Genomic DNA, 72,089 nt, shown 5'->3' with positions numbered 1-72,089 from the left:
CTTAATTATTGTTTGTCACAATAAAACAACAGTTTGTACCTTTAAAGTGGTAGGCAGGTTGTGTAAATCAAAGGGTGCTAACCCCCCAAAAATCCATTTTAATTCCAGCTTGTAATGCGGCAAAGCAGGACAGACACCATGGGGGGTACTTTTGCAATATCCATTTACATAGTACAGTGAGTCAATATTAAGTCAAATCATAACGTTACCATTGCTGTTTTATGTGTTTTAATGGGACCACAATGGAAATAAGTGCTTGCGCTTTCTTGTGTAATCCTGATTTTAATGTATTTTGTACTTCATTTTACATTATGATCGAATAAAAAAAAAAAATATATATATATATGTGTGTGTGTGTGTGTGTGTGTGTATATATATATGTGTGTGTGTGTCTGTCAAATTTTACAATCCACATCTGTTACATTTGCAGGCTGTCTGAAAGGAAATAAGAAAGCCCTGATATGTAGCATTTGAGGTTACTGTATGTACATTTGTACCATCAGTGGTGGCTTGTCCATAGAGGCAGTTGGGGCAAAGCCTGCCCAACACTCTCAAAAGAGATGTGTTAAAAACAACACATATTTAACACATCAGCGTGTTTATATAAGGACAACACAGTTTGTGTTAATAAATGTGTTGAACTCTATAACACAGTAACTGTGTTGAACTATTTAACACACTAGTGTGTTAAAACAACACAGTTTGTGTTTTATTTATTTATTTATTTAAATACTATTTAACACACTAGTGTGTTAAAACAACACAGTTTGTTTTATTTATTTATTTATTTATTTATTTAACTAAATAAATAAAACACAAACTGTGTTGTTTTAACACACTAGTGTGTTAAATAGTTCAACACAGTTACTGTGTTATAGAGTTCAACACATTTATTAACACAAACTGTGTTGTCCTTATATAAACACTGATGTGTTAAATATGTGTTGTTTTTAACACATCTCTTTTGAGAGTGAATAATGCCAGCCATTCAACAAACAATCTTTATAAAGTCCCCATAACTCCATAGATTTTAAATTCCCTTGACATATTAATGACCTATTCTGAGTGACCAATTAAAAAAAACTGCTGCTATTTGACAGATATATGATATAATGCAGTTATTATTTCATCTACTGTAACAAAAATGACAAAAGAGACCCTTTGGGGCAGCAAGCATGTTGCCCTCTCCCTGGGGGAGGAACAATGGAATGAACAGTTAATGACTGGGTTGCCAGATTGGGCAAAGATTGCTCACAGGACAAGCAAGGCCATGTTTATCAACAAGGAAGCATGTTGGGTGCTGTGATGCATATTTGGTTGACTGGGGGTGGGGTGAGAGGTTAGGATGATTCTAAGGGTCTCTAATAGACAGCCCCCCCCCCCCCCCCCCCAAAAAAAAAAAAAAGCTAAATAAATAAATAAAATAGAACATTAGGGTTTTTTTTCAGTATTAAATTATTAACCTATTGTCATTAATGGAATATTTTATTTACAATGTACTAATAAAATTAATGGTTTCTTTTTTCTTTTCTTAATTTTGGCAAAAAGTAAACATCCGGAGAGTCTCTGTATTGACCAGATGAACCTTCAGGCTCAGCAGCCTATTTCCATTTTAGTTTTAAAAGTAGACTGCGTTTCAGGTTTTTCAAGTGTCAGTCATAAAAAGAATTTTCCCTGACACCCAATTATTTTTGTTTCATGGACCAAAAGCTACTGAATTTGAATCAGATTTCCAATTTTATTATTTTTCTTTTTTTTTTATTGAACAATTAATGAATTTAGGGCCATGTGGCCCTAATTCTTCCGCTATTTTTTCCTGCTTCTACATGACCCAATTCAAAATACTACATCACACATCACGTGTTGGGCTTTCCCTGTTCACACAAGGCATTGTCAAATACAAATTTGAAACAGGAGAGAAAAATGGAGGACGAGTGTGTGAATGAAACATGAAAGACTGACTACAGTAACGGAAAGCAAGAAGAAAAGATGTTATGTTGCGAAGGAAAGGAAACACAGAACCAAAATTAATAAATATCAGCGGTCAGTGAGCATCTCGGTGTGATCAGCTGTTTGTTTAGATTAGATTAGATTAGATTAGATTAGATTAGATTAGATAGAACTTTATTGATCCCTTTGGGCAGGTTCCCTCAGGGAAATTAAAATTCCAGCAGCATCATTACAGGATAAACAGAGAATAGAAAATAGAGAAAACTTCTAGATAAATTAAATTAAATTAAATATTTACATATACAAATATAACAAAGAATAAGATATGGGTGAAAAAAGTCCAGCAGGAGAGGTATTGCACATTATATTGCACATTGTCCAGTATTGCTTTTTGTCAGGCTAGGCTACTGCTCCTTCCCATCCTCTGTCCTCCTGTTACCCCTCCTCCCCCCCAGAGAGAAGATGGACAGTCTGATGGCGTGAGGGACAAAGGAGTTTTTAAGTCTGTTAGTCCTGTACTTGGGAAGGAGCATTCTGTCACTGAACAGCCTCCTCTGGTTGCTGATGACGGTGTGCAGAGGGTGACTGGCATTGTCCATGATGTTCAATAGTTTGTCCATAGTCCTCTTCTCTGCCACCATCACCAGAGAGTCCAGCTTCATGCTGACCACAGAGCTGACCCACCTGATCAGTTTGTCCAGCCTGGATGTGTCCTTCTTGGATGTGCTTCCCCCCCAGCACACCACGGTGTAAAACAGGACACTGGTGACCATGGACTGATAGAACATCCACAGGAGTTACCTGCAGATGTTAAAAGACCACAGCCTCCTTAGGAAGTATAGCCTGCTCTGTCCCTTCCTGTACAAGTGGTTGGTGTTGCAAGTCCAGTCCAGCTTGCTGTCCAGCCACAGCCTGAGGTACTTGTAGGAATCTACAGCCTCCACCTCGACTCCCTCGATCAGAACTGGTCGTGACCTTGGTCTGGACCTCCCAAAGTCAATGACCAGCTCTTTGGTCTTCGAGGTGTTGAGCTGCAGATGGTTCCTGTTGCATCAAATGGCAAAGTCCCTCACCAGGCTCCTATACTTCTCCTCTCTGTCGTTCCTGATACACCCCACGATGGCTGTGTCATCAGCAAACTTCTGAATGTGACATTGCTCCGACTTGTAGCAGAAGTCCGCGGTGTACAGGGTGAAGAGAAGAGGGGCCAGCACCATGCCCTGGGGCGCTCCAGTGCTGCTAATCACAGTGTCAAATGTGATGTCCTTCAGCCTGACGTACTGCGGCCTGTCGGTGAGATAGCTGGAGATCCAGGTGACCAGGCAGGGGTCCACTCGCATCCTGTTCAGTTTGTCCTGAAGCATAAGGGGCTGGATGGTGTTGAAGGCACTCGAGAAGTCCAAGAAGAGGATCCTCACTGTGCCATTTCCCTTATCCAGATGTGAGTGGGCTCTGTGTAGCAGGTAGAGGATGGCGTCTTCCACACCAACACCTGCCCGGTATGCAAACTGCAGACAGTCCTGGGCATGTTGCGCCTGGGGTCTGAGGAGGCTGAGGTAGTGCCGCTCAAACGTCTTCATCAGATGTGAAGTGAGTGCCACCGATCGGAAGTCGTTCAGCTCGCTGGGCCGGTTCTTCTTGGGAACTGGAACAATGCATGATGTCTTCCAGAGGGTGGGCACTCTCCCCAGCTGCAGGCTGAGGTTGAAGATGTATTGGAGTGGTTCAGCCAGTTCAGCAGTGCAGGTCTTCAGTAGTCGGGGACACACCTTGTCCGGGCCTGCTGCTTTCCTGGGGTAAAGCTTCCTCAGTTGACCTCTGACCTGGTCTGCAGTGATGCATGGAGGAGTCTGTGTTGAGGTGGGGGAGGAGGGGGCTGCTGCGATGACTGGGGAGAGGTATGTTGAGGGAAGAAGGAGAGATGGCTGCAGTGAGGGGGGAGGGTGGGGGGGAGGGTGGGCTGGTTGAACCAGTTGAAGAAGTCATTCAGCTCATTCACCCTCTCCATTGTCCCCTCAACGACTCTGGTCTTTGTGTTGTGGCCTGTAATGGTTTTCACACCTTCCCAGACCTCCCTCATGCTGTTTTCCTTCAGCTTCTGCTCCACCTTTCTTCTGTAGCTGTCCTTAGCTTCCCTCATGCAGCGTTTCACCTCCTGCTGTGCTGCTTTCATCGCCTCCCTGTCCCTGCCCCTGAAGGCAGTGTTCTTCCTGTTGAGGACAGCTTTGACTTCCTGTGTTACCCATGGCTTGTTATTAGGGTAACACCATACAGTCTTAGCGGGGGAGACCACGTCTGCACAGAAGTTGAGGTAATCCGTCAGACAGTGTGTCAGCCCCTCTATGTCCTCACAGTGTGGGCTATGCAGCACATCCCAGTCCGTGGTGTCATAACAGTCTCTGAGGGCATCTTCCATTTCAGGGAACCACCTCCTGATGGAGCTAGTTGTTGCAGGCTGCCTTTGGACCAGGGGCATGTACTTTGGCTGTAGACAAACCAGGTTGTGGTCAGACTAAGGCTACGTTTACATTACGTCGAATCAGTGGATCATCAGATTAATGTTCTTAAAACGATTCGCGTTTACACTAAAACCGTTAGCCGTGCACACAGCAACACCAATACGCGGATACGCTCGGCTCCGCAGGCATCCTGCGCTCCAAATCACTCCGCCCTGAACAGCGAGTGCCCTCTGGAGGGTGCGCACTCCGGCCCTGCGCAGCTCGCACAGCGCGCGAGTGAAGTGCACAAGCCACGATTTGGGACTGAGCCGCTGTGTGTGTGATCCCAGCGCACATCACTTACTACTTGCAAGTGGAAGGATGGCAAGCCTAAAGACAATCATAACTACACAATGGGCAGTATTTACATCAGTATTTGCAGTATTTTCATACTTTTATACTCTTTAATGAAAGGTGATACAAGGCGGAAGTCCGCGCCGTTTTTCAGCAGTCGCGTCACATGACCAACGCCAGCGAATCAGGAAGGTGGATGTCACAGTGACGTTGTCCAATGAGATGCCAGCTAGAGCTCAGCACAGCGTATTCGCGTATTCTGAATGTTTACACAGCACCGGAGCTGATACGATCTGGATTGAATACGTGGACGCTGGCGGATTCCCGTTTCCTGGCTTTTCCAGGGGGTTTAATGTAAACGGACAGTGCGTCCGCGAAGAAAACGAGACAGATACGGTCTAATGTAAACGTAGCCTTAATGATGTAAATGACAGTGCACAGTCAAAGGTAAATCTGAGTATGCACCCATGGACTTCCTCTGTTTGCTTGACTGCGCAAAGCGAGTAATTTCATGCACATTATTTGCTAGGGAATTCCCTCAAATTAAATAACTTCCCAGCCACAGAATGGCCTGATATTTTTTGAGATATTACAGAAATAAACATATCTTATAATGACCAAATTTCAGAGAGAACTAAATTTCATCCATTTGATGAAATCGAAAGGCCGTCTAGCTTTAAGTTTCCATTTCTGTTTTTACAGCTGTTTATTTTGTAGTTCATGTGTATACTTTGTTCAAAAATCTGTCCTGACTTTTTTCTGTTGTTTGTGATAACATTCTGTAGATGATAATATTAATTATTTTAACTGAAGAGGTTAATATATATAATTTATATTTATTTTATGTTAACCATTAATATTAAGAATTTTTCCATTCAATAATTTTACAATTACAATTATATTTAAACTGTAAAAAATGGCCTATTCTTATTTCTTATAGAGGATATCAGTCTTGCATCAAATAGTGAATTCCACTGGATGCAGAATGTCTACATTCTACATTCATGTCTACACAGTGTTATGGTTTCAGGGTTGGCATGGCCTGTAGTGGTGAGGCCCAATGTGATATCTTTTCATGGGGCACCCCTGTCTTGGAGAGTTGCCAAACAGTGGAAGTATGCAGAAGCTATGAATCCCAAAGGAGGAAAACTTTAAGAGCATTGATTAGTTCAGAGATATTCTTCAGCATTTTGTCTTGAGGAATAATAGAGTTTCTCCTCCAAGATGCCTATATCGAATCAGCAGAACAGAAGGGGGGAATTCCAGGTGTGCCAGGCTTCTTGGAGCACACCAATGTCATTACACATCTGATCAGAGGAGCACGAGAGGAGAAAGGCTATCTGGTTATGCTCTGGATAGAACTTAACAATGCATAAGAGTCAATACGCCACAAGTTGGTTAAGGTTGCGTTGAACTAAAATCATGCCCCTAGGAAGATCATTGAGATCAAGAACTATTACAGCAGCTTTAGCCTGACAGTCACCACTGGGTCTTTGACATCAAATTCCAGAATCAAATTGGCAAGGGCATCGTCACAAGGTGATCTCAGTAATCCTCTTTGGCCTTGCTATGAACATACTGATCAAGGCAGCTGAGGAGCCTTTATCGACAACCTTCCAGGCACGAAGAGATCAGTCCTTGGCAGCAGATTGATCCTCCAGGGCCTGGTAAATCAAGCTAAATACAGGTCAGTTAAGCTGAAGAAGGGCAGATGTGGTAGTTCAAGGAAGTAGATCCTCCTTAAATCCTCTGGCTGCTGTTCAAAGAGGGCATATAGAGGCTGCCACAAAGCCTCTACATGGCATTGGGTGAGGAGTGGTGTTCAGTGGTCAAATGCTGCTGAGACACAAGCTGGGGTCTCATCAACCCCAGCTGGGTAGCCTGATCGAGGACATCTGATGTTGAAAGACCTGTGAAACACCTGATGTCCTCAGGAAACATCACTGACCATGTTTCCCAGCATATCCTAGGATGTATCATCTCATCAACAAAGAGTGTAAATATGTCTCTTGAGTGTTTTCAGCTGTCCCTAATCATTAGTCTCATTAACCAGTGACTCTTTGCAAAGTCTTGTGGCCCTACTGGGGGAGAAAAGTATTTAAGATATTTTATTTAATTGAGACAGTTTGGATTATATTTTTCATTTTCCAAACAGGGCTAATGGTTTTAATTGTTTCAAAGAGTGCACTCAATGTATTCAGTGGGTAATTAATAAAATTGTTGTTATAGCTTAATGGAATATTTGATTGATTCTATTGAGTTAACAGTGAGGGCTAAATAAGTGCTTTCTTGTTTCCTTGCCACAGCAGGAAGTGCAGGGTCATGATTATGACACCACCATATCATTATTTATTTTCCTATAAAAACATGCCCCACAGTGTTCATTCCTTTCATGCATTAAAATTTAGCATTCATATTTACAGATAATATATTTAGGCACTGCCTAAAAGCAGGGCTCCTCATGAGTGTATGAGCAAAATATTTGCAAGGGCACAAAATAAACCTGAATAGAATAATAATATTATAGCATATGAACCATCGAATTGTGTAGTGTATTTCGCTTCAGTAAATTGCTGCATTGTCCTGTGATAGTGTTTTCAGTAAAACTCTTCCTGCATGTACATCTTCCTGTATTGCCCTTACATGACAGAAACTGTCAACTGTCCAAAAAGCTAGTAGACTAATAAAACTGTTTCATCTAGTTTTATAAGAAACTGTCATGAATATTTTCCGTAAAACGTGTTAGTAAATAATCTCACATTTTTTTAAAGCAAATTTAAAATAAGTGCTGGATAAAAAAGCCATCTATCTTATGTAAATATAGATACAAATTTCATTGTCCGGTGGTCAAGCGTTTGAGATATGTTGCCTTGCACTTACGGTTGGGTTCCCTGTGGTGGTATATGTACAGATGTCACATGGTCAAGCCATCCAAAACAGGTCGATGCATCTCTTAAGTACGGGGCTCCGCTAAGCACATGCAAAGAGCTCCGCTATGACATAACTAAAGATAATGTGTGTGGGATAAATAAAGTTGTGTTACAGAAACTGTTACATGTTGGTGAATTTGCCTTTCATTGCTCAGTTTACCTCTATACTGTATTTATTTTGACTACAGCACACTCTCAGAAAATAAAGTATATTATTGTACCTTTAGGGGTGCAATGGCTTGTCACTGGGGCAGTTCCCTTTAAAGTACTTATGTGCACCCTTTATATACTGCTTGGGAGTATATATATGTACATTTTTTGGCCATAAAAAGGTACACATATGCCGCTTTTCCACTACCAACGCGGCTGAGTTGGGCTGAGCCGTGCCGTGCTGAGTTGGGCTGAGTCGAGCTGAGCGGGGCTGTTGGAGTTGCATTTCGACTACAACCACGCTGAACTGTGCTGGCTGGAAGTGGGTGGACACATTGGGTGGAGTTAGCGAAAGTGGGTGGACGTCACGTGATGTCGTTAGGCGGCGCAAACAGTGACATCAGTGATCTTTTAAGCGGTAGTCTCACGACCCGGATAGTAAACAATAAACATGGAGGACATGGAGTCGTTAGTGTTGCTGGTCTTGGTGCTGTGGCTTGTTGTCACCGACAACACCAACAGATACTGGCAAGAGCGTATAGATGAGGCGAGGTGCATAAGGCTTCAGAAATTCTCGTAATTCGTAATTCTTCTTCTTCCGGGTTTACGGTGTTTACAGATCCCAGCGTGCTCTGGGGCATGTGAGGACACTCCTCCTCATCAATCAGTGCACAGGGGAGTGTCTCCTCACGCCCCTAGCCCCACTCGGCTCGGTTTGGCTCGCTTCAGCCCTACTCCAAAACCGTGCGAGTTTTGGGGGCTGAGTAGGGCTGAAGCAAGCTGAGTCGTGCTGTTCTGAGGTAGTCGAAACGCGAGCCGTGTCGGGCTGAAGTGAGCTGAAGTGAGCTGAAAAAGGGTAGTGGAAAAGGGCCAATAGTTACCTTGAGATCCAAAAATGAGCCTTAGAAGGTACATTAGTGTAGTTGTACCTTGGAGGACAGAAATGGACTCCTACTATACCCCTGTTTCTGACAGTGCAAAGCTGCAAGAAAAATCTAAAGAAAACATCCTGTTTGTCCAAACAACTCTTGCCTTCGCTCTTGTCACCCAAGCCCAATAAAGACTGACCTGTCCTGACAACGAACAAAATGCATGGTTTCAAGCTTCCATGTCTACAAAATGAACTGAGTTTTTCTTTAAAAATGTTGTCTTGCAATGACCTTGGCTTGCATAGATCAGTCTGACAGTCTATTATCAAAATGAGGAGTTGCAGACAGTTCCAAGTCTGTATACATTTCACACCAGTGGAAAGCAGTGAACTTACTGAATTGATGTAGGTTGCAAATGCCCTCACTAGAGATGGGGAAAGTCTGTCTAATGAGTTCAGAGCAATGCAGTCAATCAGGTGTGTGTGCTTACAAGGTGCCTCTAACAGTGTCTTCTGCGCAAATGGCACAAATACTTTACCTGTCACAGATCAATAGACAATTTGGGAAAGGTTGTCAAAGAGAAAGATAGAGAGGTTACACAACACTAGTTCTACAGTTCACCAACAGCTGTGTAGAGGCTCTGCACAATGATCTGACTTGAAACGCAAAGCAAAATCTTAAACCTAACAGGTCTATAAGGTATTACAGTTTCCTGTGTCAAAGCCACAATTTGCACTCAAATTAGTATCTCTACAATAGGTCAAACCTCAAAACTGACTATTACTTGTCTTTTTAAGAGTTACTTTGTGTGTGGACTTTCTTTCCACATCTTTTGGGATCCTGTGAAAGGAAAGTGTGATGGCAATCTTTGTAATTCTTTGATGGTTTTAGAAAGAACATCTCCTCCCCTAAGTATGGGATTGCTGAAAGGGAGGTATTAACCTAAATTCCTTTAAAGAATAGTATTAGCTTGATAAGACACGTTCCATATCAAGTGAATTTTCATGGTGTTTTATGCCATGTGCATTCAAATGCCTTGACTACGAGTGTGCGTAGGTTCCATGATAGGGTCAATGCTTTTATTTTTCCTGCCACTGCTATTGGCATCCCTGCATTTAATACTTTGTACAACCTCCCTTTGCCAGTAAAACAGCACTGAGTTTCTCGTATAACATTTTATAAGGTTGGAGATACAGAGCAGGGCATCTGAGACCATTCCTCTTTACACAATCTCTCCAGATCATCCTGGGTCTGAGGCCCTCTCTTGTGCTCTCTCCCCTTCAGCTCAGCCCACAGGTTTTCTATGGGGTTCAGGTCAGGGGACTGAAATGGCCAGGGCAAAAACTTGATTCTGTGGTCAGATAACCATTTTTGAGTTGATTTGGGCATGTGCTTTGGATCATTGTCCTGCAGGAAGAGCCACTGACAATACAGTTTTAGTTTCCTGCCAGAGACGGGCAGATTTTGATTTAAAATGTTTTGGTATGTCATGGAGTCCATGATGCTATGCACCCTAACAAGGTTTCCAGGGCCTTTGGAGGAAAACGTCCATTTTTGTCATATCAAACCACAGAACACGGCACCAGTCAAAGCTGTAGTAGCATTTTGCAAAATTCATGCACTTACATTTGTGGTTAACTGTAAAAAAAAAAAAAAAGGCTTTTTCTGGCATACCTTTCAAATAATCTGTTGGCATGGAGGTGGCATTCATGAAGGTTTTGGAGACTTGGAAACCCCAAGATTTAAATTTCTCTCCTAATTCACCAACAGTGATCCTTGGGGATTTTTCTGCCTCTCTTACCCTCCTCGTCATTGTACGTGGGGGAAAAAATAAACCTGGGTCCTCTTCTAGGCACATTTGTAATGGTTCCAGTTGGTGTCCAATTTTTTATTGTTGCCCAAACAGTAGAAATTATCATTTTCAGATGAATAGGTTTTTTTAAAAAATAACCATTCCCTGAATGATGAAGGTCAACACACTTCTCCCTCATTTGGTTTGTGTGTTCTCTTATCTTTCCCATGTTGATGGATGACTAAGGGAATTTGGCCTCTGTGTCACCTCATATTTGTTCCCCAGTTAATCAGGAAGTCATGGATTACAGCTTGGAAGTTCCTACACACTCCAATCAACTCAAAACTGTATAATTTAAATGGGAAACATGCTTCAGTTACATTGTGTTTACTATAATTTTTCAGGGTTGCCAATAATGGTGGCACATGTGTTTTTGTTGAAAATAATGATTTCTTGATGAGGGATTTGTTTTTCTCTGAATAAATTTGTTTCAATTAAAGGTTGGCGCTTTCTCATTTTTTTCTGTGCGAGATGAAGCTACTTCACCAAAAGGTAGATTTTTTTTCTAACCCTTTTTACTAATCTTTACAAGGGGTGCCAGTCATCGTGGTGGGTACTATATGTCAGTCAGAAAAAGGGCAGATAAAAAGTAGCATTTAATTGTACTGCTTTCATTTATTTGTAATCAGACCATACTAAAGTACTGATATATTGTATATAACACGGAACAGGTTCTGTAATTGTCATAAAGTTCCTGAATTCCATGGTAAAACTTTTCTATTTCCTTTGGCTCTAATGTCTGGTGATGCATTAGCTGGAGTATATTAGGATAAATTCTTGACCCAATTTCCATTCCTATTGTTATTTTAAGCTTTTCAGTTTTCTTTTCAGTTCTCTTTTTCTTAACAGTAAGTGCTTTTAGTCTGGCTACACTGAACATTGAGCTATGCTAAAAAGTCCCTTAATAACATATATGACTTCTACAATGAATACTTAATGACAGGGAAGGAAAGACATGACTAATAGATGAATACTGGCACCACATGCTGTATATTTAATCCATACAGTTACATGAGTACTGTGCCCTCAGTTCTTTTTCCACAATAAGAAAACTTGCTAGAAAATGGTAATTAATTTATTTGTCTTCATTAATCACTTTATTCTGGAGAGCGTTGTGGTGGAACCTGGAAATATGGGGCCCAAGGCAGGATATAACCTGGATGCGATGATCACATACTCACACACTTTCACATCTAAAAGCAAATTAGAGTGGCCAGTCCACCTACTGGCTTAATAGAGCTCAGGATTAGACTGAGGACTTTCAAGTGGTGAGCAGGCTTGTAGTACTTGAGTCCAGGACTTGGACTCGAGTCCAACTCAGGTCCTAATTTTAAGGACTCATGACTTGACTTGGACTTGAGCACTGATGACTCGGACTTGTACATTAACTGCATTCGGACTCAGAAATTGGAGACGAGGACTCAGATGTTTTCTTTATTTTTTGTAACATGCCATAATAATTTGGCATAAAATATTTATATCTACATTAATTTATGTATGAATTTTGTGCACGAGTGTCACACCTGTGCGCCTTGGCACGTGCATCAGATTGACTCTCTGGCACGCTCCGGACAGTGTGTGCACCAAGTGGACTCTCGAGCGCGCATCGTAAACGATTTCACATAAAGGCAGTAACAGCCACCGTCAAATGGTGCGGTTGGAGTCTTGTTCTCGGACTTGACTCAGATAAAAAATGGACTTGACTCAAACTTGACTCAAAATTTTCTTTAACAACTCAGATTTGAACACTGAGGACTCAGGTCTGGACTCAGACTTGAGGTTTAGTGACTCGACTACAACACTGGTGGTGAGGCACTAACATGATTTGCCATTCCCCTGAATAACAATAGAAATGTATTACCATAAACAAAAACAGGAAATATGAAGTCAAGTGATATATACACAAGGATTGATTTCAATTGTTTGATGATTGGCCTGAAATGGATTTCAGAGCTCGACACACTTTGGTAGCAAATTATAAAGCAAGTGTGACATCTGCTGGTTGGTTATTCACTGATTAGAATTTTCAGAGCTCTATATCATGCTGACTATTCGTCTAAAAGAAAACTGGACACATCTTCCAAGCACCTTCTGCAATCTTATGTGAGCTTGTTTTGCACAAATAGGATATACAGGGTGTTTCAAAAAATTTGATATAATTTCACAATCTAATAACTTTGCCAATTCTCATTCATCTCATCTCATTATCTCTAGCCACTTTATCCTGTTCCACAGGGTCGCAGGCAAGCTGGAGCCTATCCCAGCTGACTATGGGCAAAAGGCGGGGTACACCCTGGACAAGTCGCCAGGTCATCACAGGGCTGACACATAGACACAGACAACCATTCACACTCACATTCACACCTACGGTCAATTTAGAATCACCAGTTAACCTAACCTGCATGTCTTTGGACTGTGGGGGAAACCGGAGCACCCAGAGGAAACCCACGTGGACACGGGGAGAACATGCAAACTCCACACAGAAAAGCAGCTACTGCAAGTAAGTCAGAGAGTGTTCCTGCTTATTTTCTGGTGCAAAATGTATTAGTGCATCTCAAACAATTAGAATATCATGAAAAAGTTAAATATTTTCCATCATTCAAGTTATCTAAGAAAGTGAAAATTTAATATATTCTAGACTCATTACACATAAACTAAAATGTTTCAAGCATTTTTCTATTTTAATTTTGATAATTATGGCCTACAGTCCAAAAAAAAATCTCAAAATATGAGAATATTTCATTTCAAGTTTGAGTAAAACAGTATACAGTGGTAAGCAAAAGTTTGGGCACCCCGGTCAAAATTGCTGTTCCTGTGAACAGTTAAGCAAGTTGAAGATGAACTGATCTCCAAAAGGCATAAAGTTAAAGATGACTCATTCCCTTTATATTTTAAACAAAAACAATTTTTTATTTTCATCTTTTACGTTTTCAAAATGACAAAAAAGGAAAAGGGCCAGAAGCAAAAGTTTGGGCACCCTGCATGGTTAGTACCTAGTAACACCCCCTTTGGAAAGTATCACAGCTTGTAAACACTTTTTGTAGCCAGCTAATAATCTTTGAGTTCTTACCTGGGAGATTTTCACACCTTCGTCCTTGCAAAAGGTTTCCAGTTCTACAAGTTTCTTGGGCAGTCTTGCATGCACTGCTCTTTTGAGATCTATCCACAGATTTTCAATGATGTTTTAGGTCAGGGGACTGTGAGGGCCATGGCAAAACCTTCAGCTTGTGCCTCTTGAGGTATTCCATTATAGATTTTGAGGTGTGTTTTGAATCATCGTCTTATTGTAGGACCCATCCTCTTTTTAACTTCAACTTTTTACAGATGGTGTGATGTTTGCTTCCAGAGTTTGCTGGTATTTATTTGAATCCATGCTTCCCTCAACCAATGAAATGTGCCCTGTACCACTGGCTGCAACACAACCCCAAAGCATGATCGATCCACACCCATGCTTCAGAGTTGGAGAGGTGTTCTTTTCCTGGAATTTGGCACCCTTTTTTCTCCAGACATACCTTTGCACATTGTGGCCAAAAAGTTCTATTCATCAGTCCACAGGACTTGTTTCCTAAATGCATCAGGCTTATTTAGATGTTCATTTGCAAACTTCAGATGCTGAATTTTGTGGCTAGGATGCAGGAAAAGTTTTCTTCTGATGATTCTTCCATGAAGGTCATATTTGTTCAGGTGTCGCTGCATAGTAGAACAGTGCACCACCACTCCAGGGTCTGCTAAATGTTTCTGAAGGTCTTTTGCAGTCAAACAGGGGTTTTTATTTGCCTTTCTAGCAATCCAACGAGCAGTTCTTTCAGAAAGTTTTCTTCATCTTCCAGACCTCATCTTGATCTCCACTGTTTCTGTTAACTGTCTGTAACGGTTCACCAGGTGTGCGTGGAGCACAGAGGACGGCAGGACAGAGATCAGGTTTTCAAAAAGGCTTTATTGCCACACTTTTCAGTGAACAATTATATATGGCTAGACACACACACACACAGTCAGCGTCTAGTCTGGAGATGAGCTCCTCTGCTCTCGCTCTCCCTCCTTAAGTAGGGCGCGGTCACTGGGAAGACACACAAACACAGGTTAATTGCTGTCAGGTGTAGTGATTCTGCCACTTACCTTCCCTGACTCCGCCCTCCTGTCACAGACCGGCGCTTGACCACGCCCCCGCTGCCACATACCCCCACTGCCTGACTCAGGCCGGGTGGCTGTCCGGCCTGCAGCCGACTCCCCCCCCATTGATGGGAGAGGAAGTCCGCCATGACCATCTGCGCCCCCGGCCTGTGGACCACCTTAAAATTGAAGGGTTGGAGTGCCAGATACCAACGGGTGATCCGCGCGTTGGCATCCTTCATGCGGTGGAGCCACTGGAGGGGCACGTGGTCCGAACAGAGGGTGAAAGGGCGCCCCAGCAGGTAGTAGCGGAGGGCGAGGACCGCCCACTTGATCGCCAGACACTCCTTCTCGATAGTGCTGTAGCGCCCCTCACGCACTGACAGCTTCCTGCTAATGTACAGGACGGGGCGGTCCTCCCCCTCCACCTCCTGGGACAAAACCGCCCCCAGCCCTCTGTCTGACACATCGGTCTGCAACATAAAAGGGAGAGAAAAGTCAGGGGAGTGTAATAGTGGCCCCCCACACAGTGCAGCCTTTACCTCAGAGAAAGCCCGCTGGCATTGCTCCGTCCACTGGACCGGATCTGGTGCCCCCTTTTTAGTGAGATCAGTCAGCGGGCTGGTGACGTCCGAATAATTAGGTATAAACCTACGATAGTAGCCAGCCAGCCCCAGGAACTGTTTCACCCCCTTTTTGGTCTTGGGCCTCGGGCAGGCCGCAATCGCTGCTGTCTTGTTAATTTGGGGACGCACCTTCCCATTGCCCAAGTGGAAGCCCAGATACCGTACTTCCACCCGCCCAATCACACACTTCTTTGGGTTGGCTGTGAGACCCGCTCGCCTCAGCGACTTAAGGACGGCCCTCAGGTGTTGTAAGTGCCGCTGCCAGTCATTACTATAAATAATGATATCATGAAGGTATGCGGCCGCATAGGTGGCGTGGGGGTGGAGGACCCTGTCCATCAGCTGCTGAAACGTAGCAGGTGCCCCAAACAGCCCAAACGGAAGTGTGATGAATTGGTGCAAGCCGAACGGTGTGGAAAAGGCCGTTTTTTCCCGGGATAATGGAGTCAAGGGGATCTGCCAATAACCCTTTGTTAAATCCAGCATCGAGTAAAAACGAGCCGTGCCTAGCCGATCGAGCAACTCATCAATACGAGGCATTGGGTACGCATCAAATTTAGACACCACGTTGACTTTTCTATAGTCCACACAGAACTGGACCGACCCATCGGCCTTGGGTACCAAGACCACCGGGCTGCTCCAGTCACTGTGGGACTCCTCGATGATGCCCATTTCGAGCATGGCCTCGAGTTCTTCCCGAACCACTTTTTTCTTGTGCTTGGGTAACCTGTAAGGGCAGCTACGCACTACCACCACCGGGGGCGTCTCAATGTGGTGCTCTATGAGGTTGGTGCGGCCGGGCAGGGGCGAGAACACGTCCAAAAACTCGGTCTGCAACTGGGCAACCTCCACGAGTTGGGTCAGAGAGAGGTGGTCTCCACAGAGGACCGGAGAGGTACGCGATGCCAATGTTCCCTTTTGCACCTCCGGCCCCAGCTCCGCCTTCTCCGGAACCACCGACACCAATGCCACAGGGACCTCCTCATTCCAGAGTTTGAGTAGGTTGAGGTGGTAAATCTGTAGCACCCCACCCCTATCCGTCCGTCTCACCTCATAGTCAACGTCCCCGACTCGCCGTGTGACCTCAAAGGGTCCTTGCCACTTGGCGACTAATTTGGAGCTCGATGTGGGCAACAGTACTAGTACTTTCTCTCCCGGTGCGAACTCTGTAAGGCGCGTACCCTTGTCGTACAGGCGGGCTTGTCGTTCTTGGGCCTGCCGCAAATTCTCCTGAGTTAGGTGCGTGAGCGTGTGGAGTTTTGCGCGCAGGTCAATAACGTATTGGATTTCATTTTTACTTGGTAAAGGTCCCTCATCCCAATTTTCCCGCAGCACGTCTAGGATGCCGCGTGGCTTACGCCTGTATAACAATTCGAACGGGGAGAACCCCGTGGAGGCTTGGGGGACCTCTCGCACTGCAAAGAGCAAGGGTTCGAGCCATCTATCCCAATTATGTGCGTCCTCACTTACGAATTTTTTAATTATGTTCTTGAGGGTGCGGTTGAACCGTTCAACTAAACCGTCCGTTTGTGGGTGATAAACGCTGGTGCGGATCGGCTTAATACCCAATAACCCATACAGTTCGTTCAGTGTATGTGACATAAATGAGGTGCCTTGGTCAGTCAGAATCTCTTTCGGGATTCCAACTTGGGAGATAACGCGGAAGAGTGCCTCCGCAATACTACGTGCTGAGATATTGCGCAGAGGCACTGCTTCCGGGTATCGCATTGCATAGTCCACTAGAACTAATATAAAGCGGTACCCTCATGCTGACCGATCTAATGGCCTGACGAGATCCATCCCAATTCTTTCAAACGGGGTCTCGATTAACGGTAGAGGGCGCAAAGGCGCTTTTGGAATGGCCGCTGGATTTACTAACTGGCATTCGCGGCACGCCGTACACCACCTACGGACATCGCCGCGAATCCCTGGCCAATAGAATCGGGCCATTATTCGGGCTAGTGTTTTACCCTCCCCTAAGTGTCCAGCCATGGGATTAAAGTGAGCCGCCTGGAATACCAATTCCCGGCGGCTCTTTGGAATTAAAAGTTGCATGACTCGCTCTTTAGTTTGAGTGTCCTGCGTCACTCGGTATAACCTATCCTTCATAATCGCGAAGTAAGGGAAGGACGGGGTGGCGTCCGGCGGGAGCATTTGACCATCGATTACTCTCACTTGGTCAAACGCATGCCTCAGAGTCTCGTCTCGCAACTGTTCTAATGGGAAATCTGCGAGGGATTCCCCAATAGAGAGAGGAGGAGCTGGCAGCTCCTCACTCTGACGCGGAGATGACGTAGACGGCTCTGTGACAGCTGCTCCTGCCAAAGCGACACCGGGACCTCCCCCTGTTAAATGGCAGGACCCACTCCTCACTAAATGTGTCATTAAATCCCGAAATCCCGGCCAATCAGTCCCCAAAATTAAAGAGTGGGTAAGGCGAGGATTAACCGCTGCCTTCACTATGGCTTTTTCCCCTCTGAAAAAAATGTGGACTGACACCAAAGGGTAGCGGTGAACATCCCCGTGCACACACAACACCTTCACCCCCTGTGCTCCCCCCAATGCCTCGTTTTGAACCAGGCTTTGGCGAATTGAGGTCTGATTACAACCAGAATCCACCAACACCTGATATGTAGCCCCTTGGATACTCACCGGTACGCGATACGCTCTGGCCCGATCGAGGGCGGCCTCTGGCGCGTCGGGGATCCGAACCACCGCGCCCACTTCCATTGCTGTGCACTGCTGTTGAAGATGGCCCGGCTCCCCGCAGCGCCAGCAAACCGGCCCGGGCTTTCCCTCTGCACCTGTGCTCTGGGGCTCACTCACCTGAGGTGGGGGAGAGACAGACACAGAAGGGAGAAACGGGAGGGCACCGCGGGTGCGGCGGGCTGGCACCGGCCCCCATCTCCGCGGTGGGGGAATGGGGCGAGGATGGGACACAGAAGGAGGGGGAGAGAGAGAGAGAGAGAGAGAAGAGGAGAGAAGAGAAGACGCCATCTGCTGTCCTGCCACCGGAACAGCCGCCAAATGATCCTCCGCCAGCTCGACTGCCTGATCCAGTGACGCCGGGCGGTGGCGCTGGACCCACTCCGGGTTTCCTGCTGGTAGGCGAGCGATGAATTGTTCCAGCACCACCTGGTCGATGATCCCCTTGGTGTCGCGGTTGTTGGCCCTCAACCACCACCAGCAGGCGTCCCGGAGCTGCTGACCAAACGCGAACGGCCGGCCGACTTCCTCCAAGCGCAAAGCACGGAAGCGCTGGCGCTGTTGCTCTGGTGTGCACCCCACGCGCTGGAGAACGGCTCGGCGGAGGTCCGCATAGGCCAGTCGGCGGGGAGCTGTAGCGCGGCCAGCTGCGCCTCTCCCGTTAGGAGGGGGAGAAGGCGCGCCGCGCGCTGCTCCATTGGCCACCCCGAGGCTTCTGCGACTTGTTCGAATAATGTGATGAAAGCCTCAGGGTCATCCTGCGGACCCATCTTGGTAACGGTGAGGGGAGACGGGCCCGCGGCCGGAGCGTTGGTGGACCCCGCCGACGCGAGGTGCCGGAACGCCTCGCGGTCTTCCTGCTGGGCCAGCACCAGGGCTTCGAAGCGTTGCTCCTGTTCCTTCCAGAGGGTGGCGAGCACCTGGTGCTGGCTTTGCTGGGCCGTGGCGAGGGCGTGGACCAGATCGGCGAACGGGGAGGACTCCATGGGGCTGATCTGCTGGTGCTCCACTCTGGTTCCCGGGTTCCGGCACCACTGTAACGGTTCACCAGGTGTGGGTGGAGCACAGAGGACAGCAGGACAGAGATCAGGTTTTCAAAAAGGCTTTATTGCCACACTTTTCAGTGAACAATTATATATGGCTAGACACACACACACACACACACACACACACAGTCAGCGTCTAGTCCAGAGATGAGCTCCTCTGCTCTCACTCTCCCTCCTTAAGTAGGGCACGGTCACTGGGAAGACACACAAACACAGGTTAATTGCCGTCAGGTGTAGTGATTCTGCCACTTACCTTCCCTGACTCTGCCCTCCTGTCACAGACCGGCGCTTGACCACGCCCCCGCTGCCACACTGTCATTTCTTAATAACATTAGAATCTGAGGAAACGGCTACCTGAAAACACTTTGCTACATTCTTATAGCCTTCTCCTGCTTTGTGAGCATCAATTATTTTATTATTCAGAATGCGAGGGAGTTGCTTAGAGGAGCCCATGGCTGTTGGTTTTAGGGACAAGTTTGAGGAGTCAGAGAATTTATACAGCTTTGAAATCTGCATCATCTGACCTTTCCTAACGAAGAATTTGAACAAGCCACAGCTCAATAAGCTAATTGAGGTCTGGAACCTTGGTAAAAGTTACCTGAGAACTCAAATGTATTGGGATGCCCAAACTTTTGCATGGTGTTCCTTTTCTTTTTTCACTCTCCAATTGTACAAAACAGAAATAATACACAAATCTTGCAGAAAATGCTGAAAAGAAATGTATTGTCTTTACCTTTATGCCTTTTGGTGATCAGTTCATCTTCTGCTCACTTAACTATTCACAGAAACAGACATTTTCAGTAAGGGTGCCCAAACTTTTGCATGCCACTGTACATACCGTGTACCTCTAGGTATAGTTCAGTACATGCAACCACAATCATGGGGAAGACTGCTGACTTGACAGTTGTCCAGAAGATGATCATCAACACCCTCCACAAGGAGGGTAAACCACAGAAGGTCGTTGTTGAAAAGGCTGGCTGGAGAAGGTGTACAAGCAACAGGGATGACCGCAGCCTTGAGAGGATTGTCAAGAAAAGTCAATTCAAGAACTTTGGAGAGCTTCACAAGGAGTAGACTGAGGCTGGTGTCAATGCATCAAGAGCTACCACACACAGATATCTTCAGGAAAGGGGCTACAACTGTTGCATTCCTAATATCAAGGCACTCCTGAACCAGAGAAAATGTTTGAAGCATATTAGCTGGGCTAAGGAGAAAAAGAACTGGACTGTTGCTCAGTGGTCCAAGGTCCTCTTTTCAGATGAAAGTAAATTTTGTATTTCATCTTGAAATCAAGGTCTGAGAGTCTGGAGGAAGAGTGGAGAGGCACAGAATCCAAAGTGTTAAGTCCAGTGTGAAGTTTCCACAGTCTGTGATAATTTGGGGTGCCATGTCATCTGCTGGTGTTGGTCCACTGTGTTTTATCAAATCCAAAGTCAAAACAACTGTTTACCAGGGGATTTTAGAGCACTTCATGCTTCCATCTGCTGACAAGCTTTATGGAGATACCATAATCATCAAAATTAAAACAAAAAAGGCTTGAAATATTTCACTTTACATGTAATGAATGTAGAATAAATGAAAGTTTACCTTTTTGAAGTAAATTTAAAAAAAAAAGGTTTTTCATGATATTCTAATTGTTTGAGATGCACAGTATATTCTTCTTCCAGCTTGTCCCAATTATGTGTGTGGGGTCGCTACCATGTGGCATATCATATTAATTGGAGTGCAGTTTTACACACACTTTTACCCTTCCTCCCACAACCCTCCCATTTCCAGGCTTGGAAAACAATCATTCACACACATCGGCAATTTAAAGTAGCCGTTTAACCTAATTGCATATCTTTGGACTGTGGGGAAACCTGAGTACCTGGAGGAAACCCACGCAGACACGGGGAGAACATGCAAACTCCACACAGAAAGGCCTCCATTGGCCACTGGGCTCAAACCCAGAACCTTCTTGCTGTGAGGCCACAGTGCTAACTACTGCACCACCTTTCCACTCTTGAGATGCACTAGTATATTGTTATATGCAAAGAAATGACAAATTCTATATTAATTTTATATGTGTTCATATAAGCAATATATCAAAGTCCCTCCTGTGCCAGGACCTGGTCTTCCCAGGCAATCAACCATCCCAGTACTGACCAGGCTCTTGAAGTTTATTGGGTGGCACCAATCTCTGTGTCTATAGACCCTTTTCAGTCACGTGACCTTCGTAAACGCGACCACCATTTTGGACATGTAGCGGACTTCGGCTCGAATTGGTTTGAATGCGAGGAAGGCGACAAACGGAGAACATACAAGAAAAAGGAGCGAGATGCAGAAAACACCTTCGCTATCCAGCGACGTAGGGCATTTACAGGGCGAGCAGAGGGAGAAATAACAACAGTAACGACACATTAGCAACGCTGTACAGAAATAACGGTTTATGGCACAGACCCTTTCGGTTCTCGCTCATCTAGCTGCTACAATGACTGCTTAGACTGCAACAATAATACCTAACACACATTTAAGTATCCGTCGTAAAGATGTGAAACTCGTCAAGTGACGAGTGTGTTCATTGATAAGCTAACAGAATCTAAAAGTAGACATACCATCACACTGCCCTGGCGCTGTGTACAGTTTACCTTCTATGGTTTGTGCACTCACTATTTGCCATTACTTTCTCCAACCCAGTGTTACAGATTACAGGGAACGGCCTGGATTTAAGAGACAAATACATGCTCCTATTGTTTTGAACACTTATTTGTAGGCAGTGCTTTAATTTGTAAAGTGGGAGGTCCCGGAGCGCAGAGGATGAGCGGCTCCGGTGCGGAAAAAAAGGGGGCGGGGCGCTGCGCTTCTGGGCATGTTTTGTAATAACACTGCAAATTAAGTTCATCTGCAGATATTTTGTGGATGTCGTTTCATGAGAGAAATCACCAACAAGGCAGATATCAAAATCAGACATTAACACTAAATAAACTTGCATTTTTTTATTTAATTATTTGGGTTTTTTTTTTTTTTTGTTACATAGTCAAAAGAGGTGTCGGATCACCGGATCCAGTGTAAATAGCTGCCGGAGCCAACGCCCGAGGTTCCGGAGCGTGCTCCGGCTTGCTCCCCCTCAAATTAAGCGCTGTTTGTAGGACACTGCCTCTGATCTGTCCTACAGTCTACCAACAGCAAAGGAACACAACGCTAGCTAATGTCGTTAGCTAATAGCTACTACAGAAGAACAAAGAGGTTACAATGGGTTATTTTAGCCTATTTGGTTACACACTCGCCGCCACAGAATGTTAACAGTAATGTAATGCCTTTTCTGGCTAATTTTATTCGTCTTACCTCCAACAAAGTGGTCACTACACAAGCGCTGGTATGCCGAGGGCTGCCAATCTGTTAATTTTTTTTAATGGCTGCAATCCATCTTCTCCGTCGGGATCCGATAAAATGATAACCCTTGCCTTGTGTGTTGATGGTTACTACATCCAGGTGCACAACAATATAGTGGCATGATGGAAGTCTTGCTGAAAATAAACACTTTTTTTGCTGCCATTCCTCAATGCTGGCTGTGGTAAACTACTGGTAGTACATGTCCAAAATGGCGGCTGCGTTTGTCGTGACGTCACGTGAAAAGGGTCAATAGCCTTCAGCCTCTCATCTATTGCACAGCTAGGATTACAGTGGGGGGCCAGTGCTCTGGTGACTGTGAGAGTTTGACTCCCTACTCGCATCTGTATTATGGTGTCTCTCAACAGATGGCAGTAATGATCATTTTTATGATGGGTTTTGGTATAACCCGACTTCGAGTAGAACTCGTGATCTTACGGTGGAGAGGCGGACATGCTAACCACTAGGCCAGCTCACAGTATAAGCAATATCTACAGTGCATATATTATTATGGTAGAAAAAAAGGTTGAACCATATCACTTTTGTTGGTTCAATGTTAGTAGTTACGTCTTGCAAAACAGAAATATCCATAAGCATACATTATAAAATGTTGCCCCATGTTGCCCTCGAAATGCTTCACAGTTTAGAATGGTAAATGTCTTCTTTTAACATTTAATCTTGCATGTTTATACAGTGGTGCTTGAAAGTTTGTGAACCCTTTAGAATTTTCTATATTTCTGCATAAATATGACCTAAAACATCATCAGATTTTCACACAAGTCCTAAAAATAGATAAAGAGAACCCAGTTAAACAAATGAGATAAAAATATTATACTTGTTAATTTATTTATTGAGGAAAATGATCCAATATTACATATCTGTGAGTGGCAAAAGTATGTGAATGTCTAGGATTAGCAGTTAATTTGAAGGTGAAATTAGAGTCAGGTGTTTTCAATCAATGGGATGACAGTCAGGTGTGAGTGGGCACCCTGTTTTATTTAAAGAACAGGGCTCTATCAAAGTCTGATCTTCACAACACATGTTTGTGGAAGTGTGTCATGGCACGAACAAAGGAGATTTCTGAGGACCTCAGAAAAAGCATTGATGCTCATCAGGCTGGAGAAGGTTACAAAACCATCTCTAAAGAGTTTGGACTCCACCAATCCACAGTCAGACAGATTGTGTACAAATGGAAGAAATTCAAGACCATTGTTATCCTCCCCAGGAGTGGTTGACCAACAAAGATCACTCCAAGAGCAAGGCATGTAATAGTCGGCGCAGTCACAAAGGACCCCAGGGTAACTTCTAAGCAACTGAAGGCCTCTCTCACATTGGCTAATGTTAATGTTCATGAGCCCATTATCAGGAGAACACTGAACAACATGGTGTGCATGGTAGGGTTGCAAGAAAGCCACTGCTCTCCAAAAAGAACATTGCTGCTCATCTGCAATTTGCTAAAGATCACATGGACAAGCCAGAAGGCTAATGGAAAAATGTTTTGTGAACGGATGAGAACAAAATAGATCTTTTTGGTTTAAATGAGAAGCGTTATGTTTGGAGAAGGGAAAACACTGTATTGCAGCATAAGAACCTTATTCCATCTGTGAAACATGATGGTGGTAGTATCATGGTTTGGGCTTGTTTTGCTGCATCTGGGCCAGGACGGCTTGCCATCATTGGTGGAACAATGAATTCTGAATTATACCAGTGAATTCTAAAGGAAAATGTCAGGACATCTGTCCATGAACTGAATCTCAAGAGAAGGTGGGTCATGCAGCAAGACAATGATCCTAAGCACACAAGTCATTCTACTAAAGAATGGTTAAAGAAGAATAAAGTTAATGTTTTGGAATGGCTAAGTCAAAGTCCTGACCTTAATCCAATCGAAATGTTGTGGAAGGACCTGAAGCGAGCAGTTCATGTGAGGAAACCCACCAACATCCCAGAGTTGAAGCTGTTCTGTTCAGAGGAATGGGCTAAAATTTCTCCAAACCAGTGTGCAGGACTGATCAACAGTTACCGGAAACGTTTAGTTGCAGTTATTGCTGCACAAGGGGGTCACACCAGATACTGAAAGCAAAGGTTCACATACTTTTGCCACTCACAGATATGTAATATCGGATTATTTTCCTCAATAAAAAATTTGACCAAGTATAATATTTTTTTCTCTTTTGTTTAACTGGGTTCTCTTTATCTACTTTTAGGACTTATGTGAAAATCTGATGATGTTTTAGGTTATATTTATGCAGAAATATAGAAAATTCTAAAGGGTACACAAACCTTCAAGCACCACTGTAATAGTTCCTTAAAATGAGACCACATTTTGTTTTTGAGCCATGCTTCTCAAAAGCTTGTGCGTGTGTCATCAGATAAGCTACCCTAGATTCCCCCCACCCCCCATCCCAACCAAAAACAAAATGCAGAATCAGCTATGGGAGCAACGCAGCCTGGAGAAGTTACAGAGTCCAAACCATGCACAGACTGGACCTAATTCTGTTTCTGCTGTTACTGATCATTTCAGCTGGCCATGATAGGTTTTGGGTAAAATGCAATGTCAAATGGTTTGTGGATATACATGTTCATGCAGATGAAAGAAAAAAAATGCTGTGAACATTTTGGATCTGTTCAAGCTTGATCTGTCCATCTGACAGAAATCTTGATAAGAGATTATATTTAATGCCTGTGAATGAACTCTGCTCCTCATTTATTATCATTATTAAGAGATAAGAACATGCAGCTGCATTTTCTTCTTTAAGCTAATACTTAAATGGATTTGTTTCTGATAGATTCTGCTTCTTGGATGGCATTTTAGCTGATGCTTATGCAAGCCTATCTTTAATACCGGCTCAATATAGCTCACTCACTCACTCTTTAAAAAAAATATTCAGAAGAATCCATTAGAAAGGGGCGGCACGGTGGTGTAGTGGTTAGCGCTGTCGCCTCACAGCAAGAAGGTCCTGGGTTCGAGCCCCGGGGCCGGCGAGGGCCTTTCTGTGTGGAGTTTGCATGTTCTCCCCGTGTCCGCGTGGGTTTCCTCCGGGTGCTCCGGTTTCCCCCACAGTCCAAAGACATGCAGGTTAGGTTAACTGGTGACTCTAAATTGACCGTAGGTGTGAATGTGAGTGTGAATGGTTGTCTGTGTCTATGTGTCAGCCCTGTGATGACCTGGCGACTTGTCCAGGGTGTACCCCGCCTTTCGCCCGTAGTCAGCTGGGATAGGCTCCAGCTTGCCTGCGACCCTGTAGAAGGATAAAGCGGCTAGAGATAATGAGATGAGATGAGAGATCCATTAGAAATTCATGCAGATAAGGGGAGAAAATGCTCAGACTCTCTACGCAGATGGTAACCTTATCTCAGAATCAAACCACAATCAGACCCTGGAGCTGTGAGCCAGCTTCATATACGGGTACCTGAGAGGAAATATTTCAGTCATAATAATAATAATGCTGTTGTCAGAAATATTTATCTTAAGGACTATTTATCTAGGGCAGGGCTTTTCAAAGTGTGGGGCACACCTCCCCTAGGGGGCGCCAGAGTTCTTCAGGGGGGGCGCAACGTGAGGAAAAATAAACCAGAATAAGTTACTATTGCGGACATTTAGTGAACTTCAGCTAGCCTTTACCAGAGACAAAATGGATCGATTTTTAGTATCTAAATCTACAGTGAGTGAGGAGACAGAGTCTGGGCCAAGCAAAAAAAGAAGGAAGTATGACCACGATTATTTAAAGTTTGGATTTTCATGGACTGGATCTGAAGATGCTCCACTGCCACAGTGTGTTGTCTGCCAAGAGGTGCTAGCTAACGATGCTATGAGATGTTTAAAATGGGTAAAACAAGATGTTGTTTTTTTTTTTAAAAGCACAGATGTTTAAAATGTGTAAAAAATGTTTTAAAAAGTGCAGATGTTTAAAATGTGTAAAAAAGATGTTTTAAAAAAGCACAGATGTTTAAAATGTGTAAAAAAAGATGTTTTATAAAAGCATAGAGTTTAAAATGTGTAAAAAAGATGTTTTAAAAAAGCACAGATGTTTAAAATGTGTAAAAAATGCTTTAAAAAGCGCAGATGTTGAAAATGTGTAAAAAAAAAAAGATGCTTTAAAAAACACATGTTTAAAATGTGTAAACAATATTTTAAAAAGCGCAGATGTTTAAAATGTGTAAAAAAAAGATGCTTTAAAAAACACGTTTAAAATGTGTAAAAAAAAAGATGTTTTAAAAAAGCACAGATGTTTAAAATGTGTAAAAAAAAGTTTTAAAAAGCACAGATGTTTAAAATGTGTAAAAAAGATGTTTTAAAAAAGCACAGATATTTAAAATGTGTAAAAAAAGATGATTTAAAAAAGCACAGATGTTTACAATGTGTAAAAAAATGTTTTAAAAAAGCAAAGATATTTAAAATGTGTAAAAAAGATGTTTTAAAAAGCACAGATGTTTAAAATGTGTAAAAAATGTTTTAAAAAAGCAAAGATATTTAAAATGTGTCAAAAAAGATGTTTTAAAAAGCAAAGATGTTTAAAATGTGTAAAAAAAAGATGATTTAAAAAAGCACAGATGTTTAATATGTGTAAAAAAGATGTTTTAAAAAAGCACAGATATTTAAAATGTGTAAAAAAGATGATTTAAAAAAGCACAGATGTTTAAAATGTGTAAAAAATGATTTAAAAAAGCACAGATGTTTAAAATGTGTAAAAAAAGATGTTTTAAAAAGGACAGATGTTTAAAATGTGTAAAAAAAGATGTTTTAAAAAGCACAGATGTTTAAAATGTGTAAAAAAGGATGTTTTAAAAAAGCACAGATGTTTAAAATGTGTAAAAAAAGATGTTTTTTTAAAAAGCACAGATGTTTAAAATGTGTAAAAGGAAAAAATAAATGTGTACAACAACCATTTTTTAAAAATACGAATGGAACATTAAGTATAGCGACAACAAATATTGTAAGGGGGGGGGGGGGGGGGGACGCTGTTGTTTATTTGCTCTCTGAGGGGGGCTGACTCTCCCACACTTTGAAAACCCCGATCTAGGGTATTTAGAAATAAGATTACCAAAAAATCTACACATGATAAAATGTACAATTTCTATCTATCTATCTATCTATCTATCTATCTATCTATCTATCTATCTATCTATCTATCTTGATGGATAGACAGACAGACACAGACAGACAGACGGATAGATAGATCAGTTTATTAATCCCAGAGGGAAAATCACACATTAAAGCAGCTAAAGAAGTGTTTGCAGTAAGACATAATCAAGGGTAATTAAATAAACATATTCAGTAAGGTTATAAATAATAGTGTAAATAAAATAATGATAACTTTACGTCCTCTGTATGCAGAGGTGGATAAAGTACCCAACTTCATTACTTAAGTGAAAGTACAGATCCCACTGGTCAAATGTTACTCCAATACAAGTGAAAGTTGTATAGTCAAATTTTTACTTAAGTTAAAGTACTGAAGTATTTGCTTTTAAAAATACTTAAGTATTAAAAGTACATTTTCTGTCAACGCATTATTGTATTATTGCCATAACACTTACAAAACCTAATACTGTTACCAAAGACAGAAATGTGAATTCACAAAATGAACACATGCTGTGCCATCATGGTGGTTTAATGTGAAGCTAGCTACTCAGTGAAATTCCACCTGACATGCTAGCAAACTCTTTTCAAACTCGAAATCATATTTAGTAGCTAATGCTACTAGAAAAGAAAGATTTCTATATTCTGTTTATTTGGCAAGCTTATGCTAAAACATATTTCTGAAAGGACTTCAGGTAAGTTAACGTTATTCATGTTAGCATAACTCTGTTTTTACATGCTAACTAACAGTGTCCAAGTTAACTAGCTACGTGTTAACATTAGCTGTGGACAAGGCTATGGCAACCTGGCGGGCAAATCCAGAGAAAGTCATTTGACTAACCAGACTGCATAGCTATTGCAACGTTATCGCTAGCTCTAAAAGCACAGACAACTTCATTGCAAGCTTTTTCTTGGAATAAAATGTTTATATACCTCAATATTCTTCCGCAGGTTGGATGGTGAGTTTTTGTAGGCAGTGATGTGGTTTGTTTTCGGCAAACAAAACAAACATTTAAAACAAAATGAATCTTTCATCCTTTCAGAAAACTGAAACATGGGTTCATGGGCCATGGGTGCGTGCATTCTCCAGAACAACTGCCTCCTTCCATTCTACCATCAACTGATCATGTTAAATAATCCTGTAGAGAAATCATTAAACTTGATTTTATACAGTCTGTGGATGTAAAATGACCCTAGTGATTACTGAAAGGCTGTCTCATTGTCACCTGCGAATAAAACAACCACATTTTAGAAAAGAAAAGAAAAAAACATCCACTTTCAAAGCTGCTTCATAGTAACGAGGACATCGATAGAACTGTAGTGGAGTAAAAAGTACGATATTTGCCTTTCAAATGTAGTGAAGTTAAAGTCGTAAGTTTCCAAAAAACATAATACTCAAGTAAAGTATAGATACTCAAAAAGTGTACTCAAGTAAATGTACTTCGTTACTGTCCACCTCCGTCTGTATGTAGTGCAATTATATAATGAATTCACAGCAATACAGGAAACAGAATGCCACCAAGTGCATTTGTAGAAGTCAACAAACTCAACATCCTGTCCATGTTATGTTTATTGGTCAGGTTGTGGTCCTCTTCATCCTGAAAATGACCACCATTTCCTTGGTCTTGATCACAGTGAGGAGCAGATCATTTGTTCCATACCACTCAACAAAGTTATTTACTAGGTCCCTCTTCCCATCCATCCCTGATGGACTTAACCACCTCACAGACATTAGAAAATTTTTGCATGTGACAGTGATCCATCTTGTACTAGAAGCCTGTAGTGTACAGGGTACAGGGGAGGGGGATAGCATAGTTCCCTGTGGTACTCTGGTGCTGCTGAGCAGACAGTCAGACAGGCAGCTCCCCAGCTGCACAAACTGAGGTTTGTCTGAGAGGTAGTCCTTGAACCTGGAGATCACAGAGGTGTCAACCTGCATTCTACCCATCTTCTCACTTAGCAGGAGAGGTTGGATAGTATTGAATGTACTTGAGAAATCAAAGAATGTGATTCCCACTGTGGTGTTGGTTCAGTCCAAATGGAATGGGCCTTCTACAGTAAATAAATTAGTGTATCATCCATGCCTACCGTGCCCTCAATGTGAGGGCAACTGGTCTGGAGTTATTGAGGGATGATGGAGGCATCTTCTCAGGGATAGGGACCAGACATGATATTTTCCACAGCACTGGCACCCTCTCCTGGAAAATATCTCAGCTTTTCTGGAAATGGCGTTAGTATGATGAAGATTTCTGTGAGGAGACATTTATTTAACATTTTTCTGAAGGAGTCTCCAGAGTCAGCATTTTGTAACAGTAATTGAGAACCTGATGTGGAAATGACTGATTCATTGATAACAGGAGCTAACTTTTGTGGATGCTTAAATCTAAATCTGTTTCGACCTCACTTTGACCATCACTACAGTCGAAATAATATGATGATAGCCTTTGTTCCACCTGCTCTCGAGACCTAATGTAAATGTCATGCCCATGCACCCAGGAAGCAGAACTTCCAGCACAATAAAAGCGGGGTTAACTTCCGGCTTGTCCTCTTTGTCTTTCTTGCCTTAGATATCAGGTACAGGTAAGGTATTGATTTATCCTCAGGTAATCTGCCACTCAATTCATCATGCATGTGGTTCAGGTGCCTCATATCCCTGTGATTTGTGGCAGTTTTGCTTTACTTGGAAGTGATCATTGTATTGTTTCTTTGTTAGTCAGAAATTAATTTGCTTACATGCTAGCTGTGGCTCCACATTGTTTGTGATAGTTGCTGTTTCTTTCACCAGTGAAACATAGTGAATATACTTAATTGCAATTTCAGTATGTATAGTAGCCCCTATTGTGCCCTATATCACTGTTTGCAGTTGGTGGAGTTTCAGAGTTGGACCTGCTAGGTACAATTGCATACTGGTGCGGGCCATCTTCTTGGTGTGGGCTTGATTTAAATTTTACTGCTGTGCATGGCCAGTGGGGTTGTGTTGTATCCTTGTCCTGCTTTGTACAGGAGTATGATGGCTTCACATTGCTATTCGTTTAGTCAATCAGAATTGAACCCCTGTAATGGGCATGGAAAATGCCCTTCATGCTTGGGGATTGCTCATCTGAGGGAAGACGTGCATAATCCCTACCGTGGAGCTTGTGACCTGTCTAAAGAGGAGCGACTCCATCATACTACCAGGGTTTGTAGCTCTGTGTCGGATCACGGTAGGGAGAGGGGAAGCTCTCCAGACAGACATGGTCATAAGTGCTCTTGCAAGCACCTGTGTGAACATTGTCATGATTCCCCTCACAGATTCCCCTTCAGCTTTTTGTTTGATATAGAAAGGTTTTACAGAGCCTTTCTGAGATTACCACTTTCTAAGCAGTGTTTGTCACATTGGGTGGTTGATGTTCTTCCCCATGCTTACACAGAACATGGGTTTCCAGTTCCTACAGGGATATGAACCCAGTGTAGCTACTTTATGGGCTGCACTGAAGGCAGTTCCTTTGGGAGACATTTTTGCTGCAGCATCATGGTCTAAACAATACACATTTGCAAAATTTTACAGAGTTCATGTGACCTGTTCAACACCAGTAAACACTGCTGCTCTTGTGTTCCCCTCATTTTGATATGAGTCATCCTGTTTAGACCATAGTGATGGTCAGAGTGAGGTCGAAACAGATTGTAAGTTATGAATGTAACTATGGATCTGTAAAACCAAAGGATGACTGTCACTCACAACACTCTAAGGCATCCAGGGTAAGAAGATGAACCAGAAGTTAACCCCACTTTCATAGTGTGGGACGTTCTGCTTCCTGGGGTCATGGGCATAATTTAGTTTACATTAGGTCTCAAGACAAGGTGGAACAAAAGCTATCATCATCCTATTTAGACTGTAGTGACGGTCATCCTTTAGTCTCACATATCCACCGTTACATTCATAACTTATGTTATCTGTAGATAAATAGTAAGATGTGTTCTTTAATAAAATAAAAAAATGTTAGCCTAGGCAAGCTGCTATGATATAAGAGGAATAAAACACTTTGTGACATACTATTATAAGAAAACAATGGCAGTAACTTTGCTTATTGTTGAGTTGTATCACACCACAACATCCTTGGTAATTTACTCTAATATCATGCCCTAAATGTTTTATTCCTTACATACCATATGCACACTGTGTATCAGCAAAACATCCAGAGTGTATTATGGTTCATCCTCCTCTTTATTACACCCTATCATTATCATCAGTATCATTTGTCAGATTTTCTTTGCCTTCAGGGATCTTTCATTTTTACCTGGTGAAGTATCAGCCCCTGATGTATACCGTATGAGCCATTCCACCGAATCGGTGTCATTTCCGTCCCTAGAAAATTATATGTATAAATGCACATAAAAATGTACTTTAAAATACATTTCCTTATTACGCAGAATGTCCTGCACATTGATCTGATTTCAAATTTAAGATATATAATTGTAAGGATTAATAAAAACTACCTAAAACACTGAAAAATAGCATGTGTTACCTGTCCCCGCACTCTAACTATACTTAACTATGAAATATTATGATTAAAATCCTTCAGAAACAGTATTTCTTTTGCACTGTTGTGTGACTCCATATCTTATCCATGGTTTAAATATATTTTTTTCATAAGAAATCCACAATATCTTAGTTAAAATACACATTTTCGTCGTGTCCCTGGGTTTTCACTCAGTCCTGTTACCCAAACATATTACCCCATCTGACAAATTTGGAACATTCCATAAATCACATGCTCAACAGGAAGTTACATCAGTTGTGTCTTCTGAAGGCCATGGGAAGACCAAAAGTTAGTTCTCTCATTTACTTTTCTACATATTTGATGATTTTTTAACTTTGACTGATAAGGTCAATGTCAACATACTGTCCTGTTACTTAAATTATTTCTTAGATGATATTTGTTTATTTTAAAAATACAGATTTTTGGTAAATCACTAGAATGTGCTAAGTGTGGTCATGCTATTAGCGATGACGCCATGTGGCTTAATTCCATGTATTAGCTAATCCTAGGCTAAAAACTCAGTCCTGTTACTTTCAGAGTTTTGGTAACAGGACTGAAAAAAATGCAGCCATCTTTGACTTCCAAACCTTGTAACATAGCCTGAGGTTGACCAATACACATTTTGAATAGTTAAATATGTGTGTTATTATAATCAGTGTTGAAAAGATATAACAAATTAAGTTTAATTTGGGAGTGGTACAACAAGCAAATGGCACCCGTTCGGTGGAATGTCCTATATCCAGGCTGGGCATATGTTCTTGGATGGCTCATGAGCTCATTTTCCCCAGTGCTGGTCATTACATGGGATTTGGTAAAGCTGTACACCAACTCAGGGAAATTAAAGCAGGTGAGGCAAGATTAAACTAAGATGACTCACAGTTAGCATATTTCATACTTGATATCTCTTTTGATTGGAATACTGTTTTGGGCACATAAGTATATAATAAACCTATCTATTTTCTTTCTGAATAGAATTTTAAATGTCTGTGTAGTCCAGATGACAAACTCCATCTGACCCAAAAGCAAAAAGCTTAACTGCAGATCAGTGAGACTCTAATGGTAGGAATTTGATGACCACCCATTCCTCAGTGAGTCCAATCCATTTACAGCAAATTATTCATACAGAAATATATGGTGTTTGCCATAGGTACTTAGGTACCCCTACAATTATAGAGTTCATTTTATGCCAAACATCTCATCTCATTATCTCTAGCCGCTTTATCCTGTTCTACAGGGTCGCAGGCAAGCTGGAACCTATCCCAGCTGACTACAGGCGAAAGGCAGGGTACACCCTGGACAAGTCGCCAGGGCTGACTACAGGGCTGACACATAGACACAGACAACCATTCACACTCACACCTACAGTCAATTTAGAGTCACCAGTTAACCTAACCTGCATGTCTTTGGACTGTAGGGGAAACCGGAGCACCCGGAGGAAACCCATGCGGACACGGGGAGAACATGCAAACTCTGCACAGAAAGGCCCTCGCCGGCCATGGGGCTCGAACCCGGACCTTCTTGCTGTGAGGCGACAGTGCTAACCACTACACCACCCTTGCTGGTTTTTATTTATTTATTTGCTTCTGGAATCTTTCTTCTGCTTCTTCAGTTTTTCAGCATATTTTATGGGGGTGGGTTATCAAAGATGTTCACTTTAAATCTCTATTTGTCATCTGATTTTAGAGAGGGAGGTTCTCTGAAATCCCATGCCAACTTCATTAATGGTGGCGCGAACTCTGACATGGTGGAACAAATGGAGTCGAGTGCTCAGCAGCAGGTAAATTGTATTGTAGTTGCATTAAAAAAAGCTGACAAAAGTAATGAGTCACTACTGTTTATTGAAGCATTCAAACATTTCTTGATCATCAAAGTGTCTTCATTCCATTCACTTGAGTAGCAGTGTAAACAACTAACATTAGTTTGATAACAAAGCTGAAGTTGGCTGATTAATCTTATTCACCAGCTTCTTATTCAGATTTTCTGTTCTACTTTAAAGGTTTACAGTGTAAGAATTGGCCACCTGGCAAATCCATACTCTAGGGGGCAGTATATCACCAGAAAGTTGGTGTGTCCACCTCTATTGTAAGAAACCTGGAAATGCAGAGTCCCTCACCCTAAACCCCAAATGCAACACCACGCTTACAGAATTATCAGCACATAGTGCACAAGACCACTGTAGCTCACAACACAGCATACAGTATATGTAACTGAACTGTACCTTTCTAACGATGCTAATTGATTGTCTGTGATGAAGTGTTAGCAAGAAAAATAATTTTGAATTACTCATAAATTAATCACTGCATAGATACTGTATGAAACACAAATTATAGGAAAATGCAGAACCAGAGCTTTCTAATGAGGCTAGTTTAAAGACCCCATTTCCAGAAAAGTTGGGATATTTTCCAAAATGCAATAAAAACAAAAATCTGTGATTTGTTAATTCACATGAACCTTTGTTCAGCTGACAGAAGTGCAAAGAAAGATTTTCAATAGTTTTTCTGACCAACTTAAATGATATTTTGTAAATATGAACGAAGCTAGAATTTGATGCCTGCAACACACTCAAAAAAAGTTGGGACAGAGACATTATGGCCTTTGTGTTACATCACCTTTCCTTTAATTACAGTTTTTATCATTTGAAAAGTGAGGATATTAGTTTTGCAATTTGAATTTTTGTCCATTCTTCCTTGATACAAGACTTCAGCTGCTCAACAGTCTGTAGTCGCTGTTGTCTGATTCTCCTCTTCATGATGTGCCATATATTCTCAGTAGGAGACAGATCTGGACTGGCAGCAGGCCAGTTAAGCACACACACTGTCTATGAAGCCATGCTGCTGTAACATGTGCAGAATGAAGCCTGGTATTGTCCTGCTGAAATAAGCATGAGTGTCCCAGGAAAAGACATTGCCTTGATAGCAACATATATCTCTCTAAAATCCCAATATACCTCGTCGTGTCAATGATACTTTCATACACATGCAACTTTCCTATGCCGTGGGCACTGATGCACCCCATACTATTACAGATGCTGACTTTTGCACTTTTCTTTGATAACAAACTGGATGGTTGTGTTCACCTTTGGCACTGAGAAGTTGATGTCCAGTTTTCCTGAAAACAAGCTGAAACATGTACTCATTTGACCACAGCACATGTTTCTACTGTCTTTCACTCCATGTGATGTGAGTTCAGGCCCAGAGAAATCGGCAAAGGACTGGAGACCAGAGGTTTAAGCTGAGATACATGAAAGGTAGGGTGAACACATCGCATGGTGAGTGGTAATGCGAGTCTTACAGAACATGGGTTGATTACCTTCTTGATGAGGAAGGGTCCAAGGAACCTGGGTGCTAGCTTGCGAGAGACAGTCCTAAGGGGCAGGTGGCACATGGAGAGCATAACTCGTTGACCTACTCGGTAGGTGGGTGCCTTGGAGCGATGTTTGTCGGCCTGCCTCTTGGATGCGAGTGCAGAGCGAATGAGTCTTCTCCGGGCCAATGCCCACGTCCTCCTGCAGCGGCGTATAAAGAGCTGGGCTGAGGGTACGGTGACCTCCTCCTCTTGGCTGGGGAACAGTGGTGGTTGGTAACCTAGTGAGCACTGGAATAGAGAGAGACCTGTGGCAGAGGAAGGGAGAGTGTTATGTGCATCTTCAATCCAGGGTAGGTACCTGCTCCAAGAACTGGCATCCCTGGATGCCATGCACCTGAGTGCAACCTCCAAAGCCTGGTTCGCCCATTCTGCCTGGCTGTTGGTCTGTGGGTGGAAGCCTGAGGAGAGACTACAGGTGGCTCCGATGAGTTTGCAGAAGGTTCTTCAGAACTGTGCAGTGAACTGAGGACCCCGGTCAGAACTGATGTCGGTAGGCAGACCATGTAGGCGGAAAACATGGTGGATGAGTAGTTCTGCGGTCGCTTTGGCTAAGGGGAGCTTGTGCAGAGGAATGAAATGGATGGTCTTAGAAAAACGGTCAATAACAGTGAGGATACATGTGTTGCCACCTGAGTTGGGGAGTCCTGTGATGAAGTCCAGGGCAATGTGAGACCAAGGTCGATGCGGAGTCAGGAGGGGTCTTAGCAAGCCAGCAGGGGGTCAATTGGCTGTCTTGTTCTGGGAGCATGTGTCACAGGCTGCCACGAACTCCTGGACGTCCTCCTTGATGGATGGCCACCAAAAGTGCTGCTGGATGAGTGCCAGGGTTCGGGCAGCTCCCGGAGGACAGGCCAGCCTGGAGTCATGACCCCACTTCAGCACCTGGGTTCACACAGGACAGGGAACAAACAGATGGTTAGGAGGAGTGTTGTTGGGGTTACCTTCACTGGGGTCCTGCTCCAGGGCCTTCTGCATGAGCGTCTCAACCTCTAGAATGGCGGCTCCCACCAGGCAGCATGGAGGAAGGATGGTCTCGGGTGGCTTGGACTCCTCTTGGTGGGAAGAGAACATCCTGGACAGGGTATCAGGTTTGCCGTTCTTGGAGCCTGGGTGGTAGGGGAGCATGAAGTTGAACCAGGAGAAGAAGAGAGACCAATGGGCTTGACGGGAATTCAGGCGTTTGGCGGACTTGAGGTACTCCAGATTCTCATGGTCGGTCCAGACTAGGAAGGGGAGCTCCGACCCCTCAAGCCAATGCCTCCACTCCTCCAAGGCTAGTTTAACAGCCAGTAGTTCTCAGTCGCCGATGTTGTAATTCCATTCGACTGGGGATAGCCAGCGGGAGAAGAAGCATGGATGGACCTTGTCATCACTGGCCCTCCGGGATAGTATAGCTCTGACCCCTAACTCGGAAGCATCAACCTCGACAATGAACTGCTTGGTTGGATCAGGTATGGTGACAATGGGTGCTGTGGTAAACCTGTGCTTGAGCATGGAAAAGGCTTTCTCTGCTTCCTTCCCCCACTTGAACTTGGTCTTGGTTGAGGTCAGGGCTGAGAGAGGTCCGGTCACCGTGCTGAAGTTGCGAATGAAGCGCCTGTAGAAGTTGGCGTTACGACAGTTCCTCGGAAGTGCTGGAGCTCTCATCTCAAAGATGGGGTGGACCAGTCAGCAACTGCCTCCAGCTTGAGGGGTCCATTTGAATCTTTGCCGGAGCAATGATGAACCCCAGGAACGAGAGGGAGCTTTGGTGGAACTCTTTTCTCCGCCTTAACGGAAAGTTGGAGGCGTTGGAGGACCTGCCGGGCATGACCCTGATATTCCTCCAGAGAGCAAGAGAAAATCAAGATGTCATCCAGGTATACAAAGGCAAAGGTGTTAATGAAGTCTCTTAAGACGTTAACTAGCACCTGGAATACCGTGGGTGCGTTGGTCAGGCCAAAAGGGACTACAAGGTACTCATAGTGGCCTGTGTTGGTGTTGAAGGCCGTCTAACACTCATCCCCTTCCCTGATCCTAACTAGGTGATAGGTGTTGCATAAGTCCAGTTTAGTGAACACCTTAGCTCCCTGGAGTAGTTCGAAGGCTGGGGTCATGAGCAGTAGTGGGCAGCGGTTCTTGACCGTGATGGCATTGAGACCTCGATAGTCAATGCAGGGATGGAGTGACTTGTCCTTTTCGACGAAGAAGAACCCCGCCCCTGCTGGAGAGGAGGAAGGGCGGACGACCCCAGCTGCCAGTGACTCTATGATGTACTTCTCCATGGCCTGTCGTTTGGCGGGTGAGAGAGAGTAGAGACATCCCTTGGGTGGCGCCGTCCCGGGCAGGAGGTCAATCCCGCAACTGTAAGGCCTGTGAGGAGGGAGGGACACTGCTCGGGTTTTACTGAAAACTGGCTTGAGGTCCAGATATTCCGGAGGCACGTGAGAGAGGTCAGGAAACTCACTGGCTGAGGGCTGTGGTGGTTTGGCGGGAGGCAGAGCGGAGTTCAGGCAGGAGGCCAGGCAGGAAGGACTCCAGCCTAAGATGGTGTGATCAGTCCAGTTTAAGTGGGGGCTGTGCTGCATCAACCAGGGTAGTCCAAGAATAATGGGAATGTGAGGGTTGTTCATGACGTGAAGTTGTATCATTTCGGAATGATTGTCTGAAATCCTTAGGGTGAGCGGGGTGGTGAGGTGAGTGATGGTGGTCAAGCCAGTGCCATTGAGTGTCAGGACGGTGAGAGGGACCTCGAGGGTGAGTAACGGGATTCCGAGATCCTTGGCGGTGGTGGAGCAGATCAGGTTCCTGTCCTCCCCCGAGCTGATGAGTGCCTGAAGATGGTGATGCCGGTTGTTGTGCGTGATGATAACGGGGAGCAACGGTCGGTCAGCAGGGGACTGGTTCCGAGCATTGCCTGCCAGGGCCCCTTGATTAACTGGTGGGCTTGTACTTTTTAGCGGGCAGGCTCAGCAGTTGTGTCCTTGCTGACCGCAATAGAAGTAGGCCTCTGTGTTCCGCCGGCACAGTCGTTCCTCTGCTGACACCCGTACCCAATCTACCTGCATGGGTTTGACGGATGAGGCAGGAGGTGGGGAGAAGTTGCAGCTGAGGCTGCTCTTCTTTCTCCTACGTTGTAGGACCCGAGCGTCAATATGATTGGCGAGGTCCATGAGAGTGGCGAGGTCCGACGGCAGTTCCCGAGATACCATTTCGTCCTTGGTGATGTCAGACAAGCCATGTAGGAACGCATCAACTTGGGCACTCTCGTTCCAGTCGCATGACGCCGCCAACGCTCGGAACTCGATGGCATAGTCCAAGTCCCTGCCACAGCTCCATGAGCTCCCTTGCTGCTTCCCAACTGGACAGAGAGCGGTCGAATGTTCGCCTCATTTCCTCAGAAAAGTCCTTGAAGCTGGAACAAAAGGACGCGTCAGCGTGCCAGACCGCTGTTCCCCATTCCCTGGCCTTGCCGGTGAGGAGTGTGATGACATAAGCTACCTGGGAGCGTTCTGTGGGGAAAGCCATGGGTTGTAGCTCCAGTATCAATGAACACTGAGACAGAAAAGATCTGCAGGTACCTGGTTCCCCGCTGTAGGGCTGAGGCAAAGGAAGTCTCAGTTCATGGCGAGTGGCAGTGGCAGGAGGTGGCTGGGCAGGGGTAGGCATGCCTTGGGAGTACTGGAGTTGTGTGGCTTGAAGGTTGAGCGAGTTGGACAGGATGGCCAGGTTCTGGGTGATCTGCTTGAGTTCCTGTTGGTGGGTCCCAAGGAGGGCTCCTTGCTGCTGCATAGCCGTTCTCAGATGGTTCAGTTCCGCTGGATCCATGTTGGCCAGAATGTACTGTTATGGGTGGTGAGATGTGGTGAGTAGGATCCAAGAGCAGAACACAGACCAGTAAATCCAATAATAAAAAAAGATTTAATAGAAGTAAAAAATAAACCAGAAATAATCCAGAAAAAGCTAGGGACAAAAAAACGAGGCAGGCAAGGACAAAAAACGCTAGCATAAAAAATAGTCCAGACAAAAAACTTGAGACAAAAACATAGTACAACAAACATGAAAAAAGACAAAAACATAGTGCAAAAAACTGTGACAAGAAACAGGCAAAACAGAGAGCAAAATCCAAGAAGCAATAATGGCGCAGAGACGACGTGAAAAAACAACGAGACGTTCTGGCAAAGTCCCTTTCTGAGAACGGCCTTTTTATACACAGCAGAGCAAACCAGGAAGTGAATGCCGGCGAGATGGAAGTCCCGTCCCGGATCCGGATTAGCACTGAACTGGGAGATAATAAATCTCTGGAGTGGAAGCCCAGGGCAGAGCATGACAGACAGAGATTAAATTGGGCCGGAGCCCTCCGGAACTCAGCTCCGCCTCCTCGCCTCGGCAGTACAGCCAGCAGGAGCTGAGCTCCCTCTGCTTCAGTGTTTATAATAATATAATACTTTTATTAATTTTCATCTATTCTAAAAACAACATCAATATGAGAGTTTGTCAATAATGATTTAGACAACAAAAAATAAGCTAAAGTGAATTACACCCATCAATTTTTTAAAAAATATTTTCATTGGAATTATCATTGAATGCGCATGCGCTGCGAGAATGCGTGACATCACACAGCATCATACGTTTAATGTTAACGTTAATGGACTTCAGCTCGAGAAACTGGCAACACTGTTTTCTATCAGGCCGTCATACTTTATATTTTATGAGGACTTATGTCGTACGAAGTTGTAATTATCTGCTAAACACGATGCCTTAGCAAAGTAGACAGAGGTAAGTCATGGTTCTTTTGTTTATTTTGTCTTTAGTTGAGAAACTTTCTCAGGCAAAATATACTAGTGCAGCAGATGACATAAGTACCGTTAGCTAACACTGACAGACAGAATGCTAGTCGAAAAATTCACGCCTCCATTTGCTGAAGTTCAGATCTTTTTGTCTGTAGTTCTATCATACTTTATCTTCATTTACTAAGTTGTAGTTGTTTTCTGTGTTTTTAGTTTTTAGGTAAATATCAGAAAATTGAGTTAGCTAGTTTAATGGATGCCCGCTAACCTGTCTTTGCACATATAGGAACGCTAGCAAACTGCCCTCGTGATAGTGAGAACTGGCAGCCTGGACTTTTCCATTGGCTCGCGTTCCACTCCCAATCCAATGCTGCTTTGGTCGGCCAAAGTTATGAGGTTGCTGTGGTGCACTAAGACTAGACTAAATAACAAAATTAAACGATTCAGACATCCCTAGTCTCCCGGATGCTCTGGGAGTCTCCCGTATTTAGACAGTGGCCCTCACACGCCCGCGAGTGATATAACATTTCCCGTAAGTAGTTTTTTTTTCATTTGCGCGAAAGAAGCTATCATTTTAAAGATGAAATGATTTGATGATGAGAGAGATAGAGGTCATCTGTTAAGGTATACATCTGGAAAAATACTACACGGGACTGATCACACTCTCTCTCTCCCTCCATCTCACCATCTCCCACTCGCAAATTTCACTTGCGAGTGGGAGGAGCCATCAGAACCAGTGGCAGAGGCAGCACGAGTGAGTGACGGTGAGACGGGGGGAGCGAGGGAGAGTGAGTGTGAGCATCAGTCCAGACATGTGGAATCCAACCAAACATGTTAAGAAGTGGGTTATGACCCGGAGGTCGGTAGACCATATAGCATGTAGACAGAGACAGGAAAGGCAGGAGAAACTTGATCCAAGTCCTATTTGGAAAGTTGTAAATTAAATTGTAATGACTGGCTATTGCTGATATGTGGTTTAATGTTGTGACATGTAAGTAAGTTTAGCAAACAATTGATTTGATTGATGTAGATTTATGGCATGAGATGTAAAGAACTATTGTTAATATGTGAATTGATGGTGTGAGATGTAAACAAGTAATGCAAATAATAGTGTAGATTGATGAGATGTAAATAACTATTGCTAATATGTGGATTGGTGGTGTATATTGTGAATAAGGTTTACAAATTACAGTGTAGATTGATGGTGAAACGTAGGCTTAATAAGTTACCAATATGTGCATTGATGTGAGATATAAATAAGTAGGCCATAAGTTGATAAAATATGTATTAAACCGATGGTGCGATAAATAAAAATGTTTTGAGAGATATTGACCACGGGCGGCACGGTGGTGTAGTGGTTAGCGCTGTCGCCTCACAGCAAGAAGGTCCTGGGTTCGAGCCCCATGGCCGGTGAGGGCCTTTCTGTGCGGAGTTTGCATGTTCTCCCCGTGTCCGCGTGGGTTTCCTCCAGGTGCTCCGGTTTCCCCCACAGTCCAAAGACATGCAGGTTAGGTTAACTGGTGACTCTAAATTGACCGTAGGTGTGAGTGTGAATGGTTGTCTGTGTCTATGTGTCAGCCCTGTGATGACCTGGCGACTTGTCCAGGGTGTACCCCGCCTTTTGCCCGTAGTCAGCTGGGATAGGCTCCAGCTTGCCTGCGACCCTGTAGAAGGATAAAGCGGCTAGAGATAATGAGATGAGATGAGATATTGACCACTGTGAGTGAAGAAGGGCTCCCCCTCCTTACAAAAGCCAATTTAACCACTGATGACAGATACAGTTGCTTGGCATTGCAATACAGTTTCTAAACAATAGAATATACAGTTTACAAATTTATAAGCAATTTATAATTTTATTTGAGATATTTGATGCAAAATTAATTTTATATACAATCCCCTCCAAACGTATTGGAATGGCAAGGCCAGTTGTTTTGTTTTTACTATACACTGAAACCACTCATCAAAAGATGAATGTAAAATAATGAACAAATTACAAGAAAGAGCAGAACCAGAGCTTTGTAACAAGGCTGGTTATACAAACCCTGTTTCTAGAAAAGTTGGAATATTTTCCAAAATGCAATAAAAACAAAAATCTGTGATTTGTTAATTCATGTGAACCTTTATTCAACTGACAAAAGTACAAAGAAAGATTTTCAATAGTTTTACTGACCAACTCAACGGTTGTGATTAGAGAGCGAAGCCGGGGAAGGTGAATGGCAAAGTGGAAGCATCTATTGTTAATTAATGTGCTGTGTCTGTGTGTTTGTGTGCAGTGACAATGAGCAGATAAAAGGGGGAGAGGAGCAGAGAGAGCCAGGTTTTCCCCTGGCTGGAGTTATGCCTGTTCATTGTGAGTTGATTGTGCAACTCTTTCAGTTACAGACTGCTGGAAAGCGTGCTTTTGTTTGGTTTCCATTGTGAATAAAACCTGAAGGTGAATCTGAATCCACCTGCCTGTCTGTTCAGTGTCCAGCCCAGTCAGGGAACTATTATAATGGTACTCTGTTTGAACCCACCCATTTTTTAAGTGATCAAATATATTTTAATTTCAAAGAGAAATGCTATAAGCGTTGTATTCTAATACCATTCTCATAGTCATCTGTATTTATGCACAGTAAACCAGAAATCAGGGTGATATAAACACCATATGACTGCTTTTAAAAAATGAGTGAATACATAATCAATATTACAATTATCAAGTAAAAGTTAAATCAACAAAAGCATTGATAAATTGTTGCATAGATTTCTCATTGACATGATCCTCCATGAGTCATTAACTCATCACAATTCTGCCATCTGGAATCTAGTTATATTTTGATGGTGTAATATCATGGAAAAACATACAATGAAAAACAACCATAGCACTCCCTTAACTATAAGATATAATGTAATATAAAATGTAAGGCCCCATTAAGCAGAATGCAAGAAAGCATTAGGATAACCAAATTCTCCAAATACCTAACCTTCAGTAATATTATTTATATTCATTAATATAATTAAACTCAAAGGCTTAGAGTGACAGATCACACATCTATCATAACTATGAAGCAGTGAAGCATTTTGTCAGGGATAATGTACAGTGAACTGGTGATTATAGTGAAATTAAGACCCCACAGGTTTGTGTAGGAATGCTGTAATTAAGCAAACAGAATCGAGTAGTCAACAAAGCCATGTATTAAAATATGATAAGCTATATAAACATAGTAATGTATCAACATCTGGGTAACATATATAATGTAAACGTTCCAAGCTCTTGGATAGAGCAGTAGGATCAACACACATCTCCACAACAAACTCATCAAAATCTCCAACCCCAAATCAGAAAAGGTTGGGACGGTATGGAAAATGCAAAATAAAAAAAGAAAGCAGTGATTTCTAATTTTTTTTTCACTTATATTTCATTGCAAACAGTATGAACCCAAGATATTTCATGTTTTGTCTGGTCAACTTCATTTTGTTTGCTGATATACATCCAATCCATTCATGCATTTTAGGTCTGCATTTCATAAAGCACATTTCAATAAAAGATGGGATGGGGCAATTTAGGGCTCATAATGAGGCAAAACAATTAAATAATGATGTGATTTAAGACAGGTGATGTCAACAGGTGAATATGATCTTGATTTAGTACAAAATCAGTATCCAGGAAAGGCCAAGTCTTTGAGGATTTAAGATGAGCCAAGAATCTAGTTTGTCAATAACTGCATGAGAAAATAATTGAAATGTTTTTTTTTTTTTTAAAGTTCCTCAAATGTTCCTTTTCTTTGTTTGAACACAGACTTCTGATTGGCTGCCTGATGAAGGCTTCCCATTGGCTAACACATAACTTTCATCTCATCTCATTATCTCTAGCCGCTTTATTCTGTTCTACAGGGTCGCAGGCAAGCTGGAGCCTATCCCAGCTACCTACGGGCAAAAGGTGGGGTACACCCTGGACAAGTCACCAGGTCATCACAGAGCCGACACATAGACACAGACAACCATTCACAGTCAATTTAGAGTCACCAGTTAACCTAACCTGCATGTCTTTGGACTGTGGGGGAAACCGGAGCACCTGGAGGAAACCCACACGGACAACATGCAAACTCCGCACAGAAAGGCCCTTGCCGGCCACGGGGCTCAAACCCAGACCTTCTTGCTGTGAGGTGACAGCGCTAACCACTACACCACCGTGCCGCCCAGGAGCAAGAACTAGTAACTTATAATTCTATGATGGCAGCATTAATGTAGAAAAGTATATTGAGATTTTGGATGTGCTGCCTGTCCCCTCTGTCCCCAATAGAGATTATGTGGGGAATTTTGAAACAAAAAAAATATGACAATGACCCCATACTATTGCACACCTTAAGACCTGTTTGCAGGAAGAATGGGACAAAATAACACCTGAAATGCTGCATCACTTGATGTCTTCAGTCCCTAAGCATCTTTTAAGTGTTGTGAGAAGGAATGGCAACATTATAAAGTGGTAAACACTTTACCCTCTCAACTTTTTTGCAAGAATCAAAATTGAAATAAGTTTTTCTTTTGAAACAAACAAACAATAAAATTAATGAGTTAAAACATCAAATAATGTGCTGTTGTACTATTTTGAGTGCAGTACAGGTCAAAAGATTCTTTCCAAGTCAATGTTGTCAGTTTTAATTTCAATTTTAATATACTGTCACAATTTTTTTCTGATTTGGAGTTGTACCTTCTATTTTTAGAATTTGATTATTTCGATAATAATGCTCAAAATCCCAGTAATCATTCAGAAGAGGTGTCTGGTTCCACTCAAGGTTACATCTTCATGTCATGTTGGGGAGTTTTTCTTTATCAGTGTCACCTCTGGCTTGCTCATTAGGGATCTACTGTACATTCATATCTAGATTTCTGTAAAGCTGCTTTGTCTATTGTTAAACAGCAAATTTCTGTTGCTACAGAAATTGAATTTAATGAAGATAGGAATTTCATTCTGGTTTAGTCGCTTCTTTTTTTAAAATTCAGATTAATGCCATGCATGTAAACATTGCTACTGATTGTTCATGATATCCTGGAGAGAAAACTCCACAAAGGCAATTTCTTCAAGCTCACTCTTCTTTCCACACTCCATGAGGCAAGCAAAGCGATCAGGCTCCTCACATGTAGTCAGATCAGAGTATGCACTAGGACCGTGATGGATGATCCATGGTTCGCTCCATTCAGAGTCACTAAGAGGAGACTTATTCAGATAAATCCCAAGATCCTTTCTTTTTCTTTTGTTAGTTGGATGAGAATAAAGGAGCCAGTTCTTAGTGGCTTGGTCCTGAGGTGCAGTGATGCTCAGCACGCTACCCTGGCAGCCTTTACCAGTTTCTACCAAGTACCGAACTGGACACGGATCAAAAGACTCTCCTCCGTTCTTACTTAGCACTTCAACTCTATGACCTTTGGTGCTTCTTGCATTGCAGTATAGATAACTGCTGTCATTTTTGTCAATGATCTCTGCCATAACACACTCACAAGATTTGGTACTTACGTTTTTTCCAAAGTGCCAATTCTTCCCATCATCACTATAGAATGCAAAAGCATATGAAAGGTATCCTTTTTGACTACCACGACTAATCTCATAGAAATAAGCAGGAATTGAGTCTTCCACTCTTCATCTGAATGCCGTGCCCAGGTCCAACAGCAAACGTGCCCCACTTTTTAATCTCATCTCCAATCACACTGCTTGTCAAGTCTATTGTGCTGCTCCAATTCTGCCCCTTGTCACTGCTGGTGATGTAACACAACCGAGTTTTATTACCAGAGTGAATCTGTTGCTCCTCAGTGATCTTATCCCACACACAAATAAAGAACAGAAAGACAGTCTTGGATTTTTTCTCATAGACCAGACATGGGTTCATAGTGCGATAGTCTTCCAAACAAGCTGTACTAAGCTCCTCAACGAGTGACCACTGGAAGAAAAAAGTTGCATTTCTATGAACATTTTGCCAAATGAAAGTAAAATGTTAAAAGATAACAAGCAATGTTTGCACCAGCATTACCTGAATTTCTCCATTCTTCCGTGTTCCCCTGCTCATAACCAGGCGAGTGGCATCACAATCATGAGGTGATGTTCGTTTCTCAGCAAAAGCAAGAAAGGTTTGGGCATCATCAATGTAAATAAGTGCTGGTATTCTGTAATATAGACCGCTGACAAACAAATTTGTTTTTTTTGGGACTGCTTGTTTTTTCTGGGAATCGCTTTTTGATGTTCTGGTTCCCATTTTTCAGTTTTTTTATCTGGAAAAACAGATAAGGTTCAGTCAGATGGAGTGACTTTCCTGCGACAGAGTCACCTAATATTTTATCTTCACAAAAGCACATTCTGATAAAATTATAAATGTATTGATTATATATCTTTTATATGTTTATTCAGTTGGTTGATAGATGAGCAGCAGCTTGACTCTCACCTCCCCTGAAGTGCCTGGTAGTACCTCATATACATTCCCAGTCAAAAGTTTAGACACACCTAATTCAATGTTTTTCTTTGTTTTTATTATTTAAAATACACTTCATGTTTTCAAGTAATGATGGACTGTCGTTTCTCTTTACTCAGTTTAACGGTTCTTGACATAATATGGATATCATAGTCCAGTTTTGCCTCCTGCTTATTCCTCGTGTCTCAGCTCCCCTTTGTTTCTTGTTGTGTGTGTGTCTCTGTCTGTCTGTATGGGTGTAGCTCTCCTGCCCTCCTGCTTCAGCCAATCAACTCCTGCTGCCAATCAGTCTGCACACCTGCAATCCATCCAGCAATCAAGCTCCAGCAATATTTATACCCCGGCTCTGCAATCCACTCTTCACCAGTTTGTTCGGTCTACTAGTTTGGTACTGCATGAAGGCCATGTGTAATTGGTGATGGTAGCTCTTGTGTGTTTTGACTAACTGTGAATCTCTTATGCTTCAGATCCACTGCCTTCCTGTTACCTGTCTGCCAGCCACCCCGGTCTGCCTGTTCTGCCTATCCACTCAGATTCCCTGGAAAACCTCTGATCATCTGCTTGCTTTTGCTTAAAAAATCAACCCTTCCTGCTCAACTACCAGCCTTATGTCTCACTTTTGGGTCCTGTCTTCTCTACACTTATCTTACTACAGTTGTGGAATACGGCTATTTGCTCTGTTTTTATTATTTACTGTTTGATTGCAAATGCATTAGTGGAATTTCTTCCTTTCTTAAGTAACTTTTGATGAGGCACACCTGTTAATTAAAAAGCATCTCAGGTGACTACCTCATGAAGCTGGTTTTAAAGATAATATCAATTGTGTGCGAAGTATCATCAAGGTAAATGGTGGCAACTTTTAAGAATCTAAAATATGAAACCTTAAACACTTTATTTTTCATCACATATGGAACATATATAGACTTATTTAATAGTTATGATGTCTTCAGTGTTGTTCTACAATGTAGGAAATAGACAAAATACAGAAAAACCTATAAGGTTTTAATAAAACATGGGTTAAAAACTGAGGCAACAATTCGTAGCCACATAACGTAACAGAAAAATATGGTGTATATACAAGAATTTAAAGTATTCTGCCCTGAAATGATTAACTTCGCACATTCTATCCCCTGCCACTTTAAATCATAGAAACAGATTGATTTTTCTCACTGTTAGGTGAACAGTGCTATAGGTTTTTGCACTGTTAGATTTCTGACTGTAGTGTCACTCTAGCAGTAATAATACTGTACCAACTTTGTAACTTCCTGTACAATTTTATACTGCAATTTTCATATTTTGTACCTTAGATGAGAGAGTAATCCATAAAAGTGAACAAGTAAATAAATCTCTTTTACCTAATTATGGATTTCGAGTCTGTTGTTGCCTCTGTTGCACTTTCAGATGAACTCGTGGTGAGAAGTATAGCTAAAAGTTCTTCAGGTGATCCTTTAATTTTTTCAATGCAGTCATACCATCTGCACGTCTGAAAAGCTCAGTCACACTATTTATTCTTCAGAGTATGTGTGTGGGCGTGTACATTACAGTTTACTGTAGCCTGTTTATAAGGGGGCAGAGAAAATGAGGTTTGTCTTTTGCAGAACCATGTGGAGAGATGGTTACATGGCTCTGGTCTTTTAGCAACAAAGGGAAAAAAATCGGTCGAACTATGAGAAAATTGTAGACTTATGTTTTGAACTTATTGTACAGACAGATTTATTAAAGAAAACATGCAGAGTGTGAACAAATAAAGTTTCCTGTGGCATATCTAAACCAATTTTATGCTGCCTTCAAGTGCTTTTGTGGTCAGCTCCTATACTTCCAAGTTCGGAAATCATAATTATGATTTGTCATGCATTTATATACGTGGCTGGAAATAAATAAATTAAAATAAATAAATAATGTAGCATCCCAGGCTGATTGATGATCTTAAACCGCTGGTTGATAAAGAGTTGCTTTATTAATAGTATTGTCTTCACAAACACCATAAGAGCTAAAAGAAGAACACAAACAAAAATACTATTTGACATTTACAATAACACAACAAGAAATTATAGCTGAGGGCTACATAACGTACTATTATTGTGCAAGTAAAGAATGTATTGTAGACACAATAAATTGTCAATGAATTTGCTAAATTGGTCTGCAGAAAGGGGTGGCATGATTTTTTTTTAATTAAAGATGTATGCTGTACAATCATTCTGCCACAGAAAAAGAACAGTTCAAAGAAATTACTGAAAGCCCAAATATTGCCATGACATTCATATCCAAGATGACGTTCATGTCACTGTACGTAAACTTCTGACCAAAACTGTATGTTACCTATAGGGTGACATATTATTACATACATACATCCTCTAGATATATGAAGATCTCATCTCATTATCTCTAGCCGCTTTATCCTGTTCTACAGGGTCACAGGCAAGCTGGAGCCTATCCCAGCTGACTACGGGCGAAAGGCGGGGATATATGAAGATATAAGTTTATAACATATATGAAATACCCATAGTAAAATTTGCATATGTACATGTATTAAAAATATCGATATAATGATTTTTTAATATGGTGTTATATCTTGCAATATGGGCGGCACGGTGGTGTAGTGGTTAGCGCTGTCGCCTCACAGCAAGAAGGTCCGGGTTCGAGCCCCGTGGCCGGTGAGGGCCTTTCTGTGCGGAGTTTGCATGTTCTCCCCGTGTCTGCGTGGGTTTCCTCCGGGTGCTCCGGTTTCCCCCACAGTCCAAAGACATGCAGGTTAGGTTAACTGGTGACTCTAAATTGACTGTAGGTGTGAATGTGAGTGTGAATGGTTGTCTGTGTCTATGTGTCAGCCCTGTGATGACCTGGCGACTTGTCCAGGGTGTACCCTGCCTCTCGCCCGTAGTCAGCTGGGATAGGCTCCAGCTTGCCTGCGACCCTGTAGAACAGGATAAAGCGGCTAGAGAGAGATGAGATCTTGCAATATAAAACCATATTTGTATGGGCTAGAAATACATGTCAATATATGAAATTGTTCCAATTTCTAATAGGTTTTATATATATTTTATATGTATATGTACATGTTTTTACTTCTTATGTACATATATTTCATATTTGGAAACTCAACATCTCATCTCATTATCTCTAGCCGCTTTATCCTGTTCTACAGGGTCGCAGGCAAGCTGGAACCTATCCCAGCTGACTACGGGTGAAAGGCGGGGTACACCCTGGACAAGTCGCGACAGCGGTAACCACTACACCACCGTGCCGCCCGAAACTCAACATATGTACATATATTACATTTGCATATATATTGGATCATCCCTGCAGATAAAAAATATCTCCTCAGCATGATGCTGCCACCACCATGCTTCACTGTAGGGATGGTGTTCTCAGGGTGTTGGGTTTGCACCACACATGACATTTCCCATGATGGTCAAAAAGATAAATTTTCTTCTCATTTGACCAGAGAATCTTCTTCCATGTATTTCGGGAGTCTGCCACATGCTGTTGGACAAACTCCAAATGTATTTTCTTAAGTAATGATTTTTTTTTCTGGCCACTCTTCAATAAAGCCCCACTCTGTGGAGTGTAGAGCTTAAAGTGGTCCTATGGACAGATACTCCCATCTCCACTGTGGATCTTTGCAGCTCCTTCAGTGTTATCTTTGGTGTCTTTCTTGCCCTACTTGCCCGGTCTGTGAGTTTTGGTGGGCAGCCTTCTCTTGTCAGGTTTGTAGTGGTAACATATTCTTTCCATTTTGCTATAATGGATTTAATGGTGCGCCCTGGGATATTCAAAGTTTGGGATATTTTTTATAACCCAATCCTGATCTATACAGTGGTGCTTGAAAGTTTGTGAACCCTTTAGAATTTTCTGTATTTCTGCATAAATATGACCTAAAACATCAGATTTTCGTAAAAGTAGATAAAAAGAACCCAGTTAAACAATTGAGACAAAAATATTATACTTGGTCATTTATTTATTGAGGAAAATGATCCAATATTACATATCTGTGAGTCACAAAAGTATGTGAACCTTTGCTTTCAGTATCTGGTGTGACCCCCTTGTGCAGCAATAACTGCAACTAAACGTTTCCAATAACTGTTGATCAGTCCTGCACACTGGCTTGGAGGCATTTTAGCCCATTCCTCCATACAGAACAGCTTCAACTCTGGGATGTTGGTGGGTTTCCTCACATGAACTGCTTGCTTCAGGTCTTTCCACAACATTTCGATTGGATTAAGGTCAGGACTTTGACTTGGCCATTCCAAAACATTAACTTTATTCTTCTTTAACCATTCTTTGCTAGAATGACTTGTGTGCTTAGGGTCATTGTCTTGCTACATGACCCACCTTCTCTTGAGATTCAGTTCATGGACAGATGTCCTGACATTTTCCTTTAGAATTTTCTGGTATAATTCAGAATTCATTGTTCCATCAATGGTGGCAAGCTGTCCCTGCCCAGATGCAGCAAAACAGGCCCAAATCATGATACTACCACCACCATGTTTCACAGATGGGATAAGGTTCTTATGCTGGAATGCAGTGTTTTCCTTTCTTCAAACATAACACTTCTCATTTAAACCAAAAAGTTTTATTTTGATCTCATCCATCCACAAAACATTTTCCCAATAGCCTTCTGGCTTGTCCACGTGATCTTTAGCAAACTGCCAACGAGCAGCAATGTTCTTTTTGGAGAGCAGTGACTTTCTCCTTGCTACCCTGCCATGTACATCATTGTTGTTCAATGTTCTCCTGATGGTGGATTCATGAACATTAACATTAGCCAATGTGAGAGAGGCCTTCAGTTGCTGAAAAGTTACCCTGGGGTCCTTTGTGACCTCACTGACTATTGCACGCCTTGCTCTTGGAGTGATCTTTGTTGGTCGACCACTCCTGGGGAGGGTAACAATGGTCTTGAATTTCCTCCATTTGTACACAATCTGTCTAACTGTGGATTGGTGGAGTCCAAACTCTTTAGAGATGGTTTTGTAACTGTAGTATCTGACCAGGTGGGTGGAGCACAGACACATGGCAGGCCAGAACTGAGTTCTCCAAACTCTTTTTATTTTTAGTTTTTTGGCCTTTCCCAATCTCCCAGCCACACACACACACACACACACACACACACACACACACACACACAAGTCTTCTGGTTGGAGAGAGAGCTCCCTTTCTCTGCTCTCTCTCTCCTTTTAAAGGGCACGGTCACTGGGGAAGACTAGGGTTGGGTATTGAAAGGGTTTCATTCGATACCAGTGCCAAATCGATACTTTCAAAATGGTGCTGGTTCCTAAATGGTATTTTAATCGGTACTTTCCAAAAAAAAAAAAAGCAGCACACTCACACATAATTTGTAATGAAGCAATGACTTTTTATTCCTAAGGCATAGTCCAAGGTCAAATTGAACAACAACAGATTACTTTAAATCTCTTAAATAATAAATAAAAAAGATAAAAGAAAACAAATTCACATTGTACTGTACTTCAACAATTCTACACAACTGTACAGTACATTAACTTATTCTAATGACTAGCAATGCCAGTGCACATGGAACAGGATAAAGAAATGCCAAATGTTCCATGAAATGAAAGGCGTAACTAGAAAGACCACAAAATATAAATTCATTTAAAATATCAATTAATTCATTAATTTATTTTGAACATGCCACGTAATGCTGTTCTCATAAACTCCGCATTTAGGACTATCGTTATTCATATGCTAAGCTGTTTGTTGCTACCGACTAAACGGCAACATTTCATAGGCTAACAACCAGAGTTGAACGCATTTAATGGGATTGATTCATTGTGCCTTCTTAACGTGTACAACACTTGCTCATCAAATATGACTTACCTAACCTGCCAGCCTGACAAACGCATTTTCACACAAGCTGTGAGACTGCATTTGTGCTACTCGAAACATTTACGCCTACATTTAACAATAGGAATTGGCATGCATCAATTGTTTAGCAGTGTTAAAAAATACTCACTTGAAGAGCAAATGCTGCTATTATCATCATCCAGTATGTCCATGCTAGCTGGGCTGGGAGCTCCATAGCTTGGGCTGGGCATAGGGACTCCCATGTTGGATGCTTCCGATGTACTTGCTATAGGGTCACGTTCACAGAGGCTGTCAAAAACGGTGCAAACTTCGGCCTTTAGATGGATTCCATGTGTGACCAAATGTTTCATTAAATTTGACGTGTTCCCGCTTTTGCACGAAAATGTCCTCAAACGTTTGTTGCATGTGGAAGTTTCAGCATCCTTTCTTGTAAAATGTAACCATACTTCGGAACGTTTTGCTTTAGACATCTTGACCTTTCTGCCTGCTGAGTGTGTAGGCCTACTGAATACGGTGCTGCTGTTAACAGTGAACACCAGAGGGCGCAGCTGTGTATTTTGTGGCACCGAAATGAGGCACCGAAATTCATGTTGTATTTCAGACTGATTACTACAGTTGATGTTTGCCCCGGTGCCATACCTGTACCGAGTTTCGGTACCCAACCCTAGGGAAGACACACAAACCCAGGTTAATTCCCATCAGGTGCAATGATTCCACCACCTACCTTCCCTGACTCTGCCCTCCATTCACAGACCGATGCTTGGCCACACCCCCGCTGCCACAGTAACCTTTTCCAGCCTGATGAGCATCAACAATGCTTTTTCTGAGGTCCTCAGAAATGTCCTTTGTTCATGCCATGACACACTTCCACAAACATGTGTTGTGAAGATCAGACTTTGATAGATCCCTGTTCTTTAAATAAAACAGGGTGCCCACTCACACCTGATTGTCATCCCATTGATTGAAAACACCTGACTCTAATTTCACCTTCAAATTAACTGCTAATCCTAGAGGTTCACATACTTTTGCCATTCACAGATATGTAATATTGGATCATTTTCCTCAATAAATAAATGACCAAGTATAATATTTTTGTCTCATTTGTTTAACTGGGTTCTCTTTATCTACTTTTAGGACTTGTGTGAAAATCTGATGATGTTTTAGGTCATATTTATGTAGAAATATAGAAAATTCTAAAGGGTTCACAAACTTTCAAGCACCACTGTACTTCTCCACAACTTTGTCTCTGACCTGTTTGGAGGCTCCTTGGTTTTCATGTTGCTTGCTTAGTAGTGTTGCAGAGTCAGGGTCCTTCCAGAACAGGTTGATTTGTACAGACATTATCTGACGTATCGTGTGACACTTTGCACACAGGTGGAGCTTAATCAACTAATTATGTGACTTATGAAGTGAATTGGTTGGACCAGCTCTTATTTAGGGGTTTCATGCGAAACAGGGTGAATACCAGGGCAGGAATTTCATGAGGGCCACGGCCCTCTCAATTTGGCCTTGTGACCTTGGAAAAAAATATCTGCTGTAAGGCCACAGTGGCCTTGATGCCCTGAGGTTTTGCAGTTTTGTAGTCTGCCTCATGACTGCCAATAGGCTTTAACGTCACCTGCGTCTATTGAGAAAAAATACGTCTTTTGATGACATTCTGGATTCTTATTGGGCAACTCATTAGTGGTGGATCGGACTCGAGCCTGGCATGAACCGCTCCGACGTGCTATAATGACACCAATCTATCACCAGCCAACCAGGAGACTTAATCAAACGCATCCCCCGCCCACTTGTGTCCGCGTCTGAGACGTTGAATTTTCACAGAAGGAGGGAAGAAGTTGACTGAGGTAAGACTGTGTGATAAATTAACGAACGAATAAGATAGGAATTTCAACATATAGGGTTTAAGTTTGTTACCGTTAAATAAGCATTGCTTGTACAGTAACATTATGTCGTTACAACGTTGACCCACTTTTAACGTGCCGAGTACCGACTGTAGCCAGTAACAAATGCTAATTAGCTTGCTGTCAAGTTTTTCCTTTGTCGAGCTTTAAGCGTAAGGTCATGGATGTTACTACTGCTTGTTCCTGCCATAATATGATACGTGATATGTGCTGTTGTCTGTTCATAGCCACTTTTTTAATCTATGCAGTTAGCATTGTTTTGTTACTAGTATTGTATGTTTCTTTTTGCTGTTTAACCGAAGTGTAACTGCTGCCATCTTGACGAGATCACCATCGCAAGAGATTTTATCTCATTGTTTTTGGCGTCATTACAACATTAACATTTACTTTTATTCATTTACCCCCTTTGTGTAAATTAGAAAATGGCGCAACTTCCTCTGTAGCCGTCAATGGACAAGCACAGACTTGTCTTGAGTTTTGAGCCAATCACAACAGGGCAGCACTGTGGCCTGAGGTAAAACATGATAGTTTAAGTTTGTTTAAATTACAAAAATGAGTACACCCAAAGACTGTCTCATATACTCTTCATATAATCATACTGTTTAAGTAATGCAATAAAACTAATCTTTAAAAGTGGAATTTACTCAAACTGTTTGCATAGAACGAACTTTCGGGTTAACAGTGTAATAGTGTTGCAGTGTTCTGCAAATTTGCAATTTAATATTTCAGATCTTGAGACATGAAAGTGTTATTTTAAAAAATAAAAGGTCAGAAATGTTTTCTTTGTCGTCTATTTAGTTCATTTTATTTCCTCAATAATTTAACTTGATTGAGAAATCGGTCTGGGCTCTTATGGGTTAATCAGTAGCCTGCATGCTAGTAAATGTTCCATTTACAGTCAAACATTTTGATGTACTCCAGGCTCAATTCTGATTAATCAAAAATCTGCGTAGTAGTACAGTCTGAAGATGCTCTTGCACATTCGGTGTCAATTGAACAAAAATTATGGGAGGATATAGGTTTAATAAGTTTTACAATTTTTGAAGTGAGTGGTGGATTGATAAGTTTAGATGTGTTCAATATTTTCTTATCTTCAGACATAATAGTGTAGGAGATGTTTCTTTACCTGCTTGATAGTTTCGACTGAGACTCCAATCTTCCTCAGAAGAGTCATTAGTCCTTAAATTAAATTCATTATAGACGTGAACTTAAAATCATTGTTTTATTTTATGGCCTTGGTGCCCTGGCTTTTGGTCTTCGTGCCCTCAAAAAATTGACAGCATAATAGGCCAAGTGGCCTTGTCCCTAAAATGATGAAATTCCAGGCCTGGTGAATACCTATGCACACTCCAGATTTCTGGTTGGTTTTTTTCCATCTTAATTATTGTTTGTGTTATAATCAAACAACAGTTTTCACCTTTCAAGTTATTGGCATGTTGTGTAAATCAAATGGCGCTACCCCCCCAAAAAAAAAAAAAAAATCCATTTTAATTCCAGCTTGTAATGCGACAAAACAGGACAAACACCTAGGGGGATGAATACTTTTTTAAGAGACTGTATGTAGTGAAAACAGCAATTCGTTCACAACTCATCAGAATGAGTGCATTATTTTGTGTTCCCATATTCCTGCTTTATTCTGTAGATGAAAGATAAAACAACATCTGTAATAATTTGAGCAACACTCATAGAATTGAAAATTTGAATTGTCTGAATTTTTGGAATTTTCTGCTTAAATACTGAAAATCTGTCAAGTATTTTTAATGAGTTAATTAAATCTAACTGTCTTGGTATTTATCTTATTTTATTTGACATAATGCCACAAATATTGATGTTTGCATAGGAAATTAGAACCAACACAAGCATTTAGAAATTATTATCTCTTTATACAGTAAGCTGAAGCAAAGCAGTGAATTAACAGCACAATTAGACTGTTAGTCATTTTACTAAATATTCACAAAAAAATATGTGACCACTTCAATGATTTGTTTGCTTGTTTATTCCTGCCTCCTACCCTCTTAGAATAGGCTCCCAATCCACTTTGACTCAAGCTTCCATTGAGTATGAGTGAATAAACAAAGACATTAACACAGTGAAACAACACATCTTTAAGAATGAAAGTTCCCAAAAGGCAGTGCTCCTCACTGCTTTTCCTACATTCTAGCTTTTTTTTTTTTGTTAGGAAAATATATATTTTGATTTACAGAGCAATTTCTACATTAATTTGACGATTAAATTTGTTATTTGTTTGAGTTAAAATTCAGCCATAATCTTTTATCAAATTGCTAAAAACAGTGAAAAATAGACATACAATCTATTGTGTCCAATCTATTGTCAAATGTAATATATATTTTTAAGTATTTTAAACATTTTTCACTAGTTTATAATAAGTATATCAAACACACACATCCACACTATCTCTAGCCGCTTTATCCTTCTACAGGGTCGCAGGCAAGCTGGAGCCTATCCCAGCTGACTACGGGCGAAAGGCGGGGTACACCCTGGACTGTGGGGGAAACCGGAGCACCCGGAGGAAACCCATGCGGACACGGGGAGAACATGCAAACTCCACACAGAAAGGCCCTCACCGGCCCCGGGGCTCGAACCCAGGACCTTCTTGCTGTGAGGCGACAGCGCTAACCACTACACCACCGTGCCGCCCACTATATCAAACACTGTACAGATAATACGACGTATAAAGTATGAACCTGCTCATCAGTCAGAAAAAAACAAAATCTGTAAAATCTCATTTATAATCTTCTCACTGTAATGGTCATGCCTGGTCATCTGCTCAGGTTCTTGTGCAGTGTGTGTACAATCCAGGCAAGTCCATTTAAACCAGAGCACACTGTCACCGGTCATTTTGTGTGTGTGTGTGTGTGTGTGTGTGTGTGTGTGTGTGTGTGTGTGAGTAAAATGACAGTAATGACAAGTCACATCAGTTCCTTATTTTATTTAAGTTACTTGATCATCTTTTATCCCACTGGTGTAATAATTTCACTCACATAAGATGAGATAAAAATGTATTAATCCTGAGGGAAATTCTTGGTAACATCAGAGTTATTCCCAATTTTGGCTGGGAAGAAGAGCAACTCTGACAGCAGTGTGGTTTATATCAACAGAGTATCTCATGATATTATAATTTTTTGGGATGCAGTACTATAAACAGATAGTTTTACTGTCCTTCTTTAATAAACATTAAATTGCTATTATAAAAGAGGAATAAAACAATCACTGATAATCATTGATTATTTTTCCACAAGCGCACACTGTCATGTTTTATTCCTAATGTAACACTGAGCTTTAAAAAATCAGTACACTTAGTTGCCCTAGTTCCCAGAGACTGTATATTTCAGTCTTGTTCATAAATTAGTCATTTCTATCTGTAAGACTTGATCCTAATATTAATACTAGCTTTCTGTGATTTGTGAGACTAAGAAGATTCTTGTTCTAGATCTTGCCATCTGTTATTTATGCTCAAGGGCTCCCCTTTTGTCTTAGTGTCACAGAAAAATAACTTTGCTATTATAAGTACTGATAGTGACACTTAATCTTATATATACACTGCCAGACAAAAGTTTGGACACAACTTCTAATTCAATGTTTTTTTTCTTTATTTTTATTAATTAAAAGACACTTCATGTCTTAATGTAATGATGGATGTAATTTCTCTTTACTTGAGTGGTTCTTGATATAATATGAATTACTACAGTTGTGGAATAGGGCTCTTTATTTTTATTATTTATTATTTACTGTTTGATTTCAAACATATTTAAAAAAGGCAAGAAATTGCACGAATTAACTTTTGATGAGATTCACCTGTTAAATGAAAAGTGTTCCAGGTGACTACCTCATGAAGCTGGTTAAGATAATGCCAATAGTGTGCAAAGCTTCATCAAGGTAAACGCTGGCTACTTTGAAGAATCTAAAATATGAAACCTATATTTAAAAAAAAAAACTTTTTGTTTGCCACATAATTCCATATATGTTCCATATGTTATTTCATCGGCGGCACGGTGGTGTAGTGGTTAGCGCTGTCGCCTCACAGCAAGAAGGTCTGGGTTCGAGCCCCGTGGCCGGCGAGGGCCTTTCTGTGTGGAGTTTGCATGTTCTCCCCGTGTCCGCGTGGGTTTCCTCCGGGTGCTCCGGTTTCCCCCACAGTCCAAAGACATGCAGGTTAGGTTAACTGGTGACTCTAAATTGACCGTAGGTGTGAATGTGAGTGTGAATGGTTGTCTGTGTCTATGTGTCAGCCCTGTGATGACCTGGCGACTTGTCCAGGGTGTACCCTGCCTTTCGCCCGTAGTCAGCTGGGATAGGCTCCAGCTTGCCTGCGACCCTGAAGAAGGATAAAGCGGCTAGAGATAATGAGATGTTATTTCATCGTTTTGATGTCTTCAGTATTGCTCTCCAATGTAGAAAATAGTCAAACTACAGAAAATCCAATGAATGAGTAGGCGTGTCCAAACTTCTGACTGGAACTACAACTCCTGCTTCAGTTTTCACACTGCTACAAAACAGGTGTCTGGGCAGATGTTGCATTGAATATTTAACAAATTACATAATTGACTCCAAGGATCATGATAATGAGGACATAATATTGTAAATATTGTTGCTTTTACAGCCCTGACATCTGGGAATTGCTGAGTGGAATTTATTGGAAAGCAACAGTGTAAGTACTGATCTAATGAACAAATGTTGAATTGAAGTGAGATTACAGTGTCTTGCAAAAGTATTTATCCCCCTTGTTGTTTGTTCTGTTTTGTTGCATTACAAGCTGGAATTAAAATGGATTTTTGGGGTGTTAGCACCATTTGATTTACACAACATGCCTACCACTTTAAAGGTGAAAATTGTTGTTTTATTGTGACACAAACAATAATTAAGATGAAAAAAACAAATCTGGAGTGTGCATAGGTATTTCTCCCCCTTTCATATGAAACCCCTAAATAAAAGCTGATCCAACCAATTCACTTCATAAGTCATATAATTAGTTGATTAAGATCCACCTGTGTACAAAGTGTCACATGATCTGTCACATGATGTCTGTATAAATCAACCTGTTCTGGAAGGACCCTGACTCTACAACACTACTAAGCAAGCAACATGAAAACCAAGGAGCCTCCAAACAGGTCAGAGACAAAGTAGTGGAGAAGTATGGATCACAATTGGGTTATAAAAAATATCCCAAACTTTGAATATTCCCGAGAGCACCATTAAATCCATTATAGCAAAATGGAAAGAATATGGTACAACTACAACCCTGACAAGAGAAGGCCACCCACCAAAACTCACAGACCAGGCAAGGAGGGCATTAATCGGAGATGCAACAAAAACACCAAAGATCCACAGCAGAGATGGGAATATCTGTCCATTGGACCACTTTAAGCCGTACAGTCCACAAAGCAGGGTTTTATGGAAGAGCGGGCAGAAAAAAAGTAATTGCTTAAGAAAATACATTTGGAGTTTGCCCAACAGCATGTGGCAGACTCCCCAAACACATGGAAGAAGATTCTCTGGTCAAATGAGACTAAAATTTATCTCTTTGGCCATCATGGGAAATGCCATGTGTGGCACAAACCCAACACCCTGAGAACACCATTTGTACAGTGAAGTATGGTGGTGGCAGCATCATGCTGTGGAGATGTTTTTCATCTGCAGGAACAAGAAAGCTGGTCAGGACTGAAGGAAAGATGGATGGCACTAAATACAGGGCAATTCTGGAGGAAAACCTGTTTGAGTCAGTTAGAGGTTTGAGACTGGGATGAAGGTTCACGTTTCAGCAGGACAATGGCCCTAAACATACTGCTAAAGCTACACTACTGTAGAGTGGTTTAAAGGGAAACATTTAAATGTCTTGGAATGGCCAAGTCAAAGCCCAGACTTCAATCCAATTGAGAATCTGTGCCATAACTTGAAGACTGCTGTACTCCAATGCAACCCATCTAACTTGAAGGAGTTGGAGCAGTTTTGCCTTGAGGAATGGGCAAAAATCCCAGTGGCTAGATGTGCCAAGGTAACAGAGACATACCCCAAGAGACTTGCAGCTGTAATTGCAGCAAAAGGTGGCTCTACAAAGTATTGATTTGGGGGGGAATACCTATGCACACTCCAGATTTCTGGGTTTTTTTTTCATCTTAATTATTGTTTGTGTCACAATAAAACAATTTTCACCTTTAAAGGTGTAGGCATCTTGTGTAAATCAAATGGTGCTAACTCCCTGAAAATGCATTTTAATCCCAGCTTGTAATGCGACAAAACAGGACAAACACAAAGGAGGATGAATACTTTTGCAAGACATTGTAAGTCATAGTTGTACTGTGTGTGTGAATATGGACAGTGAACCTGCATCTGCCACCCTGCTTGGGTGAGAGTACAACATGGATTAAGAGTTAAAATCCCAGCACTGGTATGTGAAATCTCTGCGGAGGCGACTCCCAAACACCACAGGAAGGTTCAACCTTAAAATTGTATTGTTTCTTGTTTAAATTGACTTATGGCCAGTGCTAATAGGGAAGTGAAACTTTTTCCACTTTGATGCTGGGAACTCAGTGCGTGTGCCTTCTTTAATAGCACAAGTTCTGGAAGATATTTGCATTTCTTCATGATAATAGCAGAAGAATTTTGCAACCCCACCTCACCCTAATCTCTCCATAAGGAATTTCCATCACCTCTCTCTCTCATGTTGTCTTGGTTGTTTTTACAAAGTAAAAAAAAAAAAGGGTGTTTATTCCTTTCTACAGCATTGATCTGCGTCCAACACACAGGCCATCGATGTACAGTGAGAGACCCCTGGCTTTCCCCCAGGACGCTCACACAGTTGCCTCTTTTCTCAGGTAGGTGCCTGTTTTGGGCTGTTTAGTAGTGTTTCCATAACCCCTTCGGACACAAGGAAAAATGCTATGGAACTTCATGTGTACAGTTGTACACATTATGTCTGAAGGGGTTATACAGCAAAATAACTATGACAAATGTGATTCATTTTTTCACCTAATGACTATCTATTCTCAGGCCACTTTACCTGTCTTTCTGTCAATTACTGTCCTTTATGGACTCCATTGTCTCTTAGAAAGAAAAAGAAAGAAAGCACAACTTTATTCATCACACACTTGTGAAATTCCTCTCTGCATTTAACCCATCTGAAGCAGTGAACACACACATGCACACAAATGTGAGCAATGAGCACACACACACATACCCAGAGCAGTGAGCAGCCATGCTAACAGCACCCAGGGAGCAGTTGGGAGTAAAGTGCCTCGCTCAAGGGCACCTCAGCCCTTTGAACTGTGGGGGAAAACAGAGCACCCGGAAGAAACCCATGCAGACACAGGGAGAACATGCAAACTCCACACAGAAAGGCCCCCACCAGCAGCTGGGCTCGAACCCAGAACCTTCTTGCTGTGAGGCAACCGCGCTAAACACTTACACCACCGTGCCGCCATGGTTATTTGTCTCATTCTCTCCCCCTCTGGCACGCACAATATCTTTCATCTTCCAGTCATATCAGACAGCACATTTAAGTGCACACATTTTCAATTCTCAATCCACAGTTCTCTCTGCATTAATGTAGAAAAGTATATTGAAATTTTGGATGTGCTGCCTGTCCCCTCTGTCCCCAATAGAGATTATGTGGGGAATTTTGAAACAAAAAAATGACAATGACCCCATAATGTTGCACAACTTAAGACCTGTTTGCAGGAAGAATGGGACAAAATAACACCTGAAACACTGCATCACTTGATGTCTTCAGTCCCTAAACATCTTTTAAGTGTTGTGAGAAGGAATGGCAACATTATAACGTGGTAAACACTTTACCCTCCTAACTTTTTTTTAATGTTTTGCAAGAATCAAAATTGAAAAGTTTTTCTTTTGAAAAACAAAAACAAAAAACAAACCACCAATAAAATTAATGAGTTAAAACATGGTGTGAATGTGAGTGTGAATGGTTGTCTGTGTCTATGTGTCGGCCCTGTGATGACCTGGCGACTTGTCCAGGGTGTACTCCGCCTTTCGCCCGTAGTCAGCTGGGATAGGCTCCAGCTTGCCTGCGACCCTGTAGAACAGGATAAAGCGGCTAGAGATAATGAGATGAGAGATGAGTTAAAACATCAAATAATGTGTTGTTGTACTATTTTGAGTGCAATACAGGTCAAAAGATTTTTTCCAAGTCAATGTTGTCAGTTTTAATTTCAATTTTAACATATTGTCCCAATTTTTTTCTGATTTGGAGTTGTACCTCCTATCTTTAGAATTTGATTATTTCAATAATAATGCTCAAAATCCCAATATCAAGGATCACTCAGAAGAGGTGTCTGGTTCCACTCAAGGTTACATCTTCATGTCATGTCGGGGAGTTTTTCTTTATCAGTGTCACCTCTGGCTTGCTCATTAGAGATCTACATTCATATCTGGATTTCTGTAAAGCTGCTTTGTCTATTGTTAAATAGCAAATTTCTGTTGCTACCAGGGCAGGAATTTCACGAGGGCCACGGCCCTCGTAATTTGGCCTTGTGCCTTTGGAAAAAAATATCTGCCGTAAGGCCACAGTGGCCTTGATGCCCTGCAGTTTTGCGGTTTTGTAGTCTGCCTTGTGACTGCCATCTCATTGTTTTTGGCGTCATTACAACATTAACATTTACTTTTATTCATTTACCTCCTCTGTGTAAATTAGAAAATGGCGCAACTTCCTCTGTAGCCGTCAACGGACAAGCACAAACTTGTCTTGAGTTTTGAGCCAATCACAACAGGGCAGCACTGTGGCCTGAGGTAAAACATGATAGTTTAAGTTTGTTTAAATTACAAAAATGAGTACACCCAATGACTGTCTCATATACTCTTCATATACTCATACTGTTTAAGTAATGCAATAAAACTAATCTTTAAAAGTGGAATTTACTCAAACTGTTTGCATAGAACGAACTTCCGGGTTAACAGTGGTGTTGCAGTGTTCTGCAAATTTGCAATTTAATATTTCAGATCTTGAGACATGAAAGTACTATTTTAAAAAATAAAAGGTCAGAAATGTTTTCTTTGTCGTCTATTTAGTTCATTTTATTTCCTCAATAATTTTCCTTGATTGAGAAATTGGTCTGGGCTCTTATGGGTTAATCAGTAGCCTGCATGCTAGCATATGTTCCATTTACAGTCAAACATTTTGATGTACTCCAGGCTCAATTCTGATTAATCAAAAATCTGCGTAGTAATACAGTCTGAAGATGCTCTTGCACATTCGGTGTCAATTGAACAAAAATTATGGGAGGATATAGGTTTAATAAGTTTTACAATTTTTGAAGTGAGTGATGGATTGATAAGTTTAGATGTGTTCAATATTTTCTCATCTTCAGACATAATAGTGTAGATGTTTCTTTACCTGCTTGATAGTTTCGACTGAGACTCCAATCTTCCTCAGAAGAGTCATTAGTCCTTAAATTAAATTCATTATAGACATGAACTTAAAATCGTTTTATTTTATGGCCTTGGTGCCCTGGCTTTTGGCCTTCATGCCCTCAAAAAATTGACAGCACAAAAAGGCCAAGTGGCCTTGTCCCTAAAATGATGAAATTCCAGGCCTGGTTGCTACAGAAATTGAATTTAATGAAGATAGGAATTTCATTCTGGTTTAGTTGCTTCTTTTTTAAAATTCAGATTAATACCATGCATGTAAACATAGCTACTGATTGTTCATGATATCTTAGAGAGAAAACTCCACAAAGGCAATATCTTCAAGTTCACGCTTTTTCCCAGACTCCATGAGGCAAGCAAAGCGATCAGGCTCCTCACATGTAGTCAGATCAGCGTATGCACTAGGACCGTGATGGATGATCCATGGTTTGCTCCGTCCAGAGCCATGAAGAGGAGACTTATTCAGATAAATCCCAAGATCCTTTCTCTTCATTGTATCAGTTGGATGAGAATAAATGAGCCAATTCTCAGTGTCTGATGTTAAGTTCTTTTGTTCCTTAGGTGCAGTGATGCTAAGCACACTACCTTGGCAGCCATAACCAGATTCTACCAGGTTCTCTGGAAATTGAGACGTACCAAAAGCCACTCCACTGTTCTCACTCAGCGCCTCAACTCTATAACCTTTGGTACTTCTTGCATTGCAGTATAAATTACTTCGGCTCTCTCTGTCAATGATCTCTGCCATCACACACTCACAAGCAGGGCCGTCGACAGGGGGGGACAACCAGGTATTTTGTCCCGGGCCCAGGCATGAGGGGGGGCCCAGAACTGGTCCCTCATGAAGATGCCATTAATCATTCTGTTTCATTTCAAAATGTGTTGATTTGGGGGAGAAAAATGTGCTATATTTGCATTCAATGAATGATTTATGGTTCTTTTGCCTTTATTGTCTTCGAAAATAGATTCAAGAACCCACCTACCACCCCTAATGCAGAAATGGTTTGGTCTTTGATTAAGGCGCCAAATAACACGGCACTATTCCATCATAACGCTTCGACAATAAGCGTGCGAGCCCGTTTGCCAACATGCACAAGTCAGGAGCAAAGAAAAGAAAAGAGAAAAAGAGATGATGAAGAAGCCAAGAGCCTCAGGGGCTCACTGCATAGATATTTTAGAAAAGATTCAGATGATGCAGCAGGTAGTGAAGGCAGTGGGGCAGCTGAGCCAGGTAAGACACAGATAACTTTTTTCCAGCCCCGTAATGTAACCCCAGCACGTGCGACGCGCCATTCATAATTATAAAGTAGGGGATAGCAGGGTACACTGAGTGAACACTGAAATGCACAGGGCACTGAATTATTTCATAAACATATCGGTTTAATAACACTGTGTTGCATATATCTCAATGAAGCAAAGAATAGCACATTGGCCCGCAATCATATCCAAATGTTTTAGGCACGCTTGCTGAGCTGCACTGAGCTGGACTCCGGTTAGCTGAAAGCCCGTGGAACGCTGCCTCTTGTTAATTAAACCTTATTTTGTTGGAAATCATCCCGTGTAGATACAACGGCATGTGAAATTGCCAGCTAGATAGAGTTTAATGTAACGAATGGGCTATAAATGGGGTGTTTTGAGGTTAGTCTGTTGTAAAACATTAAACTTTCGCTTAGACTGGATACTCTTCAAACAATTCCCTTGCTCAAGTGAAAAATGATAGGCCTGTATGAAAAGCGCAATTAATGAAAGTAGCCTAATAAGCCCTAAATGAATAAAACAACCTCTGTTTTATTGTTGTTGCTTACACGTTAAGATTTTGAAATCTTCTCGGTCCAGTTCTATATCCAGGGAACGTTGTAATCCTTTTGGTTTATCCGTAATAAACGTGTCAGCCCCCAGGTCAGATAGGCTAATGTTACGTGGTTGGGAGGGTGTCAATTTTTTTTGTAACATTCTGAATCGAGTACAGAAAGGACGTTTATGAAAAACAAGACAAAAAAATACACTGAAAAACTCACTGTACACATCACTAGTGGTGATGCTTCTATGTTCAGATTTTGGGAAAGCCATAACTCCATTCTCATTGAGGCCCAGTTCCATCCTGTAAACAATCATTTTGGTTTATCAACTACCTGCGCTCAAACATGTCACAGGAGAGGCTCAATGGGCTGGCTATGCTCTCTATAGAGCGCAAACTTGCAAAGAAGCTGGACTTCAATGACCTTATTGACGACTTTGCCACAGCAAAAGTCCGGCGCATTGCATTTCGCACCTGAATAGTTGCAGACTAAGGAAATGTTCAAACTGTAAATATGTTGAAATGTTGAAATAAAATGGTTGACTGTTATAATGGGCTTGGAATACCTGTTATTTAAGGGTTGGAGTGAATGGAGACTGTGAAAAGAGGGGTTGGGTGTAGGTGGTTGCTGTGTGGCGATGTGCGTGCACGCGTATGTGTGTGTGTGGGGGGGGCACTCAGATTATTTGGGGGGGGGCCCAGCCAAAGCTGTCAACGGCCCTGCTCACAAGATTCGGTACCTACTCTTTCTCCGAACTGCCACGTGGCCCCACAGTCATCACTATAGAATGCAAAAGCCTGGGGCATTGCATGTGGTGGGCAATCATTATCATTCCTGCTCATGTAATAGACATAAGCAGGAATTATGAGTCTGCCACTCTTCATCTGAATACCGTGCCCAGGTCCAACAGCAAACGTGGCCCAATTTGCAATCTCATCTTCAATCACACATTCTGTCAAGTCTATTGTGCTGCTCCAATTCATCTGGAACAGAGTGATATTTTGAAAATGTAATATAGTGGGGGAAAAATACAGTGAAAAGCAACCTTAGCACTCCTTTAACTTTAAGTTGTAAGTCCCTATAAAACAGAATGCAATAAAGCATTAGGACAACCACATTCTCCAAATACCTAACCTTCAGTATTACTATTAATTATATTCATTCATATAATTAGACTCACAAGGCAAGGTTAGAGTGATCGATCACACATCTATTATAGCTATGAAGCAGTGAAGCATTGGGTTAGGAATAATGTACAGTGAGCTGGTGATTATAGCGAAATAAATCCCCACAGGTTTATGTAGGACTGCTGTAACTGACCAATCAGAATCAAGTTTTCAACAAAGCCGTGTAATAAAATATGATAAGCTATATAAACATACTAATGTATCAATGTCTGGGTAACATATATAGTATAGTAAAGTTCCAAGCTCTTGGTTGAAGCATAACAATATAAAATCAACACACATCTCCACAACAAACTCATTTCAAACTCATCAAAATGTCCAACCCCAAATCAGAAAAAGTTGGGATGGTGTGGAAAATGCAAAATAAAAAAGAAAGCAGTGATTTCTGAATTTACTTTGACTTGTATTTCAATTTATTTGACTTGTAGCCGCTTTATCCTGTTCTACAGGGTCGCAGGCAAGCTGGAGCCTATCCCAGCTGACTACGGGCAAAAGGTGGGGTACACCCTGGACAAGTCGCCAGGTCATCGCAGGGCCAACACACAGAACCATTCACACTCACGGTCAATTTAGAGTCACCAGTTAACCTAACCTGCATGTCTTTGGACTGTGGGGGAAACCAGAGCACCTGGAGGAAACCCACACGGACACAACATGCAAACTCCGCACAGAAAGGCCCTCACTGGCCACGGGGCTCGAACCCGGACCTTCTTGCTGTGAGGCGACAGCGCTAACCGCTACACCACCATGCCACCCAGGAGCAAGAACTAGTAACTTATAATTCTGTGATGGCAGCATTAATGTAGAAAAGTATATTGAGATTTTGGATGTGCTGCCTGTTCCCTCTGTCCCCAATAGAGATTATGTGGGGAATTTTGAAACAAAAAAATATGACAATGACCCCATACTATTGCACACCTTAAGACCTGTTTGCAGGAAGAATGGGACAAAATAACACCTGAAATGCTGCATCACTTGATGTCTTCAGTCCCTAAACAACTTTTAAGTGTTGTGAAAAGGAATGGCAACATTATAAAGTGGTAAACACTTTACCCTCTCAACTTTTTTGCAAGAATCAAAATTGAAATAAGTTTTTCTTTTGAAACAAACAAACAAACAAACAAACAATAAAATTAATGAGTTAAAACATCAAATAATGTGCTGTTGTACTATTTTGAGTGCAATACAGGTCAAAAGATTATTTCCAAGTCAATGTTGTCAGTTTTAATTTCAATTTTAATATACTGTCCCAATTTTTTTCTGATTTGGAGTTGTACCTTCTATTTTTAGAATTTGATTATTTCGATAATAATGCTCAAAATCCCAATAGTCACTCAGAAGAGGTGTCTGGTTCCACTCAAGGTTACATCTTCATGTCATGTTGGGGATTTTTTCTTTATCAGTGTCACCTCTGGCTTGCTCATTAGGGATCTACATTCATATCTGGATTTCTGTAAAGCTGCTTTGTCTATTGTTAAACAGCAAATTTCTGTTGCTACAGAAATTGAATTTAATGAAGATAGGAATTTCATTCTGGTTTAGTCGCTTCTTTTTTAAAATTCAGATTAATGCCATGCATGTAAACATTGCTATTGATTGTTCATGATATCCTGGAGAGAAAACTCCACAAAGGCAATTTCTTCAAGCTCACTCTTCTTTCCACACTCCATGAGGCAAGCAAAGCGATCAGGCTCCTCACATGTAGTCAGATCAGAGTATGCACTAGGACCGTGATGGATGATCCATGGTTCGCTCCATTCAGAGTCACTAAGAGGAGACTTATTCAGATAAATCCCGAGATCCTTTCTTTTTCTTTTGTTAGTTGGATGAGAATAAAGGAGCCAGTTCTTAGTGGCTTGGACCTGAGTTGCAGTGATGCTCAGCACGCTACCCTGGCAGCCTTTACCAGTTTCTACCAATTTCTTGGAAGAAACTGGAAGCGGATCAAAATACTCTCCTCCGTTCTTACTTAGCACTTCAACTCTCTGACCTTCGGTGCTTCTTGCATTGCAGTATAGATAACTGCTGTCATTTTTGTCAATGATCTCTGCCATAACACACTCACAAGATTTGGTACTTACTTTTTTTCCAAAGTGCCAATTCTTCCCATCATCACTATAGAATGCAAAAGCATATGAATAGCATTCTTCATCACGACCGCTACAATGAATATTCTCATAGAAATAAGCAGGAATTATGAGTCTTCCACTCTTCATCTGAATGCCGTGCCCAGGTCCAACAGCAAACGTGCCCCAATTTTTAAACTCATCTCCAATCACACATTCTGTCAAGTCTATTGTGCTGCTCCAATTCTGCCCGTTGTCACTGCTGGTGATGTAACACAACCGAGCTTTGTTATTACCAGTGCAAATCTGATGATTCTCAGTGGTATTACCCAGCACACAAATGAAGAACAGAAAGACAGTCTTGGATTCTTTCTCATAGACTGGACATGGGTTCATAGTGCGATGTTCTGGCAAACAAGCTGTGCTAAGCTCCTCAACGGGTGACCACTGGAAGGAAAAATTTGCATTTCTGTGAATATTTTGCAAAATTAAAGTAAAATGTTCAAACAAACAGTGTTATGTTCAGCAGCATTACCTGAATTGACCCATTCTGTCGTGTTCCCCTCCTCATGAACAGAAGAGTGGCATCATGATCATGGGGTGATGTTCGTTTCTCAGCAAAAACAAGAAAGGTTTGGGCATCATTAATGTAGATAAGAGCTGGGATTCTGTAATTTATACCACTTAGCTCTTTTCTGAACAAAGGAGTTTTTGGTGGGTCTGCTTGGAGTGTGTGGGAATCACTTCCTGATGTTCTGTTTTCCATTTCTCAATTTAAAAAAAAATCTGAAAACACAGATAAGAAATAGAGTCAGATGTAGTGAGTTTTTTTTTTTTTTGTATTAGTGACCTAATTTTTATATTCACAAAAACACATTCTGATAAAATTATACATTTACTAATTACATAACCTTTATATTTTTAATCAGTTGGTTAATAGATGAGTGGCAGCTTGACCCTCACCTCCGCTCAAGTGCCTGGTAGTACCTCATATACATTCCCAGTCAAAAGTTTGGACACACCTTCTAATTCAATGTTTTTCTTTATTTTCATTATTTAAAATACACTTCATGTCTTCAAGTAATGATGGACTGTCATTTCTTTTTATTCAGTTGAACGGTCCTTGACATAATATGGATTACTACAGTTGTGGAATAGGGCTATTTACTGTATTTTCATTATTTACTATTTACTGTTTAATCTCAAACGCGTTTAAGTGAGACGGCCTTTCAATTTCACAAAATCAGTGAAATTTAGTTCCCTCTGAAATGTGGTCATTGTGATCATGTTTATTTCTATAATATCTCATAAAATATAAGGTCATTCTGTGGCTGGGAAGTTATTTAATTTGAGGGGATTCCCGAGCAAATAATATGCATGAAATCGCTCGAATTGCGCAGTGAAGCAGACAAAGGAAGTCCGTGTGCGCATGCGCGGGTTTACCTTTGACCGTGTGCTGACACAGTTACATCATTTTGTTGCTAAACAGACAGCTGATCACACCAAGGGGCTTGCTGACTGCTGATATTTATTAGTTTGGTCCTGTGTTTCCTTTCCTTCGCAACATGACGTCTTTTCTTCTTGCTTTCCATTACTGTGGTCGGTCTTTCATGTTTCATTCACATGCTCACGTCCTCTATTTTTCTCTCCTGTTTCAAATTTGTATCCCACAAATTTGTATGCCTTGTGCGAACAGGGAAAGCCCACCACATGATGCATGACGTACCTTGAATTGGATCATGGTGAAGCAGAAAAAATAGCGGAGAATTTAAGGCCATGTGGCCCTAAATTCATTAATTGTTCTATTTAAAAAAAAAAAACTAATAAAATTGGAAGTCTGTGATTCAAATTCAGTAGCTTTCAGTCCACTAAACAAAAATAACTGGGTGTCAGGGAAGATTCTTTTTATGACCTACACTTAAAATCTGAAAGACAGTCTACCTTTAAGGCGGCAAAAAAATGTCACTTATTAATTTTGACGAGCACACCTGGTAATTGAAAAGCATTCCAGGTGACTACCTCATGAAGCTGGTTAACATAATGCCAATAGTGTGCAAAGTGTCAAGGTAAACAGTAGCTACTTTGAAGAATCTAAAATATGAAACATTTTATCACTTTTTATTTACCACATAATTCCATATATGTTCCATATGTTATTTCATAGTTTTGATGTCTTCAGTATTGTTCTACAATGTAGAAAATAGTCAAAATACAGAAAAATGGCATATCCACGTGTGTTGGCACTTGGAGCACGAAGTGTGCGCCGTGGACTGCTACTCGCATGTAGTGCCACGCTCAAGCTCATTAGAACTAATTGCCATGCACTTGTTCCTGATTAGAGCGCAATAACAGCGTGTGCTTATAAGGACACTATGAGACTTATTGGACTGCGAGACTTACTGGACTCACAGTAACACACAGACTTGAAGTATACGCTCTGTACCCTGCGTCGGATGTTACCAAGACTTTCTTTATTGCATTGCTTTCTTGGTTTTGACTTGTGTTTGTGTTTTTGTACTTTGTTTTTGATATTGAAGCTAATATCCTGTCTGTGCCTCGCTTGACCACTGCCTATTATTTTGACCATGATTTTGCATGACATTTTGGAACTGTTTGCCAGTGTGTTTTCTAATAAATCTAATAAATTTAATAAACATCTGTCTACCGTCCTTTACCTGACAAAACACCTATGAATGAGGAGGTGTGTCCAAACTTTTGACTGGTCCTGCACATTAATTATAGAACTTTTATTTAAAATAATTATCAACAGTAGTCTGTGATTTTGGATAAAATTCACACCAGTTTCCTAATTTTCAACAGTAGTTTCAGTATGAGCATAGAGTGGGGGTATCCAAGCTTGAAAAGGGTACATGGGTGCAGGTTTTCATTCCAACCAAGCAGAAGTCCCACCTCATAGGCTGTTGAACGATCAATGGATTAAACAGCTAGAATCAGGTGTCTCTCGCTTGACTGGAATGAAAACCTGCAGCCACACTGGCCCTTTCTGGATTGGACACTCCTGTTATAGAAAGTTTGAGGTGAGAGCTGGTGAAATAGCTTGCTGGAGGTTTACTGCCATAAGAGGAACAGAAAAGTACTTGAGGTTTACTACAGGTTTATATTTAATACAGGTAGAACAATACTGAAGACATTAAAACAATGAAATAACATATGGAGCATATAAGGAATGATGTGGTAAACAAAAATAAAAAACAAAACGTTTTATATTTTAGATTCTTCAAAGTAGGCACCATTTACCTTGATGACAGCTTTGCATACTACTGCCATTATCTTGACCAGGTTCAACTTCTTAGCCTGTTGATGCAACTAGTAATATTAGTAATA

The 72,089-nt window shown here is 41.7% G+C and overlaps 1 protein-coding gene and 1 pseudogene across 4 annotated transcripts in view; both read right to left on the bottom strand.

The window, feature by feature from the left end:
* Nucleotides 1–44,709: 44,709 nt before the first annotated feature.
* Nucleotides 44,710–48,036, bottom strand: LOC132894952 (sialidase-4-like; annotated as a pseudogene).
* Nucleotides 48,037–62,171: 14,135 nt separating this feature from the next.
* LOC132895441 (sialidase-3-like) overlaps nucleotides 62,172–72,089 on the bottom strand; it is a 34,232-nt gene continuing 24,314 nt past the window's right edge. For 2 of the 4 annotated variants that reach the window (XM_060936073.1, XM_060936071.1), the window contains exons 2-3: nucleotides 69,280–69,530; nucleotides 66,481–69,191 (exon numbers count right to left, since the gene is read on the bottom strand). In XM_060936073.1, coding sequence (XP_060792056.1) covers nucleotides 68,268–69,191; nucleotides 69,280–69,510 — 1,155 coding nt within the window. In that variant the 5' untranslated portion in view covers nucleotides 69,511–69,530 and the 3' untranslated portion in view covers nucleotides 66,481–68,267. The other 2 variants (XM_060936074.1, XM_060936072.1) reach the window with 2 other exon arrangements.

The sequence above is a fragment of the Neoarius graeffei genome, chromosome 12 (genome assembly GCF_027579695.1).
Source record: "Neoarius graeffei isolate fNeoGra1 chromosome 12, fNeoGra1.pri, whole genome shotgun sequence".
Taxonomy (NCBI): Eukaryota; Metazoa; Chordata; class Actinopteri; order Siluriformes; family Ariidae; genus Neoarius; species Neoarius graeffei.
The sequence above is the reverse complement of the archived record's forward strand: the minus strand, read 5'-3'. Positions and strand labels throughout refer to the sequence as shown.